Raw genomic sequence first — 70399 nt, 5'->3', positions numbered from 1 at the left:
CCTCAAATGAGTAGGTGAACAGCTCTGCTGCTCCTGTGGGGCCGAGGCTCTACCGAGCATCCCCTGAGCACCCCCTGTGTATCCTCTGCGCATCCCCTGTGCAATCCCTGAGCATCCCCTGAGCATCCCCTGTGTATCCCCTGTGTATCCCCTGTGTATCCCCTGTGCATCCCCTGTGTATCCCCTGTACATCCCCTCCCCAGCCTGCCGTGGTGACAGGGGAACCAAGCTGTAGGTAAACAACTTCCAAGCAAGTTACTTTAATTAATGCTGGCAGTTCTGAGGGCAAAAGCAAACAGCACTTGGCAGTGAGAACTTTTAATGAGAATGTCATTAAGAAATTCAGATGGTGAGCACAGAGTAATTCCTGGTGCACCCGCCTGACTTCTCTGCCTTCCCAGTTCTTCCTGTCCACTAAACATAAAAATGTCATTTGTTTTTATAACCCCAGAATCCGGGCTTTCTTTCTCCTTTTATTAACCAATTTATTAGCAGGACATGAGCAGCCAGATGGAGTCAGAGGGTAGAGCCCTCTGATCCCTTTTCTCACGATCGCCTAATTATTTATTGCTATCAGACATCAGAGTTTCTATAAATTAAACCTGCTCTTCCCAAAGTTGCCCCTGGGTTTAAATCAATACTGGGCATCTCACATAATATGTGATTATTAATAAGCGATGTTTGAGATCGTTCCACAAAACATCCTGAGTCTATGGGGGCTAAAATGGGGAGGCAAAATGGGGGAGAGCACAGCCTGGCATGGGGATGTGCCACTCCTGGGGCTGGGCTGGCCTCAGGAACGACAGCAGCCTAAAAACCACAGTGAAACCTGTGCTTGGAATGGCCATGTACCTGTCCTCCTGCTCTGTGGGACTCACCAGCACTGGCACATCCATTTTCCTCTACATTGGAGCAAATCTTTGATATTCCCTATACAGGAAAAAAAAAACAAACTTTAATTTAAGAGCATGTGACATTCCTTCTTAGTATGGTCAAATTCTTTGTGTATCAAAATATATTATGAAATACAATATAATATAGATTATAATGTGAAACATTTAATATTATACACAATTTAAGCAAAAGTAATTAAAGTAAGGACAGTGACTGTATTTATATTGAATATTTCACTTTATTAGCAAATATTAAAAGTGATTTAATCTTTCTCCTATCAAAGGTGCCATCGAAGCTGACACCCAGCAGTGTTCCCATTCCAGTGGAAACACTTCCTGCCATGGAATACTGCTTCTTAGAGGAAAAAAAAAAAAAAAAAAAGATAAAAGAAGAGCTTTGGCTCTCTGGTGCTGTGGGGCTCAGGGGCTGTGGGCTTCTCTATCCATGGGCTAGGGGATGGGGGGTAGGGGACAGGGGACAGGGGACAGGGGATGTGGGATAGGGGATAGGGGACAGGGGACAGGGGATGGGGGATGGGGGACAGGGGATGGGGGACAGGAGATAGGGGACAGGGGACAGGGGATGGGGGATAGGGGATAGGGGATAGGGGACACAGGACACAGGGACAGGGACAGGACACAGGGACAGGACAGGACACAGGACACAGGACACAGGGACAGGACACAGGGACAGGACACAGGACACAGGACACAGGGACAGGACAGGACACAGGACACAGGGACAGGACAGGACACAGGGACAGGACACAGGGACAGGACACAGGGACAGGACACAGGGACAGGACAGGACACAGGACACAGGGACAGGACAGGACACAGGGACAGGACACAGGGACAGGACAGGACACAGGGACAGGACACAGGGACAGGACACAGGGACAGGACACAGGGACAGGCTCCGCTCCCCCCGCGGTCCCGGCCCGGACCCGTCTCGGGCTCCCGACAGCGCCACCTGGTGGGCAACGAGCGCCATGAGCGGTGCGGAGACACCGGGGGACAGGGGGGGACATTGGGGACATTGGGGACATTGGGGACATTGGGGACAGGGGAGGACATTGGGGACATGGGGGACATGGGGGACATGGGGGACATTGGGGACATTGGGGACAGGAGAGGACATTGGGGACATGGGGGACATTGGGGACATTGGGGAGATTGGGGACAGGGGAGGACATTGGGGACAGGGGAGGACATTGGGGACATGGGGGACACTGGGGACACCGGGGGACATGGGGGAAACAGGGACAGGAGGGGCACTGGGACCTCAGGGGGAATTGGTGGCCCATGTGCACAGCCCGGCAGGGCACCGGGAGAGGCCACATAAGGGACAGGGAGAGGTCAAAGCTGTGACACAAGGCTCAGGGGGATGGGACATGCTGAGGGTGACACTTCCCTCTGTGCTCAGGGGGGCACTTACCTTTTATCTTTTGCTCAAGGACAACCTCAGACTCCCAAATATCAGCACAAACAAGATGTGCAAGTGGGGAAGGAGCCACCACAGCTCAGCACAGTGTGCTGCAGGATCACTGTTTGGGAACAGCCCCACGTTCATAAAGCAGCCAAAAAATCAACTTTTTCTTGTTGAAAATAATTATATCTTGTCAAGTTTGGTGGCATCTGCAAAATATCTGTTAATCTAAATTATATGATACCTAAAGATCAGAACTGGGAGCTGTGCTAGTGGTGGTTATTTCCTTAGACTTTTAGAAATGGAATTAATATGTTCACACAGTGACACTCCCTTACCAAGGAGCTGCCAGAGCTGACGGAGCTGGGTGCCCCTCTCCATGGGTGACACCCGTCCAGCTCACAGCATCACCTTGAAAAGAGTGCTGTTCCTGCTGCACAGGGGGGTTGGGGGTCCCTAGCTGTGGCCTCTGCAGAACATCTCCTCTGCTGTCCCCTGTCACTCCTGCCCGTGCTATCTGCTCAGGGCTGTGCAGGAATCCTTGCAGGTATGGCAACACAACACCAGCCCACGATCCTGGAGTGTCCCTTGCTGCGGGGCCCGGCCCAGGCTGGCAGGGTGAACCCAATCATCCTTGGCAGACTCAGGAGGTTGAACATGAATCTTCTGGTTTTGCTGGCCAAGAAATCATAAGCAATGGCTGAATGAATTCCTTCTCCTTTCTGCCATGAATTAAATGCTGTTCCTTGCCCAAGGGCACCGCCTGTGCCTCTGCTGAGGAATGTCTAAATATTAAGGAAGGCTGCAGATATGAGGAGACTCCTTCAGGGAGCCCTGGCCGTCTCTCCTTCTGCCTCTGCTGACTGGGGAGAGCCCCTGTACGTGTGAAGTCAGGGCTCCTGAAAGAAAAGGCTCTGGTGATAGTAGGGATGGATGAAAATACCCGGTGCTGCATCATGAGTCCTAATAAGCTGGTGCCCACGTGCCTGGGAAGCACAGACTGGGAAGGGCCAGACAGGAATGTGGCAACAAGCAGATTAAAGGCACAAAGCCGCCTGAGCTGAGCCCGGCAGAGCAGCTCTGCTGCCCTGAGCAGGCTGTGCCTGATCACCCGACGTGTCCCAGGCTGCCTCTGCTGCAGCACAACGAGCCCTGGCACGGCCACCAGCCTCCTGGCAGCTCCTCTCTACAGCCCTCTGTGCACTCGCGCATCTGTGGCACACTGCTGTGCCAGCCGTGGGGACAGCCAGCCCTGCAGCCAGCAGCAGCCGCCGTCCTCGCGGGCTCCTGCGAGCACAACGCTCTGCTCGGCAGCTGAGGCCAAGAGCTTTGCTGGGCAGAGAGAAGGGAGAGCTCTTGGAGTGCAGCATGCCTGGCCGTGCCCTTCCTGTGCTGTGGCACCCGTGAGGCCAGAGCCAGGGAGTGAGATGGGCAGGGGGAGCGGGGCTTTGGCTCAGGTGTGCCACTCATCGCCAGAAGCAGTGAGACATTTGTTCACTCCTTAGCACCCTGGCAGTTGTGTAACACCTGGGCAGCCCTGGGGCTGGGGCTCCTCTGACCCCTACGATGCCAGCGCTGCTCCTGAAACTGAGCTGTCTTCCAGGCCACACTAATCCCAAACTGCAAATCCCAGCACTTGGCACCTGAGCGCCATTGGAGAGGAGAAAGCCACCAGCAATCCCCTCGCCTGCGACAGCTGGGGCAGTGCAGGGTCAGAGGGAAGCACAAAGGAAAGGGCAGGAAAGGCATGTGGGAAGGACACGGGGCAGCAGAGGGGGTGTGATGTCCATGGGGTCAGCAGGCAGCCCCACCAGCCCCATGCAACACTCCTGTCCAATAGAGCTGCCCAAACTGCACCCTGCACGTGGCTGCCCAAGGTGAGGAGAGACAGGTCCCCAAGGAATGAGCAGCAGGGTTTGGGATTCAGCCAGGGCCAGGCAGCAGCAGCAGTGCAGGGCTGGGCTGAGCTGTTCCCCAAGCACTGGAGCAGCAGCAGCAATGCAGGGCTGGGCTGAGCTGTTCCCTGAGCACTGGCAGTGAGCAGCAGCAGTGCAGGGCTGGGCTGAGCTGTTCCCTGAGCACTGGCAGTGAGCAGCAGCAATGCAGGGCTGGGCTGAGCTGTTCCCCAAGCACTGGAGCAGCAGCAGCAATGCAGGGCTGGGCTGAGCTGTTCCCCAAGCACTGGAGCAGCAGCAGCAGTGCAGGGCTGGGCTGAGCTGTTCCCCAAGCACTGGAGCAGCAGCAGCAGTGCAGGGCTGGGCTGAGCTGTTCCCCGAGCACTGGAGCAGCAGCAGCAATGCAGGGCTGGGCTGAGCTGTTCCCCGAGCACTGGAGCAGCAGCAGCAGTGCAGGGCTGGGCTGAGCTGTTCCCCAAGCACTGGAGCAGCAGCAGCAGTGCAGGGCTGGGCTGAGCTGTTCCCCAAGCACTGGCACTGAGCAGGAGCTGCCCCAGCCCTGCACGGCCGGCGAGGCGGCGCTGAGTGACAGCAAACACCAGCACCAGAGGCAGAGCGGGCTGTGACAAACACTCACTAGAAAATAATAAAGTGGCAAAATAATTCTGCATCGGACACACTTACCAGAGCATAAAGAGTCTGAAAAGGAGACAACATCTTGTATCATCTATCTTCCTTAAATACCCAAGCTGTGACAAACTGGAAAGCAAAATTATGATGAATGATCGGACATATTTAGTCTGTACCTGTGCTCTTTAACTAGGCCTGGTGAAATGGGTGCTAATGAAAAGCAGAACACCTACCAAAAAGAGGAGATTTCATTGAAAACAAGTCTTTATTACAAATTGGCACTTCGTTTTCATAAAGTGCATAATGAAGGTGCATATTGTGACATAAATTAAAACAGGCAAGTGATGGGTCAGCACTGCAAAACATTACACAAAGACAAATCACCAGTGAGCCCTCGACAATGGCTGTATCTCATTTACAATTTTTCGAGTACATTTTCAGATTGTGAAGGAACATGGCGAGGTTTTGTTCATAAACGGCATGCCATCATTTATTTTACTGCCTCATTTGAATATGATGAATACTGTAGCCCTTTATTTGTTCACAACAACCAAATAATTGTAGATCCGTGGGTTTCTGGGCAATTAATCACATTTTTTTCCTCCAACAATCCACTATAAACATGACATTGAACAATAAAGTACATTAACCTCTGCTTTGCACAAAAACTTTGCTTATTTAAACACTGCAAGAGTACCAGCTCCTGTTCTCCTTCCAAATGGATCCTGACGTGCTGCCGGATGCTCCAGCCTTGTGGCCCCCAGGATCCAGCCAAGGGATGAGCATCCCACCTGTGCCAGCTCCCCGGGGATGGCAGCCCCTGGGCCAGGCTGTGTCACCCCGACAGCACTGCCACAGGCATGCCCTGACATTTGTGTCATCTCCAGGTGATGCTGCAAAGGGAACAGCTCCTGCACTGGGCGGGCACAGCGCTGGGTGCAGGCAGGGCTGGCACAGGGCTGGCAGCTGGGGCAGCACATCACGTTCAGGAGCTGCCTCCTCCTCCTGCTGCCCCCAGCCAGGCTGCCCCGTGCTCCCTCTGGCACTGCGCACAGATGGCCATGGCAAAGCCACCCTTGAACCTGTCACCAGCTGGCATCCATGTGCTTTGCTAGGAGCAGGACAGGTGGCCCTTGTGAGACAGAGGAGCTTGTGTGAGGTTCTTCTGCTTGTGTGATGAAGGCTCTTCCTTTGGGTTCAACTAGTTATGAGCAGGATCATCTCACTGAATTTCAGTGAATTACTTGACTCCAGAGAAACTGGCAAAATGTTTGTCAGTGATTAAAGACTCCTCCAAAAAAAAAAAAAATTCCCAAATTTTCCTGAAAGGAGAAGATTTTGGGGAACAGCTGAGCCAGGGTGAGCCTGAGCAGCCCTGTCCATGGAACCCATCTCACCCCAGGATGAACCACTGGGGCCATTCCCACTGCAGCTGCTTCCTTGTCTGCACCTCCAGGCATCCCTCAGTTCTGCTGGATTTTGGCTGATCCTCATCACTCCAGCAGTGTCATGAGGGGCTCACCATGAGGGGGGCTGCCTGACACCCATCCACTCCAACATGTTACACCAAAACATATTTTTCTTTCACATTGCTCTTATTTTCAACAGTTTGAAAAATCCTGTTTATAGCTTGTGTTTTTTCTAATTTTTTTTTAATCTACCACTGGGGATAGATCCTGCCTGAAAAAAAAATGGGTGTGCAGTCACTGTTAAGTCATGAAAAGCAGTGACTGGACTGTTATCTAACACTGTTGTAAGGTTACTATTTATCTAGAGCAACTGAAGTTGGCACTCACATCTGGCGCCTGGTACTTAGTGCAATTATTTATGATTTCCACCAAGATTTAAAAGCTCATCGCCGGCCTTGTAATGCAGTAACTGATTGCACTGCTAATGTAATTAAGAAAAGATTATGATGTCCACGTGGCACACCAGATGGTGGCATTCATAGCAATCGGCACACACAACTGGCAGACAACTGCACAAGGGCAGTGAGGCACAGGCAGCTGGAGCTGCCATGCCCCCTATGAATCCAAGTTGTGCACATGGGCTGCCCCGTTCACCCCCACAAACAGCACACGGGTGAACAGTGTTTGTGCACGCCCATGTGCCAGGAGCCTTCTCTTGCTGGGGGGATGCATCCTCAAGCATCCTCGCTAAACCTGGGAACCTATTCGGTGGAAGTATCTTCAGTTTGACACTTGTTCTTTCCATCAGACTCTCTTGGGAACTGCTGGAAGAGGTAGTTTGATCTTGCAACTCCAGTGCGAGTCCTGTGCCAGATGGGACTGGCCCAGCTCCAACTCACTGCAACAGATCTGGGCTGAATCCACCATTTCTCCTGCCCAACTACTCAGTCAGCAGGAAGGGATCCACAGCCTTGGATCTCAGCAAGATAGTTTGAAATTTGCTCACTCCATTTTGTCAGATGATTATGGGTTAAGGGAAAATTTTGCTTTCACATAAATGGAAGGTTTCTGGCTAATCACGGGAGTCTGGTCACCAAGGGAATTGTACCTCTGCACATTTTGGGGTGCAGGAAAAGCAGCCCTGCTGCTCTCTGCACTGCTGCCTTGTGGAGCTTGTGGGACTCCAAACTGGGTAGCAACTGCAGGTTTCTGCAGTTCAAGAAGCAGGTTCAGAAACTGGCAGCGAGCCGTGTCCTGCAGGAGCCTTTCCTCCCGCCCATCCTCCTCTCTTGGGATAGCAGCTCTTCTCCCACCATGGAGCAGAATTTAACTCTTGCAAGGGACAGTTCTGCTGCCCTGCTCCAAATGCTGTTGTGGCCAGGGCCCTCCTGCCTTCTCTGGGGTTCTGCATTCTCCAGGAACAGGACAGGCCTGTCCCTGGCACCACTGGATCTGTTATTCAGGATCAATTCCCATTTGTTTCTTGCACTTTCTGTCGTGGAAATGATGCTGCAGCCTTGACTGGCTTCCAGCAGGGCAGCAGTGAGAGCAGAGTTAATGCTGTGCCAGAACAGGAAGAGGTTTCTCCTGGAATCAGTAATGTGTGCAAAGAGCTGGTGTCACCCAAAGCCCATCCAGCACCCTGCTCTCCTCTTTGCCATTGCCTGTGAATTGAATAAAGCAGCTGTGACTCATCTGCTCCTGCTCTGGAGCTGACACAGGGCAATGTGCAGGATGTGACCTCACTGGAGGTTTTTATACCATCTGTATTTGCAACATGAATATTTCAGCCAATGTGGCATTTTGGAGACTGGTGTGTTCCAGGTTTGGTGCTGGCAGTAGGTGGGTCAGGAGTGCTGCAGGTTCAGCTGCAGTGTCCTGTGAGTGATTTCCTGCTCAGGCACTGAGCAGCATCGCCACGGTGCTGCTGGGTTTGTTGGCTCATTGAGCCCACACAGCTCTAAAGCAACAGAAAAAGAGTTTTTGATCTCTTGCTGCTGGCCTCTGCCTGAAAAGCATAAAGCAGGAGGCAAAGCCACAGCAGTTTTTCTGCCAGTGTCACTGTAATATGGATGGTGTTTACTGTCACCTATGAGATGAAGAGAGCAGTACGTGGGGCTGCATGGGACAAGGCATTTCTTCTTCAGTGACAGCAATGGCCTCTGTCCTGCTGAGAACAGGCACAGGTCATCACACCTGTGGGATGCAGGGTTTGTGGGAAGATCCAGCCAGAACCGAGGGCAATAACTGCCCTAGTGGCTACACCAGCCTCGCACTCAGAGCTGCTCAGCAGCTGGGGCTTCTGCATGGACAGTTGGCCATGGTGGATTTAGGTTTTCCCATGAAGACCCCATTTCTGAGCTCATACCCCCATCTCTGGCCATAAGAAATAGAAATTTCTCGGCTGTGGCTTAGATTGGGCTGCCCAAGGGTGTTGTGATGCTCTTGGATCAGTGACCTTCTGTTTGGGTTCAGCCAGGTGAGAATGAGAAACATCTTGCTGCTCCCGATGACCCTTCATTAAGGATGTTGGGATTGCAATTTTTCTGGTCTCCCAGTGATACAGTAATTGTCCAGTTACAACTGACTTTGGCATTTTTATCCACACCAGGTCCTGTCACATGGATGGGAAGCTTGCTGGGGTGCTAATATGCACAAGCTGCAGTAGCCAAGGAGCCAAACAGCAGTGTCTAAAGAGGCCAGCTGGCCTGGGAATTGCCAGGGAGGGAGTCAATGTGCTCTTGAAGGAGGGGATGGAGCCCATGACATTCCCTGGTGCTGCTGCACAGGGGGGCAGTCTGGGGCTAGATATGGGTGCAGAATTCCTGGCTGCTGCAGTTTAACCAGTGTGTGAATTACTTCTTTTGGTTTAAACTAAACAAGGGGTGCTGCCTCTGTCCCTGCTTTTGGGAGCTGGAAGACCAGCACTGGGGTCTTGCATAGCTAATGGGGAAGGGGCTGCACCCAAACGAAGTCTTGCAAAGGCAGTTGAACTGTGAGGAACTTCCCAGTACCAGTGCCAAATAGTCACCTATTAACTGACTGCCTGGCATTCCTTTGTACAAACAGGAACACTGGAATGCTGTCTGCTGCCAGCGTGCTCCTGGGACAGCAGCTTTGCAGCCCTGATAGCCATGCCCGTGGGTTTCCCTGGCACAGATCCACAGGGAAGGGCACGGACAGGCAGCGGGTGCTGGGCGCTATGGGGACAGCACCGGCCCCGAGTGAGAAAGCAAAGCACGCAGCAGCATTTCATCAGAGGAGGCCTGCAAAGAAAACATTATTTCCTCAAATGTGTTCATCATTCAAAATTGTTCAAGCAAAGGTTTCCATCGTGCTGTGGCCATTACTCATAATCTGAGGATCTGGATGTGTGGCTCTCCTTGGTAATTAGCCGCATGGCGTTCTCTCTGCCCTCCATTTGGTGGAACAGCAGTTGTGCTTTAGTCCCGGGGTGTCTCCACACAATAAACATGGTTGGTCCTGGCTGTGGGGCCTTGAAACAAGACCAGATTTCATCCCTGTACCACTACCCAGTGCCAGTGCCTGTGCACCCTGGGCCAGAGGCTCCCTGTGACCCCAGCAGGGTCCTGGGCCCTGCTCCCCTTGTTGTGGAGGCAGCTGGTGACAGCCTCTCCTCCTGGACCATCGCTTCAGGTGAGGGATGCCCTGAACCTCTTTAGGGGCTGAACCCCTGTCCTGGCCAAAGCTACCACTGGGTGCTACATAAACCAGTTTTCTATGGTAGGATTGCAGTACATTGGTGACCTGTACAACATAACTGAAATACAAATGTGACAACTTGTCTAGTGCTTAGTAACAATTATGGAATAGGAAAGTTAATGGGAAATAGATCAAGAAACTGCTTTTTCAAAATTGCTTCATCTGTTTCAGGGTGGTTAAAGAAGATTAGGAACTCCTCACTTATTTTGGAATAATCAAGGTGTAAACTAGAAATATAGAAGGGAAGTTCTGGCTGAAAAGAAATATTTTGGTGCACCAAATTAGAAACAGCAGGTTAAACATACCTTCAAGAAACTTTAAACCAGGCAGCAGCTGAGCTGTGACCTGCAGCAACTCCAGCATGAAATGAAATTTTGGGCTGATCTTCCTCCAAAGACAAGCATGGAAAACGTGGAATGTGCAGAACTATTGCACTACTATATTAATGTGGCTATGGAGAGGTGAATTCCTGCAGCACAAAGGATTTTAAAGGACTTTTGCTTACAGGCAGGATGAGGATGCAGGATCCTTTACAGCTTGTTTCCCTCTGCAAACTGGGATCCTTTTTGATGGTGAAGTCTGACCAAGGCTTGCTGGGAGTTCCTGCTGCCCTTGGGAGTAGCATGTGCAGCAGCACTGGGCTACTGTCCTTGTGCTAGCCACAGGACTGTATGCTGTCTGTTCTCAGTTGAAAGTGTAGAAACCTGTGCACTGTTATTCCTTAGAGGTGGTATCTGGGAACAGACAGATTTTGCTGTTACAAAATGCTTGAAATGTAAGGAAGTTAGTGGGGATTGACCACTGCATCCTATCTTGGTCCAGCCTCTGACTGAGAAGCAGATCTAGCTCTACTGAGGTCTCTAAGGCTGGAGAAGCCAGGACAGGGGCCCTGGTGTCCTGCACGGCCAGCCACAGCCCCTTCCTCGCTGGCTCTCCCCACGGAGAGTCTGAGCTGCAGTGTGCTGGCCAGGACCTGGCCACAGCCAGCACTGGCAGCAGTGAGGTCTGGCCACAGCACTGGGCTTCCTCTGGAATGCCTGTGGGATTGGCTCCCCAGGCACCTTCTTCATCCCCACAAATGCTGCCAGCAAACCACTGGGAGGTGCAAAGCTGTGGCCAGGATGGAGCCCTGAGGAGAGGTACCAGCAGTCACCACCCTTCCAGCCACGCCGTGCTGCGGCAGTCACACGGGGCAGGGTGGCACGAACGGAGCACGTCCTGCACAGCTGACAGACCCAGCTTGCATGCACGGTTCTTTGGAACAGTGTTCTAGAAGATCTGAGTTCTGGCAGCCATCCACAGGGATAAGCAAGCCATGTTTGTGCAGCTACAGCAACAGTATTGGAGTCAAGACTGGCCAAAATTCCCCCATTAGGTGTCCTGTAAAGATGACACTGCTATGAGCTGGACAGAATGCACAGGACTGCAGAACTCATGAGAAAATACATGTTCTGGAATAAATAGATCTTGAAAAAGATGGATGGAAAATATTCTTAGGAAAACATTATACTTGCAACTATTTATGTTCTTGAGTAATTTTACACAGATAGATTAACCAGCTCCAGTGCAGCTGTGATTCATGTACCCAACACCAGTATTTGCTGATTCAGAGACCGTGCTGTGCCCTGTGGAACAGCACAATAGGGCTTTTCCCAGGCTGCAAACCTGCCGAGGTTTTACGGTGCCTGCGGGCAGAGGTGCCAGCACTTGCCCTGGGCTGTGCTGCTGTCACTCCAAGGGCAGCAGCTAAACCGTGTTGGGAAGTGACTCTCTTTGGAAAACATGTTATTGCAGATCATGCCACAGACACATTGGGATAGATATATGCTTGCAATGAATCTTTGAATATTTTGTGAATACTAAGCAGCAATTAGAGTCTTCCTTTGGAATCAATTCATTTCCTACCACCGTAGTAACAGGGAGGATCTTATTGAAACCCTCGGATTTTTAATATTATTACACTAAAGACTCTCTCAGTATCAGCATCTCCGTGGGGGAACATTAGCACACTGAAATGTGTAACAACTTCTCCAGTTCAGGAAATCTTCTTGTATTTGTAATAGGACATTTGGGGCATATATTATGTATGGGACATATATTTCTCATTTCCACCAGGCATCATCTTTTCTTCTCTCTAAATTACTCTCCAAATAAAAAAAAATGCATTGTATTCCTTATTGTTCAAGATATATATATATTTTTTTTTTTAATCTTTGGATGGAGAAGGCACTAACAGCCATCTGGGCTGCACTCAGCAAGAGAGCCTTGGTCAAACAGGGAGGGAACGGTGCTGCCATTCAAAACACTCACTTATTACCATGGTTCAGCAAGCACCAATCTAAAATGCTTTACTGGAGAGAAGCACCAGTCAGGACAGGAGGAAGGTTTGGTCCCAGCCCAGGCTTGTGTCTAGGATGAAGCAGGACACAGGTTTCTGCTGTTTGCTTTATGGACAGGAACACAAAACCACTAATGTGTACGCTGCCTTCCAGACAAACCTCTCAAACAGTGACTAATCACAGTTCACAGTGTTTTGCTTAGTAGTAAGTCTGACCACACCAGGATGAAGAGCAAGGAGCAGAAATAGCCCTGAGAATCAAACCCAGGAGCTCCCCTGGTCCTCAGCTCTGCAGGCACATCAGCCGTGGCTGGGCCATGGGAAACGCCTGGTCAGCCGAGCTCCTGTCCACCCCAGAGAGCCAGAGAGGTGCAAAACCAGCCTGGAGACACCCACGGAGGGCAAGAGAAGGGCTGCTGGCTCAGCCACTCCTGCTCGGCTCACACTGGCTACAGCAGTGTAAGACAGTCCAGACAGGATGGAAAACACGCACCATTATATAGATGAGAAAAGAACGGGCTGAACAGAAGTCCCCAAAAGATGGTCAAATCAAGCAAAAAGACAATGGGAGAGGGGAAAAAAATAGGGAATTCGTATTTTAGTTAAAGGCAGAATATCAGACAAGGAAACACCCTGTGACCATGGAGATGGACCCTCAGATAAATGCACCACCCTGCCTCGTGGTACCCGGAGGAAATTTGGGTGTCCGAGTGAGATCCTTCTCCTCTTCTAACTCACAAAGGCCAGGTTCCCCACACAAAGAAAACCCTGGGTCATGGAAAATAGAGTAAACCAGTTCTACAAAGGATGGGGGAGACCATCTGCTCCGAGGGAATCATTGAATAATGTCTGACAAGAGCTTCAGGAAGGGCTTTTGGCTTGACCATTAATAAAGATTCTCCAAGCTGTTCTTAACTCCTTGTTATTGCAGTTTTCACTGTTATCTTCACAGAATCTCTTGCTGCACTTCACACACATCACTTCTCAGCCTCTCACAAAGGGGAATAGGTTTCTGCCCTTCTCTTTAATTCACATACACATTAACATGTATTTGTCAGTCCCTCCCTTATTTCCTTCTTCATCCCAGCTTTTTTTTTTTTTCTTTTGCCTTGGATTAGCAGCTCCAACTCTGTCTCGAACCAAAGGCGGCTGATGTCAGCTCCTATACCCATCGTGCCGCTCTCCAGACGACTGTTGTTTACCTTGTTTCACGTATGGTGCCCAAAAGCCAGTGCAGGACAGCTGCGGGATTGGTTCATGTAACAATGGCTGTGGACCACGCTGCTGTCCCACGATATGCTGCGGCTCACATCATCTGCTAATTCAGTGAGTGTGCTGTCAGTTTCAACACGGGCACGTGTTAATGTTGAGCAGAACCAGACCTTTGCAGACCCTCTATTCAGGATGTCTTCTGTGCTGTGAGTGGACCCGAAGGCCGCCGGTCACCCAGCCAAACCCTGACCATATATTTAATTTGTTTTTCAGACCATGGTGAGACAGAGCATCAAATATCTTAATGAATTGAAGGTGGCTCCTGAAACCGCTCATCCTTCCCAACCCCAGGCACCTCTGGAGAAGATAACCAGTTTGTTTGACACCATGTGCCCTTCCTCGGCCCGCCGCGCTGCTGTCCATCTTCTGCGTGCAGCCCGCTTCAGAAGGAAGAAGGAGGTTACATTGACCAAATCACGACTATTCAGCCACCCGGCACCTCCCGTCTGCTCCGGGTGGCGGAGGCTGTTCGGAGCGTGCTGGGGAGCTCGGCCGGGCACCGCCGTGCTCCCCGGGAAGGGAGGTTCTGCCGAGGCGCGGCCCGGGCCCCGCGGGGCCGTGACGGGGCCGAGCCCCGGTTCCCGGGGTAGGCCGGGCCGGGCGGAGCCGAGGCAGCGCAGCGCGGCAGCCGCGGTGAGTGTCCCCTGGGCCGGGCCGGGCCGGGCCGGGCCGCACCGCACTGCGGGGCTCGGGGCGGGGGTCGCGGGGCGGCGCGGGGGCCGGGCCGGGCCGGGCGGGGCGGGATCCGGGCCCTGCGCGCCGCGGTCCGGGCGGGGAGCGGCGGCAGCTCCAGCCCGAGCACCGCCGGGAGCGCCGGGCCCGGGCCTGCCCTTCGTGCGCTCCGCTCCGTTTCGCTCCGCTCCGCTCCCCGCCCCGCGCCGCTCCGCCCGGGCCCGCAGGCCGCTCCCCCGCCGCCGCTCCTCCCGCCGGGCCGCGCCGCGCCGGCTCCGCCGGGCGATGAGGAGCTGCTTCTGCCTGCGCCGGGGGAGCCGCGACCCGCCGCCCGCCGCACGGGCAACAGTTAAGTGTCCCTGCAGCCGCCGCGGCCCCGCTGCCGGCCCGGGCCCGCCCGGCTCCCGCAGCTCCTGCGAGTCGGCCCGGCCCGGCCCGGCCCGGCCCGGCCCGGCACGGCACGGCACGGCGGGGGGAGGCGGCGGCGCTCACACGGGCGGGCCGGGCGGGCCGAGCCCCCAGGGCCGGGGCCGGCCGTCGCGGGGACCCCGCGCCTGGGCCGGGCTGGATCGCCCCGGTGGCCTCCGTGGGACCCGGCGGCTCCTCCGAGGCTGGGGTAGCTGCAGGAACGGCCCCGGGTACCAGCCTTGGGGTAGGGCCCCGGTGACCTTGACCTGCTCCGGGATTATTTTAAATTCTTCTTGGTGACGGTTAGAGGAAATTACAAAACCTCCCTCGGTTTCGTGTGGTCTTTTGCTGCGTTTGTAGCATGGGCCTACCTGAGCGCCCGTTTCTTACCTCCAGCTGCGACACACAGTTGCTGTGTCTTATGTACTCGTTCTTTGCATCGCGGAGGCTCCCAAGCTTTCTCTGAGGTTTCTGGAGAGATTTTCGAAGGTCCACCAGTCTTTAGTGTTGTGTGCACATTCCCAGAGCTGGGGCATCCTCAGTTTGGTCACAGTAACCCTGAAACCAGACAGGCCAGGTGTCAGCAGGTGTGTAGCTGCTCTGGCTAAAGCTTGGGTTTGTCCATTTTGTCTTTTATTTTAACTGAGTGAGAACGTGCTCATCTATTACTTAGGGAGCCTGTGTGTTGTGCCGCAGGTTGGCAGCATTGTTCCTATAATTTTTAGCTGAGATGGCCTTCCCTTCTAGATGAAGGCATAACTTGAGCTTCTGGAGGTGTTAGATGAAACAGAAAACATCTCTCTCTGGTACCATGTGTATCTCTGACAAAGCAAATCCCAGGCTTAAGGGTACCGGTAGCCCCCAGGGACCTGTTCTTACCTCTGCCAAGATAGAAATAACTGAACTGAATGCCATTTCAGTGTTGCTGCCCTGGTGCAAGGTCAGCTGTGTATGAAAACCTATTTTAGTTTGAAACAGGACACTCTTCTGAAATGTGTGTCCACGGTTAGGAGTGCTGTGAAACAATACAAGGTCTCGATTTTGCTCATTCTGTTACTTAAGTTCCTGTTTCCACCCCATTCAGTCACAAAGTGTAGATTTTGCAGCTGGTGCAGGGCAACTGTCTCTTAGGGAGACCGTGTGCAGTGGTGATTCCAGGCATGCCTTCAATGGTGGTGAAAGGTGACACTGAAATTCTTCCTGCTAGTGATGGTGGCCTCCAGGGCCCTGGTGCTGATTGCCACTGCAGGCTTCTGTTTTTGTGATTGAAGCTATGTCCTGTTCCATGAGCAGGAATGGAAAGTTGGCTGGGGCTGTGTCCGGGTCCTGGGCGTGCTGGGAAGCGTGCGGGGGAGCTGTGGCAGTGTGGTTGTGCCTTCCTGCAGGGATGGACGGGGCTTTGAGCTGTGTGTCTGCCTTGGTTTGTGGGACCATTGCCCACAGACTGCAGGGACACAGTGAGGTAGTTGGGTTTTTTTTCCAGTTTTGCCTTAGCTCATACTTTCCTGCCTGTGGGAAGAGCAAGGCAGTGTCAAAGTGCAGGGCGTGTAGTTGGAGGAAGAAACAATAACACCATTCTCCCTCTAAGTCCCTGGCTATTTAACTTCAGAGCTTGACCTGCTTTGCTGGCAGCATGATGTTTCTGTAGCAAATGCATTGAAAGGCCTGATCTGGTCATGTACCCACCAGCTCTTGAACTTGCTGATCTTGTTGAAAAGGAACACTGAGAGCAGAAAATGGTCTAGAAACTCACAATAATGCATTCATTTCTGAAAGCGAGTTCTTCTGCTGTACGTGTGTCCCAGCCAGAGCCGAGCAGTGTGTGTGGTCAGTCACGTCAGTGCAGCCAGCAGAAAAGTATGCTTAGGATAAACTAATAAAGGCAGATGAGCTAACAAGGAAATAGGAGTGAACAAGCAATAAGGCTATAAACAGACAAACTTGGGAGTGCTGGCAGAAGGGAAGGTGTGTGTGACTATGGGCATGGGTTGTGGGGAAGAAGGCTGTGCCAGAAACCAGGGGAGTCCCAGAAGGCCTCTGCTACAGCTGGGCATCAAGATCGCTGGGACACTACTCCTGCCTTGAGGCACATCTGGTCTGAGGGTTGGGTAGAGCCAGCAGCATGGTGGCTGCTTGTCCAAGGGTGCCTCCTGTCCATCTTGTCCTGCAGCCTTCCCACCCTGCTCTGCTGCGTGCTGCTAGGGGCTGGTGCTGGCAGGATGCACAGGGACTTTTTCTGTTAGAGACACATTCTTTCCCCACTGACTTTGTCTAGGTGGCCCCATGGTGTTCTGAAGCTTCTTCCTTCCCCAGAGCTCACGTCCGGCTTCCTTTGGTTGCTGGGGTGTGCTCGGGACTGGATGTGGCCCCACAACTGAGAACAACTTCCAGGGAGCATGCTCCCCTCTAATGGGAAAAATGTTCTTATTGTTTTGGCCTGTTCCCAGAACAGCCCTGCAGTGAGTGGTTCAGCACAGGCATCTCCCTGCAGGATGTAGGGCCATATCCAGGGTTGAGTGCTCAGCCACTGTGATGGCAGGTGGGAGTGCAGGTCAAACTCACGTTGCTAAAGAGAATTAAAATAACAAGCTGCCTAATGGAGGTATTTATAGAATCCCGTTCCTCAATTTAATCTCCTCTTTCATTGTTTGTTTTTTCATTTCTAAGTTAAAAGGTGCAGTGGAAAAGAAACCAAAGTTTGTTGACACTCTTGTGAAGAAGTGCACTCCCCTCTGACCTGTTCAGAGTTCATATAAACATTTATCCTGTGTGCAACTGACTTCTGCTGCTCATTATCTGTTCCAGGTGAATCCTCAGTACCACCTGCACAGCGGGCAGCTGCCCAGAGTGGCTGGCCTGGTGTGGCAGAGCGTGGCCGTGCTGCAGTGGCTGCAGCAGGTTTGCTTGCTGGGCCGGTGCTGTGCCCACCATCCCTGCGGGCACGGGGCAGAGGGAGATGCTGGGCTCGCTGGGCAGGGGAGCTCAGTGGCCCTTGCTGCAGCAGGTGCTGCTCAGAGCTCTAGGCTGGTGCTGCACCCTGTTACCCTGTGACATCCACCATGGGCAGGCAGGAGCCCCACGGCCAGCGCTGCTGCCATAGAGGGGCTTTGTGTGATCAGGCACAGAGTGACTGATCAGGCACAGACTGAGGGCTGATGCTGTTTCCCCTCCCCCTGCCCTGCAGAGCAGGGCTGCAAATGGCTCCCACAAAGGTGCCCTTCTTCCTTTGCTGAGGACAGCGTGCCAGCGGGCTGAGGGGGAGGCAGCAGCCACCCCTCCTTCTGTGCTGGTGCTGAGGACCCCATCGTGCTCAGCCTTGCCCAGGCTGACCTGGCAGCTGCTCGGGTTCCTCCCTGCAGCAGCCCAGCATGGTGAGACAGGGCCTGGCGGCACTCAGCAGCAGGCACTTCATCAGGGCACGTTTGGTGGAGGCACCATGTGAGCGGATCTGCTTCCCTGCAGTGCAGCTGCAGCTATGTGGGAATCTGTGTGGTGTCCTTAACAGGCTGGGGAATATCATCACTTACCTGGATTTCAGTTCAAAATGGCCTAAGAGAAGCTTATGTCAGCATTCATTACTTCCTGGCTCCTCCCAAAATGTAGTAACAAGTCACCACACTATTGAGTGACTTGAAGCTTCAAGTTTCAGAAAATGTTCATGAAGAACAGATTGTACGATCTTTGTAAAATTCACATTATGTTTGTTCCATGCTGTATGTTTGAGGCTCTGCATTATTTGCGAGGCCTCTGGATGAGCTGTGGGGTGGCACAGGTGGTGGTACAGGGTCTGTCATGGCTGTGCCAGTGCCTCCAGCATTCCTGCAGCATTCCTGTGCTCCTCCTGGGTCCTCCCTGAGGACAGGGAGCCTACTGGGAGAGGAAGGTGAGCCCCTGCAGCTGAGGCTGTCCTTGCCATCCTGTGCGAAGGTTTGAGCGGCTTTGGGAGTGAAGAGGGCTGGCTTTGCTCTGTGTGCTGGATGTGTGTCCTGGTGCTAAAGCAGAGCTCTCTCCTCTGTTTGGTTCATCAGCAATAGTATTTGCACCAGCAGGTCACTAGCACGTGTTATTTTGGACTCCTCAAGTAGTCTGGCTGTTCATTTGACATTATTATTATTTACATAGGGCCCAGATTTGCTCTCTTTTATTGCCTGCAGCACGATGTTTGTTCAGACTGGGCATTGTGAAGTGTAAACCCAGGTCCCACTGGCACCAGTACTCACCTCTGCCTTTTCTAGAAGCAGTAAGTAACCAGCCATCTAAATGGCTTAGAAATGCTGGGGTTCGATTGCTCTGAGGAGGGAATTGAATCAGGCAGCTCTGGTTCACGGCTTGTCTGGCTGTACAGCAGTGATGCTTGTTTACACAGAGCACTGCCCTTTTGTCTTGGGGTGCGTGGGGGGCGGTTTTCCTGGGGCATTCCTGCCTGAAAGCCAGAGAAGACTTGCTTTAACTGGCTGCCTCTGCAGGAGGCCACATGCTGAGGCAGTGGCACCTTTCCCCATCCTTCACCTCAGTTGTTTCAGCCCCTTTCTTGTCCTCCTGCTTCCTGCAGCAGCATCCCTCATCCCTCTGAAATTAGTTGGTCTTACCTGCTTCTGTCATTTTTGCATATCTCCCTCCCTTGATGTTCTCGGTGATGTGTCTCTTCTAGAAGATGCTTGGGCCTCCTCAAGGCCTCTCTGCTTTGCACCAGCCTGCCCTGTGCTTCCTCTGTGTTCCCTGGTGTTGAGGCTCCCTGCAGCCAGTGCAGTTCTGCATCCAGCGCCAGAGACATCTGTGCTGCTCCTTGAAATCAGTCTGGCTGAGGGGGGTGTGGTGGGACCGACTACTCACGGGGGAACCCCCAGCATGTCTTAACACCCACACTGGATGGGGAACCTCCCCCTAAAGCCATTAGGAGCAGATTTCTTGCTGTTCAAAATGACAGAGCTGCTTCAACCAGCCTGACCTGGGGGTGAAATTTGTTCTCTTTAGGGGAGAGAAGGGATTGAGCTTTGGTTTTCCTGTCATTGCTAGATGGAGACCAGCCCACGGAAGCAACAAAATGAGTCTCAGAGGCTGCCAGCCCAAATTTCAACCCTATTTGGCATTGTACAAGTGTACCCTCTTATCAAAAGCAAATGAAAGTGCAGAAGGTGTGTCTGGCCTAATCCTGTGTTTACCTTGGCAGTCTGTGATGTGTCAGCACAGGCACTCTGGCATGCATGTGTGCTCTTGGTTCTCTGGCTTCTGGTGGGGTGTGGTGCCCAGCAGCGCTTTAATTCTGCTCCTTTCTCCCAGGATCAGTGCATCATGCCCGAGGTGCGAGACCTCAGCGATGCCCTGCCCGAGCTGCCCATGGATCCCATCACAGGCGTCGGCGTGGTCGCGTCCCGCAGCCGAGCTCCCACTGGATATGATGTTGTAAGTAGAGCTGTTCGAGCTGCTGCAGTTAATGCTTTGGGTCTGCACTAATGAGGCTTTACTTCATCAAGAGCAGCATCTCCTCCAGGGAGAACATGCTGTGTTGTGGGGAGTCATTTGGTAGCCAGCTGCCCACCTTCCAGCCTGCAGCACTTGGTGCTTTCCTTCAGCAGAGGGTTGTGGGTGCAAATGTGCCACTTCATCTTTGCCACTCAAGAGAAGCTTAATTTTCTGGAGGAGGGGTTTGCAGAAATAGCTGGCCACTGTGGCAAGCAAATGTAATAATCCTAGTAACATTCATCCTGAAGGAGTCCTGTACAAATTATATCTCTAAATAAATGGATCCCGCATCAGCTGTTTAATCCCACATATCAGCACTGCACAATGATGACAAGAAGCTCCAGAAAGGGAATCAAAGGGTTTTGCATCCAGCTGAAATTGCAAGGGTGATTTTGACAGGCAGAATGCCCTAAGGTTTAAACCTTAGAGTTTAGACTCTAACCTCTAAGGTTTGGCAGGAGACTGGCAGCAGGAAAAGGCAGTTGGATGCAGCATAGATGAATGTGTGAATAGATAAAGGGAGGTTGCTGTTGAACAGCTGCTTGTTCCTTGGATTAGTTGTTGTGTAACCCACAGCAGAATGTTTTTACTCATAGATCAGTGTCCCAAACTGTGAAATACAAAATCCTGACCTTGCAGAGATCTACACAGAAAGATTTGGTCTGTAGTTTATCTGCTCACCATTCTGTGTGTCCTGCTCCAACTGTGCGACATCACACCTTGGCTTTCCAGAGTAGCACAGCTTGCATGGTGGGAGTGGAAGCCAGCTGACTTGAGGCTTTGCTCATGCCTCTTCAGCTCTGGATCATTGCATACCTTGTTCAGCGCAAAGAAACAAAATGGATCAGGCTGAAGTAAGGACACGAGGGGGGAATTGTGAAAAGGCTCCTTAAAGACCTGGGAGGTTTTTACATTTACTGTGTTTTTCCAAGTGCTCATTACCTGTGTGAGCCAGGCTGTGTAATTAGCTGCTTGCCCTGATAAAGAAGCACGGGACAGTGTGAGACTTCTGATAACAGAATTGCATTTTGCCTAAATGGCTGGGCAGAGAGAGCGCTCACCCCAGATAGCCTGCCTGTGGCTTAATGGGGAGTTGCAGCGCTAACGCAGTTTAAACTAAACAAGATAAAAGAGTCTTCCTGTGGCTTAATCCAATTATGGTGGTGGAGAAGTGCTGGTGAATGTGGGTCGCTGTCTCCTCAGGGCACAGTGAGAAGCTGCCTTTGCTCTCTGGCTCTGCTGCCTCACTGTCTGTTCACAAGGAGCCCTGTCTGCCCTTGGAGCAGGTCTTGGGCAGTGCCTGCTGTGTGCTGTCCTTCCCCACACAGCTGTCACACCCTTACCACGTCAGCCCTGCAGTGTGCCTGGGTGCTACTACTGCATCCTGCAGCATTCAGTTCTACAGGTGGATTCAGAGTTGCATGGGAAAAGTATTCCCTCATGTAGTTTCACTGATGGTTTCAAGTTTTGCAATGAAGTAACCAGCTCTTTCTGAGACACCTATGTCGTTTATAGGCTTTAGTAGTTTCCCTTTCATTTTTTTCTTCTCCAATTAACAACTGCCTTTTCCCTTCTGTTTCCTTCAAGAGAAATCTCCAAGAGCATGGGTGCTTCATCCCAGGTATAAGTTAAATGCCTAGAGATGTCCAGGTCCATTTTGCAGATTCACTTGGAGCCCCAGGGCTCAGCCTACTGCCCATCTGGAGCTGGCAGGTGGTAGTGCCTGGGGGGGATGTCTTGGCAAATGGGCCAGAGGCCATTTTTCCTCTGTAGTACTTCAGTTACTCCATAATCTCTATTGCTTTTGTGTCTGCTTAGAAAAGAAATGTACTACTGGCACTTGTAATAACTGGCCAGGCCTTTTCACAGCTAAAGCACCAAAGACTTGATTTTGCCAAAATACACAGAGTGTGTCTGAACTTAGATTCCTGAAAATCCAACCAAACTGGCAAGACTGAGTGTCTGGGTGGGGCAGAGAGGTGGGAGGCAGGAGCCTGGGATGGGAGGGAGGTGTGGTTCCTGTGCAGCTGTGCTTTGCTGCAGGCTGAACACCAGTTCCATAGTGGGGTTTGCTCTGGGGCAGTGCCCAGGTGAGCTGCTCACCCAGCAGGAACAGCCCTGGCTCTGCCAGAGGAGCAGATCACCCTGTGGGGCTGGAGGTTTAAAGGACCTGCTTGCCAGAGACCTGGGTGAGGTGGCAGTAAGCCCATTCTGTGTGAGTAAGCCCATTCTGACTGCTGTGCAGCAGGTAGATCACGCTGTTGGTGCTGGAGTGTCACTCTGTCCATCTGTGTGTAGCACACAGGTGAGGATTGTCTCTCCCTGGATGCATGAGCAGAAGGACCATTCCTTGTGCCTGGGGCACTGAGTGCTCAGTGCCAGGTGCCAGATCCTCTGTCTCGCACCTTCCTGGCCTCAGCCAAGGAAGGACTGGGCAAGCTGGGGCTCTGGAGTGCCTGTCCTGCTGGCCAGGTCTGCTGCAGCCTGTCCCCCTTGGCTCCTGTCCTGAGGGCACGCTGATCAAGCACAGCTCTGCTTCCAGACCTGCTGGGGCTTCTCCTTGCTTGCAGGTGATGCAAGAAGTTTCCTGTTTTATACTGCTCTGTTTTCTTTCCATGTGAGTTTTCTAACAAGTTCATTTGTGCTTACATTTTCCAGGCTTGGAGTTCAAGCTGACCATCCCTGTATGCTAGCAGTTTTCCCAAGGAGATTGTTTCCTTATTATCTTTTCACCAGAACTGACTTACCCATCATGGAGGAAGATGCATGTGGATTTTACATATTCCTAAACTAGCAGTTCAAGAAATATATGAATTCAAGGAACTCAAATAAGCAAAAAAATTCAACAAAATTGTATTCTAAAATGTGGCTGTTTAAAAATCAGGCATGTTTCTTTGCAGCGGCCTGAACACAAAAGCTGTATGTGTTGTAACATGGCTTGACCTGAGCTGGGGCTTGTGAGCAGCAGTTGCTGAAATTCGGGGAGCAGTTGGTGCACTTTGGTGCTTTGATCAGACTGTTTCTTGTCTCTGCTGCACTCGGGGGAACTGGAGGCCTTGTCAGCACACAGCTCTTGCTTCCTGTGCCTGGTGCAGTCTCTGCTCAACTAAACATGGGTGCAGAAGTGACAAGTGTCAGCTCTTTGTTATCAGGCTGCTCTGAGGCCAGGGACTCTCTCAGTAGGATTGCAAGATCTGAAGTGGAGCAGTTTGCCCCATCTGAGAGGCTTTAGGCAGAAGTTCAGCTTCTGTGGTGCTTCAGAGCAGGCTGGACTCTCCTGTTGGAGATGCCAGTTGGGTGTTAGTCTTATGGGGTAGTGTTGATTCTTCTACCCTTCTCCTTGAGTTTGCCTTCTTGTCTCCTCTCGTACTTGACAACAAACACTTTGGGGCCAGGGCTCTTTCCAGCTTGCTCTGTGTGTGGTGAGTGTTCTACCAGAGGTGTGTGAGAGCAGAGCCCTTCCCCAGTGCACAGTGCTGTCTCCTGCCCACTCCTTGAATCAGCTCAGTGAGATTTTCTCCTGCACATCATGCAGTCTCTCCTGTGGAGGGTCCAGGCTCTGTTTCCTTACCCAGCACCATCACATGCCATCCGTTCTGGATGAGGGGTTGCATTGCAGAGGGACATCTGTGGGGTGTGTCCTCACCTGCAGCACTGCTGCTAAAATCCACCAGTAACCAGGGATTCCCCCACCTGCTGGAAGCAGCTTCTTGACCTGGGAGCCAGAGCTCCTTGAAGGCTTTCCATGAAAATAGTCCCAAGATGGGACTGGGAGGGTTTCTGTGCTCTGTCTTCACAGACTCTCCCAGCATGCCCGCTGTGCCCTTGTGTGTAGGGTAGCAATGAATGCCTCAATGTGCTGACTTCTCCAAACTGTTGTCTGGAGATGGTAACTGAAGTTGCAGTTTCCTCATTAGAGTAGCCTTTGTCAGGGCATCTTTAATCAAGGGTCTCCTGAGAAACAGCATTTTTAGAACTTCTTTTTATACCTCCTCTTGAAAGTTCTTTGCACTGCACCTTGTGAAGAAACTAATGAGATGCTGTGAAAGTTTGGGCTGCTGTTAATTAGGAGAGGTCTGAGGAAGAAGTACTGCACATGTATTAACTTTATCTTGGCTCACATGTCTCCTCTCTCCCTCTGTCTCTTCTTTGCAGGTTGCACAAACAGCAGATGGCTTGGATGCTGACCTGTGGAAAGATGGCTTATTTAAATCCAAGGTCACACGGTACCTGTGCTTCACCAGATCATTTTCAAAAGAAAATGTAAGTCCGTTTGCTGAGTGTCTGCATGATTTGCATCTGTGCCTGGTATGCTCTTACCCATAAGATGATTCATTTTATGGAGCCAATTATAATTCAAGCAGGCATTTCGCTGAGTTCGGGTGAGTAAGGAGGCAAGCTGCAATGGCAGAATATTTGCATTTTGTCTGTGCTTCTCATGGAAAGAAATTGCTGACAAAATATTCTGCAATAAAAGAAGCACACAAGGGAATGTTTGCATTTCAGCAGCCTCACACACACTCATTTCCTGCTGCAGCAATGGGTGCTGCACACTCACGGCCCTGATTGATGTCCAACCCAAATTCCTCAAGAAACAAGCAATGAAGGTAGTGTTGGTGAAGGAAATGTTGGTTTCTGAATCCAGGGGCATCGCAGATGTTTTATTGCAGGTTCAGCTTGCTTGTTTTGTTGGTTTTGGTGCTGATTCTTGAAAATGTGCCCATGCTGTGCATATGCTACCACATTCTTCTAATCTGGTCTGACTATTCAGTATGAGTTACTTGGTGATTAGCAGCAGTTGTGTGCTCACACTTTGTGTGGAGGAGAGGAGACCGTGTGCAGCAAGAGGTTGGTTCATGCATTTTGCTGTGGTTTTGGTTGAGGCTACTGTGGAAACTTTCTTTTTTTCTGGAGGAACTGTTGACTTCTGCAATGAATGCACTCCATCTAGTGGGTAATGCTGCTTTTGGTCGTGCTTTGGATATTCACGGCGACTCAATTGGCAGGGTCTGGAAGGACCATTTTGTACTTGTGCCTTCACCTGACAGGAACAGAAAAGTGATGGCAGCTTCAGGGGCTGCTCACAGGTCCTGGCAGCTGAGCTGGGGGTTCCAGTTCCCAGCATTTGACCTTTATTTCATCCACTTCCCTGCCTGTCTCTAGATGAAAGTAAAAGTGCAGAGCTATGGGAAATACCACTTCCTGGGGTGAATGGATAAGAATTGTGCTTTTCATCCCAGAGTATGTGAAGTTGCAGGAACAGCAGCCCTGGAATAGGCAGGGAAGCTATTAAATAGGTTTTTGCTGATTTGAATATTAGGTTTATCTGTGGCTACCTGAAATGTGAAGTTGTCAGAAATAATTACAGGACAGGAAGAGCTGCTTGCTGTCTGCAGAGACAGTGTAAATGCCCTCAGGTGGTACTTGTTGGACTTTTGGCAGGAGCCCTGGGCCTGGTATGTTTTGGGAGTATCTTCTTCATATTGATGAGGCATAAACTGAAGCAAAAGTTTTTCCTTCCCTCAGTCTTCTTGGCCGCATGGGGTATATGATGTGCTTGCCTGTTGGGGGCATCTGGGGGCTGAGTGTCCTCAGTTCCCTCGTCTGGAAGGAAGGGAGGTGAGAGGCTCCACTCTCTCCCCTGGACACAGATGTGTTGCTGTACTTTGGGTTGTAAGTTTTACCATTTAGTGTTTTCTTTTGTGTGCAGCAAAACGCTGGGAACTCTTTTCTCCTGAAGGGCATGTTGTAGTTAGTAGTTAATGCACTTCAGATATCTAGGTTAGAGCAGAGTCAGTCTGCAGTGCCTGTTTAGCAGAATCATCGCTCTCAGCAGTTTACAGTATCTGTGAATTATAAGGACATTGCTGTGTCTGAGTGTAGAGAGGCTCTGGATGGTGGGTCTCACAGACAGGGAGGCTTTGTCCCCTTTTCTCCTGTGCACATGGCAGAGCTGACTCCCAGGGTTCCAGCAGCTGATGAGCTCACTGGACACACCTCTCCTGTCTGCTGCTGATGGAGGAGTGATGGGTGGCTCAGCAGAAAGTTGCCACTGATGTAACACACTGATGTAACATTCAGACAGCTTGAATAAATAAAACATGAAAGATGAATCAGGTGAATCTACTTTGTCTGCTGTTTGCTGTGCCAGGACCATGTTAACTGACACATCCAGGCTTGGCAGCATCCAGCTTTGCTTGCTCCAAGATGCCCGGGCCAGTCAGAGGCATGTGGGAACTGCCTGGCTTTGACCTCTTCACATGAGCAGAGGGTGTGTGCCACACTTGTGCCTGGTGGGACACAGGGCTGCAGGTCTGCTGACTATTCTGGTGAGGAGCTGACCATAAAATGCAGGACCTCCCAAAAATTAACTCAGACCTGACCTCCCCTTATTTCAAAGCCTACAAATTTAAATATTTTGTAAGTAGTTGGATGAAATAATCAGTATGTACAGGTTTGTCTGAAGAACTCTTGCCAGATAAAAAATAAAGGAGGTACTTTGCAACCAGTAACAATAAAACTCAATGATGTGGTGTGATGGCTTGGGATGAAATTTTAATTATTCTGTGTTGTGTTTGTGTTTATAAAGGCTCTGCAGTACCTAAAATGTGTTATTCTTTCATATGTGATCCCAGATTATTGGCAGCAATGCTGGTTTTATTGAAAACTGCAAAGAAAATCTGGTCTCTAAACCACTGTGGAGGTTGTCACTCTGAATCGAGCTCTGAGCTCTTCAAGCCTTGATTAATAGGACAAAGCAGGAGTTCAGAATTCATATGGACTCTAAATGAAGTTTGTTATTCCAAATGGCCTGTGCTTCTGGAGTGTGCTGCATTTGGAGCTAGAACCTTGTCTACTCAGTACTAATTAGCTAATGCATGTAATAACTTTGGCTATGTGTGCATAAGCCATCATCCTGTAATGCTTTCTGCTATTACTGTCATGGAAATGTCCTGTTGAGGTGACCTGCTCAGTGCATGGGTTGGTGGAAGTAGTATTCTAACTGCTGTGCCTACAAAAGGAAGAATTTGGCTGTGCTTCCAAGGATCTGGAAGTATGGCAGTGGATGAGGTGTTAGAATTTTGAATGCTGAGAGTTGTCTGGTATCCCCTAGTCAGTCATTGTTTGGTTCCTGCCAAGAGGACACTTGAAAGGGTTGCCTTGGTACATTCATAGAATTTCTAACGTTATGGGCAGATACAATGACAAGGCATCTCAGGCTTCAGCAGGTGAGAAGATCTGGGGATTAATTTGGTGACATTGTCATAATCGATTGTTTCTTTTCTCTCTCCAAAGAGTCATTTAGGGAATGTCTTGGTTGATATGAAGCTCATTGATATCAAGGACACTTTACCTGTAGGCTTCATGCCCATCCAGGAGACCATTGATACACGTAAGTATCTACTCCTCAGTCCCACTTGTGCCCATGCTTGTGTGTCCCAGGCCATGGAGGGTCTTTCTTAGCACTTCTGCTCTCTGGGGTGGCATGTGCACATTTAAGGGCAGCTCTGGGCTGCAGTAAAAGAGCCTTTGGTTTTCTTGTCCTCCTCAGGCTGTTTAATGGGGCTAGCCTGTCTGTCTCTACTCACATGCTAGAGTCCCATGGCTCCTGAGCAGGAAGGGAAAGTTTCTTTTCTCAATTTGAAGAGTGGACTGGCCTAGCAGAAGCAAAGCAGTTGTGCCAAGGAGTGCTCAGAAACACGCTGAAAGGAAGGGGGTGTGGGTTTGTGCCTGCCCACTGTACATCTCCTGCTGTGAGTGAACAAGGGCTCCTGTCCTCCCAGGAAGTGCTGAGGGGGTCAGGTACATTTGTGCTTGCTGACACAGGGCACAAGTGCAGTGTACAGGGGGAGTACATCCTTATTTCTGCATGGTAGAATTGCTTCACTGCAACATATAAGTGAGCAGTTCCCAAGCGGTGTGTTCAGCTCCCCTGGGACTTGTGCCAGCAGCAGCTGGAGCCTTGTCTGGTGGCAGCCCTGTGCTTTGCAGCAGGCACCGAGGGTACTGGGCTGGCAGGGGACAAGCCCCATGAGAGTGGAGTGTGAGAGGATGGCAGGACTGGTGCTGGTGCCTGGTGTGCAGCTGCTCATCACAGAAGGGCAGGTCCCACTGCATGTCAGTGATGAAATCCAGGAATGAGCAGAAAGGGGTTACATGAACCTGCTTTGCAAGGAATCATTCGTCTGGGACTGCAGCACATGAGGAGAGTTTTTCAGTCACTGTGATCTGGTTCTGATTGGAACCTGTGCCCTGGAAGTGAAAGACTCTGGAGACCATTCCCCCAGGTCACCCTTTGCCTCTGGAAAGCTCTTGGGCACGTGTGTACAAGGCAGAATTGTTTGCTTATCCTGCTGACCTTTGGGAGTGCTGGACCTTATTGTATGCTGCTTCAGTTTCTGTGAAAGTCCTGGTAGAAAGGTGGAAGGGGGCTGAGTCATTAATTTGAAATGTATTGGGTTGTGACTGTGACAGTCTTTAAAGCAAAGGCACTGCCTGTGTTAAGGAAGCAGCGTAAAAGAGATCACAGACAAAAGCAAATAGTCAACTTTGTACTTGTAGAGGAAGTCAAAGAAGAGGCACTGATACTGTTCAGTTAGATTTGTGGTTACAGGTGTCTCTGTGCTCCTCTCTAAGTGGCAGCTGACTTGTAGTTAATATATTTAATGCAGTACTCCTTAGTAGGTCTTGGGAAGATTTTCAAGAAGCCTTAAATCCTAGACTCCTAAAATCAGTTTCAGGCACTTCAAACAGAAGCCTACTTTTTTGAAGCAGGGGAAGACTAGACTTCAGGGATGCAGGTATTTACCATCTCTAAAAACACCACTGTAACTGCAAGCTGAATGCACAGATGCTCTATTGGCACACCTCACACTGTCTGTATGGTTATTGGTGCTAGTGCAGCAGCACATTCCAAAGGCTGGAATGGATTGCTCTTTCCCAAGGTGTGGATTAGAAAACAGGAGGAGCCTATGGAGACTGCTGCTTGCCATCTGTTGAAGTGACAGCATATTTTAAGTTGGAAGATATTTGTTCATATTAAGGTGAAGGGTTTTTGTTTTGCAGGCACTTGTCTGTAGTTGCTGGTGGTTCCCAGATTTTCATTCAGCGTCTGCTCTTTAGATTTTCAGTGTATCAGTAGACTTCTGTCCTGCTTTCCAAGTGCCTGCATCCAAACAGGAACCTCACCTCGCTCAGCCTGAGACTCCCTGGGGTGAGATAGGCTTGAGTTTTTTGTGATGCCTAACACGGAAACAAGTGGAATTTCTGCGTGACACATGGCAGAAAGGGCTGTGCAGTTTGTTCATCCACCCTCAGAGCATGGGTCAGAGCAGTGCAGCTGCCTTGTGGGAGGTTCTGGAACTTACTGTTTTGTGAATCTGGTTTGTCTTTGCAAAGAACTGGGGCAAACATGGTGGGAGTATCATTCCTGTGCCTGCTGACTTGATCAGGAGGTGTCAGTAACACCTGGGATGTGTGAGATGTGGACAGACAGCTCTTACACTCAACCTCTCTGCATGGCAGGCTCTGCCTGCTCCTCCTCACAGTGGGTTGGAAATGGCTGGTTGGAAGCACGTAGCAGAATGAACTGACTGGTTGTATCAGAAGCTTCCAGGTACCTTCCCAGAGGCAGTGCTTGTGGGAGGAATATGTAGATATGGCTGTGCAGGCCAGTGAGGCAAACATTACTTGGGAAAGAGCAAGGGAGTGCAAGAGGCATGTGGGACTGGCAGAGTCACCTGCTGTTCTGTGCTGTGGGGCAGCACCAGGGCACACGTGGCAGCTGATCTCTGCAGCAGGCAGGAATCTGGTTATTGCAGTGCAAATAACACATGTGGTAGAACATTTCTCTCTGAATGGCACTGCACTGTTTGTTGACATATGTCTGTTCTTTGGCTGTAATTACCTGCCTAATATCTGGAGAGACTATAAATAACATTTATACTCTAATCTTGCATAAAACCCACCCTGTATTCTGTGTTGTTTTTGCAGAAGAAGTAGCTTTCAGGAAGAAGAGGCTGTGCATTAAATTCATTCCACGAGATTCTACAGAGGCAGCGATCTGCGATATCCGAATCCTAGGGAGGTCTAAGCAAGCCCCTCCTCAGTACACGTTCATAGGGTGAGTACCCCTCCCTTCAAAGCTGCTGCCATGAATGCACTTATTCCAAATCAAGGACCCTGTGCTCTAACTACCAAGCAGTAGCTTGTAAGAGGTGAAGCTTATTAGAAAAGTCCAAGTAAGTACAAGTGTTACCGAGTTTGATGTAGGAATTAACTCACCCCTCCATTTCTTTGATTACACTTGCTCTCACTGAGCAAGGTGTTGGTGAAACACGTCATGCCTGATTGATGTATGCAGTGTTAGCACTGATGCTGGTGTTGGTTCCCCAGGGAGCTGAACAGCATGGGCATCTGGTACCGGATGGGCAGAGTGCCGCGCAATCACGACTCGGCGCAGCCTGCGGCTCCTCCCGCCCCAGCACCGGCTTCAACCCCCGCTCCCAGCCTGCCAAGGTAGGCTTTCTGCATTCCAGCTCCTTCTGCTTGATGCTGCATGTCTTGTGGTTGCTAACCTTGCCTGGGAATCCAAGACCAGGGTGCTGCATCAGTATGGAGTGATTGTGTCACGATCTGATGAGGGAATGTGCAGTTCGTTGAAGCGTTTGCCTGCTGGAAGTTCCTTTGCTGGTTGTTGTGTAAAGAAAAATGGGTGAAGAAGCCAGAGGAAGGGAAACATCAAACTCTGCCTTTCCTTTGCTTCAGACTATGCAGGGTGTTGTGGCTTTCAACACATACCTGTGGGTCGGCTCAGAAGGGTGAGCCAGAGCTGCAGCCAGGCTGGTTGTTCTCCTTGGCCAGAGGGAGGGAGAAGTGTCTCTGCAGACTTCAGAAGGGAAAACAGGTTTTGCTCATCTCCAGGATCAGTCCATTCATGGTTTGATGTACTGGTTCTTGGTTTTTTATTTTCTTAAACCCAATTGCTGAGCTGCATTTATGCAGCTGACATGAATGTGCACAGCAGCCTCCTCATTGTGTGACTGATGGGAGCAGCACTGCTGGGCAGTGGTGTCTGTCCAGGCTGTTCTCCCTGTGTTACAGGCAGTATTTCTCTGTGTGTATCAACAGATGTGCTGGTGTGTACTTTCACGTACCAGTAGTGCTGTACTGACAGCTTACTTGCTGGATTTCTCTGGACAAAAATAGGTGTTGTTAAGCAACAAACTAGCCCAGACAGTGACTAAACTGAGAACTTTGCACTCCTGACATTCACTCTGAAGGCACAGCGCCCAGTGTGAATTGTGCTCCCGCTGCTGGGGCTCATAGACTGGGCCAGGCCATTGCCAGGGGACAGCACAATTTCCTTGGGTCCCTTTGTGCTTTTGCCTATTTAAGTGTATGTGTATTTTTGCACTAGGCATTTTCTACACTGCAGATACCTTTACAGTATTACAGTAACTAGTGAGAGCTAGAATTTTGAAGGAGACAGCAGAGAGGAATTCCAAGGTCCAGTCTGTGTTCAAAGGTCTTTAATATCACATGGGTGGAAATTGCCTACATCCTTCAGAGTCTTGGTTTGCAGGTCATTTCAGAGTTAGACTTTAAACTGCTGCAGCATGTTCCCCAGAAAGTTATCAGGTACCTCCTTAAGGCAGGGGTGTATATTTGAGCCTTCACCCATGACCCAGACTGGAATCCTCTGTCCTGTGGTGGCTCTTTGAGCTCTCCAAAGCACTTGGGTGTTTCTTTCACTGAGAGTTTTGCTTGGTCAGCTGCCACGCCCTGGCACAGTGCTTGCTGTGCTGTACTGTCAGGTGTGCTGCAGGCAGACATGCTGTCATGCTTTTCAGAGATGGAGGCAAAAGAGATGAAAAGCCAGCAGTTTTCTGGAGATTCCAGCCTGTCCCACTAGCATCTGTGATGTTATTCTGAAGCTCTGCTGGGCATAAGCTAGATGCCAGCCCAGGCCATGTGAGATCAGAGAGAAAGAAGTCTTGATTTTAGAGCACAGATCTTAATTTTCTTTCTGCGAGAAATTCTGTCTGGGCAGGTTTCCACAATAAAGAAAAAAAATAAATTACCATAGCAAGAAAATGTCAATGGCGGTGCTTAATCAGTGTATGTGGAAGGGTCACTTTATAGCTGACCAGGGAAGGCTGCAGAGCAGTGTCAGAGCTTTTGGGAACAGGGCCAGAATTAGAGCTCAAAGCATCAGTGACAGTCTGAAAAGAAGTGTTTACAAGGCTTATATATTTTATAACCTCTTGTTGTGCAGTTTATGGTTTACAATGGCTGCAAGGAAATTGGATCAGTTTTGTTTTACTTGCCAAATAAAGCAAATGTCAAAATAGTCAATATAAAATGTATTCTAATTTGGCTGAGTTAAACCAGCCAGTATGCAGTAGAATAATTGAATGTTACATTAATGCCTTGTAGTAAAACCCACCTGTCTGAAGCCAGCTCCACTCTCACACCCCACGTGTGATTTACAGGTAACTTTTACACCACTAGCCTGATCATTCAAAGCATCTTTCATGTCTGTTTTTTTACTCTGGTTATTTATTATCCAATATATTTTTTAAGAAATAGAAATGTATATAAAGGTGCATCCTGCAAATATTTAATTATTACAGGGAGCACAGACAACCTGAAGGCCTCTTCTAACGCTGTCAGCAATGTGGTGAGTTACTCAACACAGTGTTTGTGGAAGACTGTAGTCACAAGTAATCTCTTATTTTCATGTCACCATAGAGAGAGGAGATTACACTGGCAGCCAGTTTGCTGTTTTATTCCATGTGGTTATATCCTGACAGGAATAGCACTGGGTTGTTCTGAAGCTACCACAGTAGTGAGGGAGAACTGGGGAGCAGTGCTGCATGGAGCACTGTGGAGAGTCTGCTGTTGGGCTGGTCAGATGTCTCAGCTGCTCTTTTCATTTGCTGTCTGCATTATAGAATAGCCCTGAATCAAGAGGGGGCTTCAGAACAATTGCTGGAAATAAACTAAGGCCTTCTGTAGAGCTAAACCTAAATTGGAAGGACTTTTTATTGTGGGATATATGTATTTCTGCATTAGCCCCTGTGCTCTGCAGTGCAAGGTGCTGATGGCAGTGGATGGTGGCCCATCACAGAGTTGCCAGGGAGGTAATCCTCCCTTAGAGGAGCTGGTGATTACAGGTGACTCACCTGACCTTGGGTACATGCTTGCTTCACCCAGCCTGTGCATCCAGGACTGCCAGGTCACGGGCTGGGGACTTGGAGAACAGCACATGGCAGGAGTGTTTGAGCAGTGTGTCAGGGCTCAGCTCTGCCACGCCTCAGACCGTTGGAATAGGCTGGAGCAGGATTTGTGGGTGATGTTCTCCTCTTGGAGTCTGGTTCCAGCATTTAGGAGCAAGTCCCTGGCTGCTGTGGGTACAGCAGAATCAGCCATGAGCCCTTGGGCCCTGCAGCTGCCTGGGTGCTGGCTCCATCCCCACCGTGGTGCTCCATGAGCTTGGGTGGCTTCTGTGCCTTGGGTTCCACATCCCTTCCCGAGGTGCAGCGGAGCCTGTGCCACTGTCACTGCAACAGCCTGCTCAGAGTTTGTCAGCTGCAAGCAAGATGTCAGTCTGTGCTGTCGAAGTGTGTTTTACAGTGACAGACATAATTGCACTTAGCTTTTTGCGTGGATGTTATCAATCTGTGACGGATACTTTGGGGAAAGGAGCACTCTGATTGCAGGTGATGTGTCACAGGCATTAAATCTTCCTCTTGGAGAGACCGGGTTTCAGTCACAACTTTCACTTGTTGATGTGAGGTTTTGGAAATACAGATTCACACTGACCCTGGGAATTATTCAGTCATTTCGTTTGTGAGGTGTCATCCTCACAGTTAATGATTTACCTGGAGAGGGAAGGTCTGGCTGCAATCCACTTGCATTCCTGTGATGTGTTAGTGCAGCAGTTGGTGTGCAGGCTCAGTCTGTGCAGCAGGTGCCCTGTACCACCCTGGCTGGTCCCACAGCAGCTGCTGCATGGCCACAGGGCCCTGTGCTGGTCCCACTGTGCCCCAGCCTGGGCACGATGGCCGGGGCAGAGCGGTGTGTGCTCCTGTCCCAGTCCTGCCCTGTCCTGGGCCGGGCCCTGCGGGGTGGCTGCACCACGCCAGACCCAGGACCAGACCCAGGGCCAGACCCAGGGCCAGACCCAGGGCCAGCCTGTGCCTGCTGTGCTGGGGCTCTGGCCTGACCTGTGCGCCTGAAAACCAACAGAAGCAGCTCGTTTTTGCTGCAGCTCTGCCCTGGCTGCTGGGTCCCTCCCTCCCTCCCTCCCTGCTTGGAGCAGGTCACTCTGTGCTACAAGTGCAGCAGGGAAGTGCAGCTCTGGCTTTGATACACAGATAGCAATTGCTCTACTTAAACACCTGGAATAAGAGCAAGATGTGTGATTTTTCCTTCTGAGCTCCCAGTTACTTTTCACTAGTTAAGCTGGCCCCTCCTTAGGAAAAGGAAACAATTTGTTCCTGTTCTCAGCTCCCAGTGGAACTTCATGTTGAGGAATGTAGGAATTTCTTTGCTAGGCAGAGAAGTGTGATTTTTCAAATTGATTTATTAATGGTGTTTGAAATCGGTGGTGTAAGCTTGAGAAGGGATCAGTCTGTGGCTTTCTGCTGCAGGCTGATGATGTGCAATCGAGGCAGGTCATAAAGCAGCACCAACAAGCCAGTGTGGAGACCCCAGCTGGGGCTGGGATGCACCAGCCTGGCTCTGTGCAGTGGAAGGAAAGTCTTCTGCCTTTCCTAATTTTTAAGCAGCTACCCTATTATTTAGAAATTACTATAATAATTTATTTATTTAAGTCCTTTAAGATAAATTTTTATGAAACATCTGTAAGGGAAAGGGTTCCAGGGCTTCAGTGCTGTTCTGCTCTGGTGTAGAGAGAAGCCAAATCCTGAGGAAGCTGCCATTGCTCAGGGGCAGCCACTGCTGGTGGTGTGAGGGCCAGAATGGACAGAGCAGTGGGGGTCAGCCTTAAATCCTTCATCTGAACCAAATGCTGCCAGACAAGGAGTGCTTAGGGATGGATATTGCTGGTATGACTGGAAACTGTTCTGAGAAATGTTGCCAATGGTAACCTTTCTGAAAAGTGCTGCTTTCTTGATGGAGTTTCATTTTTTAATCTGTTTCATCCAGAGAGCTGGAAAGTAAAACCACCTCCTGACTTGAAACTATTTGTAGAAAGTTTTGCATTGGAAAATGCCTATAAGATTAAGTAAAAATGTAGTTATTAATTATTATATTTTGAAAATATGTGGCTTGAATGCTCAAATCACGTGCACCATGAAACAGCACAATATTCCTAGTTTTTAAGTTACATACTTAGCAGAAGCCAAGGATGTCATAAGGGCTGAGGTCACATCTCAGCAGTGATGGATTAAAAACCCTGAACTGTGACTGAAAGAGGGAGTTGAAACCTGGAGGGAATGTTTCCATGGATCCTCTCTGGTGGGGGTGGTAAGCAACAAAATGTAAGGATGAAATGTCCATGATGTGTATGGGCTGTGCAGATCTGAACATGATGGTTTGGGTGGGTCAGGGGGGCTGGCACAGGATTCTCCAGAGTCTGGTTCCCATAAAGGGTTTGTTATGAAACAGCACTGACCGTGTGGCTTGCATCCAGCTCAGCTGGATGAAGACGTGCAAAAATTGGTCACAGTCCAGTGTGTTTTAGTGGTAGAAAATGATGATTTGGAAAAAATGTTTAAACAGTAAGGGCACAAGAGTCTTTTGGCACAAGAGACTCTTGCAGCAGCTGAGAAGGAAAGCCGTGAACTGTAATTAGAAGGAGGCTGATGGATTTGGCCGATTTTGAGGATGCATTGAAGAATTTGTGGAGTGCTCTGAGTGAAGAGGCTTCAGTCTTCTTAGAGTAATTTTTCTTTATAGAGAGCCCTCCTCCTGCTGTAGCAGTATTTCTGGAGGCATGTTTTCTTTGGGGCATAGCATAGGGTTGTTACGTCCAAACCAGAGGTATCCATTTGGAGAAGCTGTGCTCTGGGTTGTTAAATAAGCCCTGCGGGGAAACTAAGCTTTTTTTCCCTAAAACTTGTGTGTTGTCTGCTATTTAATATGATCTCTGCCACTCCTGATTTGTAATCTGTGCACCCTGAAGTGCATGTGGTTGTGTTCAGATATTTCCTTTAAATCAATCACTTTCACCGTTTTCCAAAACACTTCTTGAGTTTATTGCTTTTAGTAAAGTGTTTGGACTGTCATTATTTATTACTGGCAAAGTGCTGACAATGTGTTCTTCCCAAATGAGTCTTTATGTGGAATATTTGTTTAACAGGTTTTGCAGGGGAGGTGTGGATGTCCCTGGGGCCGGGCTGTGCCTGCAGCACTCCAGGGTGTGCCTGGGCAGCCCCCACCTCCCCCAGCCAGGGGCTCATCTCTCAGAGGGGCTTTGCATCTGGCCTGGGATCCTGGGCTTCGTTGTGCTGATTAATTTGACAGAATTTAAAATCCTAACCCAGGAAGCTTACACCGTGTGTAATTTATCTTTCTGGAGTATTTCTGCTGTTTGGCAATTTTTCCCTACTGCTTCATTATCTGAAAACTCCTGACTCTGGAGAGCAGCTGGTGAAGGATGTGGAACTGTGTGCTGGCGGCTGCAGCCTCCCGAGGCACAAGGCAGGCACTGCTCAGCTGAGACAGCCACTCCAGGAGCACTTGGTGCTTGCACTGCAGGCTCTCAGCTCTGTGATGCAGCCTCTGCGTGTAAGGATTTAATGGGCTGCAGCTCACACTTCCAAGCAGTGTAAATTAAACTTGTTGGGGTTTTTTTTTTCTGTTGTTTGGCAGCTGCTCTGTCCTAGTTACTCAAGTCCTCTGATCTGAATTAATCCCCATGTAGAGAAAGCTGCAGGAGCTCCATTCTGCATTAGACCCTACATTTTGGGTTGTGGGTCTGCAGCAGATGCTTTAGCCTCGTGAGCATCACCGGGGCTGTGCTGGAGGGTGGCACAGCATCTCATCCTGCCCTGGTGCTGGAGCCACCCCCTGGGCAGGGGCTGGCAGAGGCACCCACTGGGCCCAGAGTGTGCAGTGTGTGCTGCCCTCCTCCCTCCCTACAGCTGGGAAAGTTAAATGAGGAGATCTGGATGTGGAAAGAATCGCTCACTCTTTTTCATTCTCTCCTGCCATTGGGCTTTTATAAAATCTGAATCTGGCACCCCCCAGTTCTCATTGACTCTTAGGAAACAGGATATTTTAGTAGCTTGGAATGAGATGAAATGCTTGCAAAACCCATATGTTGCTTGTTTTAGGGAAAGGGTCAGGAAGGTTTTAAAAAGTATTTAAATATTTGGTTTACATGATTAGAATAGATTGTCTGGAATGAAGTCCATTACCCGAGGTGATTCTTGCCTCGCAGTTGAGGTTTTCATTGCAGTTCTTTGGAGTATGAGGTAGGTGTTCTGGCATCTGAGTGCCCCAATACAGTCAAAGTTAAGGGCTGTGAATAAATGCTGTAGCTGGGATCTAGCCACTGCTGCAACCACAGATGCCTGCTGTGGCAGTGGCTGCGAGCTGCAGCCTGGGAGATGCCTCCTGGTGGATGGGATTGCCAAGTCCTCTGGTGCCAGTTCATAGAACCCCAGCAGCTTCCTTCTTAGAAATGTGCCTTTTCCAGTCTCCATAAGCAAAGCTTTCATGTTGGATTACATTTCTTGAGGGCTTCAGCCTGATATTAGCTCATTTTAGGTGTGTTTTCAGCTTTCTACAGCTTGAAATTTAATTATTCTGTTCTCAATTTTTCATGAGGAATGATCTTTGCAAGATCATTGTTTATGGAAAGTAAGGGGTTTTTTGTTTTTGTTTTTGTTTTTGTTTTTGTTTTTTGAAAGGTATTCCCACGAGACTGCAGGTTTTGCGGCACTGATCTGAAGGTTGTGAAAAAATCAAACTTTGCTGCCTGACAGTTCAGATGCTGCTCTGGATGTCACACTTGTGCCTCCCCCGTGATACTCTGTCACTGTTGGGTCCAAATCCCAACTTACCATTGGGCTTTTGCTGTGCATTGTTGATATTTTTATGTGAATTATGAAACATCCTTTGATATCTGGCACTTCCCCTTGTGATCTTCTGTTCCTTTTTATGAGTACTTGCCCCTTCACTTCAAGAGCAGTTCATCACCTTCCTGCAGACAGTTCTTAATAACAGGTTTGGAGCTGTCGGGCATTCCTGGGCCTGTTTTATGTGAGTTTCTCTCCAAAAATGTTCAAAAAGTGGCCATAATGTGCACAGACCTCAAATTCCCTTTGCTTGCATGTGAATGATCTCCTTATCACATGCTGACTTGTTCTATGGATTTGCTGAATAAAAGAGCAACTGAAGTGAAGAGGGTGATTAAACTTGCCCTAAATTGTCTTGAAATTATCAGATGCTGGGGAAAAATATGTTTGGTATTGTAGCAGTGCTGGAGCAGTATGGGTTTGACTCCAGCTGTGGAGGAAAGGCTGGAGCCCTGGGCCTGGCCTTGCCAGGACCATCCCAGCTGAGGCCAAACTGTCTCTGTGCTTATCTTTGGGGAGGGGAAAAGCTGCTGCTGGTGACAGTTCAAAAGGGAGAATTGGCATGGGAATAGTCTTTGTGAGTTAACATTCCTTAACATCAGAGATTCACTGAGGTACTAATAATTACTGTTAATATCTTTCAGTGGAAACTTTCTGAGTAAACGAGTGCTGGTTGAGGCAGCATTTAACGGCCATGCTGGCATGATCAGAATGCAAATAAGTGTTATTAGCCTAATGATTTTGCTGTCACCACGGTGTGCAGCAGTAGTGTTGTGAATATGTCATGCAGTACCCGTGAATTTGGAAAGTGTGTCAAAACACAACTTCAATTAGTTTGCTCTAATTATGACTCTAGAGAGTTCGTAAGTATATCACTCCTCATTAAAAGAGATTTTCTTATCTGCGTTAATACAGCACATAAAGGGCTGGTGGAGCGATTGGAGGCAGGCTGTGCACAGGGAGGATGCCCAGGGGCTGCTGCAGGTACAGCAGCTCTGGAGCAGCACTGGGATCCATCGCCATCCCAGGAGCTCCTGGTGCAAGGCCAGGGCTGGGAAACCTCCCAGGCAAGAGCAAGTGGCTGTGCCAAGTGAGCTGGGGGCAGGAAGAGCAGGTGGATGGTTCTGGACAGGCTCTTCAATTAAAAATAACCAAACAACAAGCCCCAAACCAAAAAAGCCCTGTAAGGAACCACACTTGATGCTGAAATAGAGATGTGGCCCAAAAGCTTTGCTCTGGTAGAGGTCAAGGAGCACAAGCAGTCAGAAGAACAAGCCTGTGCCTCTCCAGGGAAGCCCTTTGGGGTGCTGGGTGTGTGTGTTCCCTTTCCCAGGGTATTTGTAGTGCATTTTAGATAATCTGCCTTGTCACATTGCCTGAGCATGTTCCAGCTTTGCAGAACAGGAGGAGATTGTTGTGCTCACAGGTGAGCAGTTGGGTAAGGGTTAAAGTAGTAATTGTTTAAATCTTTTAGGCTTTCCTCCCAGTTCTGTGATAATTTGATGAAGAACTTCACCCTAATTAAATATTCAAATTAGGAGTAAGTGTCAATATGGCTTCCTGGTGCCTGGAATGATGATTAATTGTATTCAAAACTCTAGTGGCCGCTGTAATCTAAACCAAACCGTTGTTCTTGATTATTTGTGCAACACATTTACCATGTTTTTGTTTTAAAATTTAAACTAGTAATTGATTTGCCATATGCCACAGAACTGCACATACTTTCACGATATGTGTTTAGGAACTTGGGGACTTTATAATTGGGATTTTCTTGCTTTTCAATGGCAGCCTCATTTTTTTTTTTTGTCTTCTACAATGCAAAATGATTTGGCTCTCACAACACATGAGGAAAATGCATTATGCAATCAAGTTTGTAGGTATAAGCTATATTGATCCTGGCCAAAGTTTATATTAATTTAAAATAAATTAGGCTTTGTTTCCTATTCCTCCTTACAATGTCATCTTTTGTAAAAAGAGGGAAGGGGAGAGCTGATTTCCATGCAGCAGTCACTGCCCTGTCTTGTGCAGCTAATGTTCTTCTTGGAGACATCTCTCTGGCTGTCTGTAGCAGCTGGAGTGATGGAATGCCCAGTTGTCCTACGTCAGAACAATTTCTGCTGAGAAGAAAGCAGTCCCCCATTGAGGGCAGAGAAATTCAGACTTTCTACTGGCTGCCTTTGGTGGCTTGGAAAATATTTTCGAATACTTGTATTAAAAATCAAATGAGAAGCATGTCATGCCCACAGGCAGTGGTCTCCTTTTTTAAAGTGTGTTCATAACAAACATGCCTCTGCTTCAGAGGCTCTCATGTGGATTGTGTTTCAAACAGCAAACTGATAGCCAAATTCAAATATATTTTCACACCATCTTTTTTTGGTTAAAAATAGCTTTGTAAAGCAAAAGCAGGCTCAGACTGATGTTTGCTTTTTCTTATTTTATCTGTGCTGTTCACCATTATCTGCATCAAGGGCTAAAAATACCTTGTTCTTCCCAAAATGTGTCCTCTTTTTGAAGGCAGATAACTTCCAGATGATTCATGTGGTAGATAAAACCTGCTGGCTGAGGACAGGGTTTGACAGGGCCGTGTCTGACACGCAGGGTGTCCAGGAGGACACAGAGGCTGCCTGGATTCAGGAGCTCTCACTCAGGTGAGGTGGGAGCTGCTCCCTTGCCTCACACTACACTGAGCCCCTCTGTGAAGAGGAAACATCTTTTGTACGTGTGGCAGTGTGGTCCAGAAGATTAATGATAAGATTTTATTCAAATTCACAGTGACCGGGGATCTGCATTAGAAGAATAGAGATTAGAATTAAAGGGGCAGAGCCGTGCTGGCTGTTCATGGGTGCTGGTGGTGTGGAGCTGCTGTGCCTGGCTCACCTGGGTGTGAATGCCCTGCTGAGGGTGGGTGGTCACTGGTGGAGTCCAGGGCTCCGGGGGGTGGAGGGGGCTGACACTGAGTGTAGACAGCTTTGGAAGCAATATTAAAATGGAGGTTTGATGCTTAACCTGACTGGAGTCGTGGGGCTGGAGTGAGCTGGCAGGAGCAGCATCTTGTGCTCTGCAGTAACATTTGCCTTTTTCTCCCTTTCCCTCAGGCACATCTCTCTGACACTGCCAGCCAGCTTTCGGGGCAAGAGCCACAGCACCCGCCTGGACTTGGAGCACCAGCACTCCAACCTGTATGCCATCTCAGGTGAGTTGCCAGGCTTCCCTGCTCTGTGCTTCACTCACTGCTGCTGGGGCGCAACAACTTTGCTTGGAGGTTTTTTTTGGTCGTACAAATATTGTCATAGGCATGGTAGAATCACTTAGAATCACTTAGCACAAGGTCGCTCTCTTACGTTGTTTTTGCAAGAGGAGAAAGATACTGGATTCAAACCTGGCTCTGTCAAAGCCTTATGAAAGTCTAGTCCCTTCATCTGGCTGAAGGAGATTTTAGTACAGTTTGGAAACCCAGCAATGGGTTCAGTGGGCTGTGCTGTTGAAACTGCTTGTGTGTAATCAGGGAAGAGAAGACAGCAAAAATGTACCACTTACAGGTTTGTCTTGTTAGTACTGACGCTTGTAACGTGGGAACATGGCACTAATTCACCTACCATAATCAAAGGGTTATTTAAAAGGTAATCTCTGCCTGAAACTGCAGCTTCAGGTTCCCAAAGAGATAAAACGTAACAATTGCATAATCCTTGTGGGTCCTCGTTTTTCTTGTTGCTCTCCTGCCCTAATACCTTTGGAAATGTAAGGGAAGGTGTATTCCTGCGTTGTCATGAGACAGTTCTGCATGGGGATGGATGGGAAGCTGTGCTTTCTCTCCTGGGGAAGCACCAAATGCACCAAGTGCAGCAGCTCTGTGTGGTGTCAGTGGCACTGCCCTTGCTGCAGGGTGTGCTGGCCTCTGTTGGTGGTGCCTGCTTTAAAGAGAGCCTGAACACTTCACCAGATCCTTACAGCAAAGCACAAAACAAGGCCTTGTGGAGCCGGACAGGGCATTAGTTCTTCATGTTTGCTTGAGCGCATTTTCAAGTATATAACTCTTTCTTTTTCCTCCTGTTGCACATTCTCCTCCAGAAACACTGTTATGAGTTGTGCATATGTTGTAATGGCTATTACAGCTGCGAGCTCCTTCCAAAGAAAGGCTCTTGTCATCTGACACATCCTGTGCACTGACAGGATTTTCGTGCACAGCTCCTGCCCACGGCTGCCTTGTCAGCAGCTGCAGCGAGGTGCCGCGACAGTTCTTTGTGCGCTCGAACCTTTCCGAGGTGGATTAGCCCCCAGACGCGCTCTGGAAGCCATTCCCAAGTTTCCTGTTCCGTCGTGTCTGCAGTGCTGCTGCAGTGCCATGGCAACAGGAGATTTAGGAGCAGGCTGCCACGCCTGGGCTGCTGCCAGGGGAGAGCGAGGGGAGCTGGGCCCCCAGCACACGCAGGGGCAGCCTGTGGGCTCCCTCTCTTGACTCCCATCTCACAAGAGGGGTTCTTGGGGCTGCTGAGGGAAACAAAAACCATTATGAGCAGTCTCTTGGGGTTTTGGTGTGGCCTCAGTCTGCCGTGGGCACGGGAGGAGCTGCTGGGAAGGGAGGGCTGGGATGGGGTAGGATGAAGAGATGCAGCGTGGTCCTCTCTTCGCTCTCTGTGGATACCCAAGATTTTCTCGGTATTCGATGAAAACATCACTTACAGTTGTGGTTTAACATGTTTGTGGAAGATAAAATGAATTTTGGCTGTCATCCTACTTTGTATCACAAATATATTTTGGCAGAATAACTGTATCCTCACTGGAACTGCCCCTTACCCCTTGGTCTGTGTAATGCAGTTGTTTGTACAAAACTGGAGTCAAGGAAAAAACGGTCCTGAAAGCAGCAATTAGAATTTTTAACCAGTCTTTTGTCATTGCCAGTCTTGGCCGTGGCACACTGGGTGACCAGGAAGTTCGGGAGACTTCTCTTGGCACGTGCTGATACGTGAGCCCCTGGCAGGGTGCAGACAGGGAAGCACTGCCCAGAGCCTGTCACAGCCACGGCAGCACGGCGCTGGCACTGCTGGCATCATCCTTGGCCCACCCTGTGCCAGGCGCCCAGACCAAAAGGCAGAATTAGCTGTGAGCCGGTGCAGAATGTCTGTGGGTGCTTCTGGGAGCGGGGTGCTGAGGAGCTGACAGGTTTAATGTGCATGCTGGGGCAGGCAGCTGCTGCAAGAAGAATGCCTCGCTCCAGACAGACCTGTTGACAGACGTGGCTCAGTATTTCACAGCACAGTCTTTCCTCATGGCCTTCAGTTTAATTAAGATGTTGTTGTGACTACATACTGCCTTCGTTTCAGACTTGAGCATCTTCTGCCAGCATATTGCTTTGGCTTATCAGAGGCACAAGCACAGTGAGGGAGAGGCAGCCCTCACAGGCAGGCACAGATAATAACATACAGGGAAAATTCCTCAATGAAGTGAAAAATTATTTATAATAATGGTACTCAAATAGAAGGGAAATAAGTCACTCTAAGGGTATATAAATTTTTATGATAGTGTATAAACAGCCATAGTCTGCCTTGTCTCCCATCTATTCCTGCAGAGAATGAGGGCAACATCTAGCATAAAGAAAAATACAATAAGAAAATGAAGAAATGAATGGGAAGAGCTGGAGGATTGATCACCCAGTGTATTTGTATATCCTGATGTAAAAGGTGCTGCTGACAGGTGGCCAGGTTTCTTCTGTATAAAACCATGTGTGTGCTGTCAGGGCAGTGTGAGCAGCCTTGTTTCGATTGATGAATTGCCTGCTTCCTTGATTAAACCTTCCATCACTTACAAAACAAAAAGCCTGTGTTTCGATGGCAGAGTGGGACATGTCAAAAAAATCTGTCTGCTTTACCTTTGTGCAGATGTTGGGCACAGACTGTAACATGTATTATTAAAATGAATGTGGCATTTACTGTGCATTATTTCTTTCCTGGGAGAAAGGACCTGTAAATTATATGCTAATAATAAGCTTTAACCCTTTCAGGAACCAAGAGATGTAGGAGTGTAAATATTCTGCAGACCTTACTTAATTGGATGGGCTCTAACACCACTGCAGCACTCTCAAGTTACTAAGCAGTGGGTTCCAGCCCTTGCTGCCAATGATCTGTGCATTGTGCTGAACAGGGTTGTCTTTTTTTCCCCCTGAAATTTCCCTGTAGCCATTTTCATCATTGTATTACAGATAGATGTGTTTTGGGGCAGCAGCAAAGTTTGTGTAATTTGACTCCAGGACAATCTCATCCCCTCTCTTGGCCTGTTCTTAGACTAGGATAGAAATTGTGCTATATGGAGTCTGTCAGTCTGTACAGCCCCATCAGAATGTGTGCATAAAGCAATTGAAGTCTCTTTACACCAGTTTTGTGCAGGAAACAATTGTATGAACTTCCAGATCCTGCTGCAGCTGGCAGTGTGTAGCAGGAAACCCAACTTCAATCATGTGAACCTTTCCAAGGATATTTATTCTGGCAGAAATTTGCAGATAACAAGATGATCAGTTACCCTCGTGTAGGACCAAGGTTCATCTTTTAAACGCTTAAATGTGGAAACTGTCCTGGGAAAGCAGTAGAACAAAAGCAGAACATACTTTGATATATATTTGTTGGTAGTATTTTCAAGTAACGCTTGCCAGCTGTCAGCCCCAAACAGTCAAAACATTTGTGCAAGTACCTTAAGAAATTAATGATGTTAGCTGGACATTCTAACATGTCATCCATAAATTTGGGCACCCATCCCCAAGTCGTGTTAATCCCTAGAAATAAACCAGGATCCAGAACCACAGCATCTCTCACCACTGAGAGCCTTCTCAGTTCAGTTCAAGATCTTGCTGAGCCACAGGTGAAGGTTTTCATTCTCTTTAGGAGAAAAGCTGTGTCCTCTGGGTTGGAGCTTAGATGTCAGATCCCAAAAAGCATAACACACGTTATCTTCCGATAAAGCAACGTCCGTGCTGTGACTGAGACTGCAGCACTTGCTGTTTGTTTTGCTGAGGAGTGATGGGTTTTGCAGCAGTCATTAGGTGCTGAAATGCCTTTGTATGTATGTCTTACTTAAAGGTAGTGTTTTGTGGTCTTTGAACACTTTAATTGATACATAGCAAGCTATTTGTGTGAAGTATTTTTCAGTGAGAAGCTGGGCTGAGCACAGGGGAAGGGAAGTGCGGCGGGGTGCCAGCACAGTGTTGGCTGCAGTGTGTGCCAGCATGCCAGGAAGGAGAGGTTTCCCTGTGCAGCTCTTACAGGTGCCAGTTTCTCCACAGCTCTGGCTTGTTTATTTTGGAGTCACACACCAGTATTTATTACCTTAGGGAGGTAAATATTTACTTAAATGGGTATTTATTATATTTATATATAGTTTTTAATGATATTTAAATATTTATTGCCCTCTTTAAGACATTTCCTGGGAAAGGTCAGAGCAAACTGTGGTCTGAGAGTTTGGAGAGGGAAACATTTGTGAGCAGATGCTCCAGTCCAAGTTCCAGCTGCTGGGTCAGACAGGTGAGTGTTCCCACGGGAAGGGCAGGGCAGAGGGTCTCAGCCTGGTGCAGCCCAGGCAGGGTGAGCCGAGCCAGGGTGAGCTGAGCCAGGGTGTGCCCATGGCAGGAGCTCGGGCCAGGCTGGGCTTTGTGTGCAGGAGCACGGGCTGTTCCTGCTGTTCCTGCCGGCGCTGCAGCGACATTTGGCGTTCGCTCCACGCAGCTTTCTAATCCAGCTCTCTGGAGGCAGCAGAGAGAGTGGAAACTGATGTTAATGGTCTGGAAAAACATTAAAGCCAGTGGATTCCTGAAAAGGAAACCGAGTTGCTTTTCTGCAGGCTGGGGCCCTGGGCAGGGGCAGGTGTCGTGTCTGGGCAGTGGCGTGGGAAGCATTCCCTTCACACCCTGCTCCTGACACAGCACTCTGCTTCCTGAGCCCTCCTGTTCAGGAGGGCTGACTTGGAAATGCCTTGGGGTATCAACCCCTCCGACTATTTTTTTTTCTTTTTTTCTTTGGTATTAACAAAAGAAGTCTATTTCAGAGGTCTTCTAGATTTAGGTTTTGTTATGTTTTAGTGCCCATATGTCAGCTTCCTTCTTGTTGCAAAATGCCAGGTTATGTTACCTGCCACTTCCTTAGCTGTATGTTTCCTTTTAAAAGACACAGAAGCTCTCTTCTGTATAGATGAGGACAGGTGTTTTAATCAGAGGTTAATAATTTATTTTTACAAACTATTGTTTTGCTTCATTATTTTTGTAAATAATTAAATTATGCACTTGTCACAGTGTGTTTACTAAAACAGGTAATTTGGGAAAAAAATGAGATTCTGTTTTCTGGATCAGTGCCCAAGGATTGCTTTTGTCTTCATCTTCTAGCACAGCTCCTGGTGGTTCTGCAATTGTCTCTAATGTTCAAGGGTTTGGAGACCCCACTCTTGGAAGGGGTGGTCTGTGCTGCATCTTGCTGTCACTCCCCATCCCTTCACTTAGCTCTTGGTGCTTAAGAGTAGAAGCGGAACTAAATATATATTTTGTGACACTGAATTTTAATCAGGATGGTCCAAAAGCCCGACAAGTTGTGACACAAGCTTTATTCTGCGTTGAAACCTTTTTCCTGAAGCTGAGATTAAAGTCAGCTTGTTCTTTCCCCTATTGCAATTTCCAGTCTTTGGACTAAGAGACCTGGATAATCTTCCAGCTATGAAAGGCTCTATTAATATCCAGCAGTTCGGGGAGGCTGGAGTCTCATGTAAAATGCTGCAGCTGCATATTTCAGAAAGGGAAGTGTGTTACTTAATACTGTACTTAATGAGATTCAAAAAGTGTGTTTCTTACTAAATTATCCCATCCATGGTGTGCAGACCCTTGGTGTGCTGTGTCAGCATGCCCCACGTGTCACCCAGGCTGTGCTGGGCCAGTGCCCCCAAACAGGGATGATGGAGCCCTGAGTTCTCTCACAGGTGACTTTTTCAGACAGACAGTAGTTGTTGTTTTCCTCTGCTCCTGTCGTGTGCAGGCAGGAGAGGTGGAGGTCCTGGCTGGCTAATGCCCTGCCCTTGCCGTGTCCCCTCCTGCCCATGGGCTGCACCCGTGTTCCTCAGCTCCCACATCACCTTCCACGGAGGCTGCTCAGTCTCTGCTGCGAGGATTATCCGGCTGGATAATAACCCTGGAGCCATGAATTATGTAGGAGCAGGTGCAGCGGGCGCAGCCTGGTGGCACATCCAGGGGTGATGCAGGGAGGGGTGATCCCTTTGAGGTGACCTGGGTCCCAGGACAGGGGTGTCCCCGCCCCGCAGCAGCAGTGGCTGATGGAGGAGGATGAGGATGAGCTTGTGGGACTGAAACCGTTCCCATGGAGCACAACCTTGGGGTGGCCTGCACTGTGTTTGTTTTGCTTTGCCAAGTGCCAGCGTTTAATTTTTTTAAAATAGGGAGCTGCTCAGAGGTTTGGCTATTTAAACAGCTATTAACCGAATGACAATTAACAGATTGCAGAGACAGATTTTCTTTTCAAAACCTCCAAAATTGAGTACAGTTTGCAAAACTATCACAGCATAGTAATGACAATGAATTTTGATTTCCCGGAACTGATATTAGAATCCTTATTAAACTATGTGCATCTGCTTTTAATTTACTCCAAATAATTGGAAAATGCAATGAAGCTTTCCAATTAAAGCTTGGCTTTATGCTGTTTAATAATACCCCCCATAATATTATAGCTTATGAAGTGACAGGTGAGTTGGTCTATGAATAAAACATAAAGGCAGCAAATAAGGGACAGAAAACCAGAGACAGTTGTTGGGGATTTTAAATGCTGGATGTAATTTGCATATATTAATCTCTTCTTTTCAGCCTTATCAGGCGTTCCTCAGTATTTGAAGTTAAAATAGCATTGACAGGCGGGAGTACGCTTAGTTTTTTCAAGGATTTATTACTTGTATAATTTCTGATCTTTAATAAGCAGATATGACTGATCCTCATAGTTCTATAGAAATCAGTTAATTGTTCCAGATGGCGTGTACTGATTATGCAAAATTACTTTTCACACCATTTTTTTTTTATGGAGTTTGGAGTAAAATTAAATTTTTATAGCCTTCTTATCATGCTGTTTTACAGTGGGTTTTGCACAGAAGTTGAATTTAATATACTATATTACATTGACCAGCAGAGTTATTCCAGTGTAGCATTCTGTGATTTGACAAAGAATAATAGAACACGTTGCTCATTGTGCATTTCTGTGCTGCTAATAAAAAGGAGTTGCAGTGCAGCAAACCAGGCTGTTATTTATGAAGAATGCTTAATTCACACGGTTAAAAATGCAAAATTGGTACAATGAGATGTTCGCTCTTTTGGATAGAAGGCTTGGGCAGAATAAATGTAAATAGTCGTGTTGCTACAGATTCCATCAAAGCAAGCAGGAGTTTGTAAATGCCTGGTGTGGCTGGGTGGGATGGGCCTGGGAGGAGCAGCCACGCAGGCAGCACGTTCCAGCTCCGAGCAGGAGATGTCACTGGTGTTTTCCCTGATTATCGCCATCCAGATATCTCAATGGCATCATTTCATAATTGAAAACATTTGTAAAGGTTGTTGGGTTTCATTTATCTAATGAAAAGCTGTTTATACAAAATAAACCACACATAAAACCCTCTTGCTAATAAGTTTATTGCAGTTTGTTTTGGCGGTGGCTGGGTTCAGTGGGGGTGTCCCATGGCCTGGCTGTCCTGTCCTGGCTGTGCTGCAGCAGTGCCCAGGGTGCAGAACAGCAAATGTTTAAAAAATGACTTTATGGTTAATAGATAAGTGGGGGCACCATAAATGGACTGTTATGAAGAATGCATATTTTAACTCAGTAGAAAAAAAGACAAGTAATTAGCTCAGCCGTTAGAAAGCTCAGAATTTCTCCTGTCTCCTCTTGAACTAGGAAATGGTTTTGTGTATACTTTTATATGTACATATAGATACAAATATATAGTATGTATGGAGACAACTAATGGCATAAATCAGAATTATTAGAAAATATTTGTTCTAATGAAGTAATAATTTGGTGGTAACGTATTTCATCAGTGTAGCTTAAGGCTAAATTAAGTGGACAGACTTTATATGGCTTCTCTAATTTTAATCTTCAAAATGCTATCTAATGTCTCATTAAGACTTCCATATAATGTTTCTTAAGTACAGTCATTAAATATAGTTTAGGGAGATGTATGTTCAGATATTGCTTAAAGATGTTTTAATAGGCCCATTTACTCTGATGATATTAATGAGCTCTTAACACATATTAAGGGTCTAAAACTAGTGCTGTCTCCTTGCAGTGAGCAAATCAACATAGGAATTGGGGAGGAATTGGATGCTCTAGCAAAGCCAGGGGACTCTGCAGGGCCCGGCTCCATCCCTTAGCTGTGTCAGCAAGGGGAGGTGTCCCCAGCCCTGGCGGGTGCCTCGGGGCACAGGGGCTTTGGCTTTGCAGGGCTGGCTTTGCAGGACTGGCTTTGCAGGGCTGGCTGCTGCATCATCCCACCCACGCTGCAGAGTGCTCCTTGGGAAGTGGCCAGCCCATCTCGGGGTCTGTGACATGCTATGCACATTTGGCTGCATATCTGTTAAAATAAACAAATCAGATAGGTTAAGGGAAGAGCCAAATACGGGCCTGTGTTTAGATAAATCCTGCTTTTTGATCATCTGAAGTGTAGATGGAAGAGTTGCAATTAGGATAATAAAAACTGCTCATTCTCTGTTGTCACTTCAATTCCAACTCAGAAAGTTATTGCAAAGAAAATTCTCTGGTTTCATCACTCAGCTTTTCTTAACAAATCCTTCTGAGTTCAGAGACTTTTATAATTACTAAATTGGTTTGTTAGAGGGAGATAATAGCAAATTTCTTCTTTTCATAATTGGACATTTCTTCCCTGTAGGCTAATGCAGGCGCAGCACTCACATACACAATGAGCTGTGCTTCTGAAAAACCATAACTGGCTAATAAGTGCCGTGGTGTCATCGGAGAGTAATGGTGTGCTGATTAGCATAATTAATGACAAATGGTGGTGCAGAGTGGGTGGATTGGTTTAGCAGATGATGGATGCGCTGCGCCAAGGCCAAGCCGTGCCGCGGTGGCACGGTGGGCTGGCAGTGCTGCCACTGCACCTGCCAGCAGTGCCCACCACCCAGGGCTCGGTGCCACCAGCTCGCTGTGCTGGGGCGGCTCTGGGTGCTCCTGGACCTGCCTGGGTGCTGGCACAGGGTGCTGGCACAGGGTGGTGGCACAGGATGGTGGCACAGGGTGCCGGCACAGGATGGTGGCACAGGATGGTGGCACAGGGTGTGGGCACAGGGTGCCGGCACAGGATGGTGACACAGGATGGTGACACAGGATGGTGGCACAGGATGGTGGCACAGGGTGGTGGCACAGGATGGTGGCACAGGATGGTGACACAGGATGGTGGCACAGGGTGCCGGCACAGGGTGGTGGCACAGGATGGTGCCACAGGGTGTGGGCACAGGGTGCCAGCACAGGATGGTGGCACAGGATGGTGACACAGGATGGTGACACAGGATGGTGGCACAGGGTGGTGGCACAGGATGGTGGCACAGGGTGTGGGCACAGGGTGCCAGCACAGGATGGTGGCACAGGATGGTGACACAGGATGGTGACACAGGATGGTGGCACAGGGTGGTGGCACAGGATGGTGGCACAGGATGGTGACACAGGATGGTGGCACAGGGTGGTGGCACAGGATGGTGGCACAGGATGGTGACACAGGATGGTGACACAGGATGGTGACACAGGATGGTGGCACAGGGTGGTGGCACAGGATGGTGGCACAGGGTGTGGGCACAGGGTGCCAGCACAGGATGGTGGCACAGGATGGTGACACAGGATGGTGACACAGGATGGTGGCACAGGGTGGTGGCACAGGATGGTGGCACAGGATGGTGACACAGGATGGTGGCACAGGGTGGTGGCACAGGGTGGTGGCACAGGGTGTGGGCACAGGGTGTCCCTGACGGCGCTGCTGGCCGGTCCCCACTGTGCTGGGGCACAGAGCTCTGCAGTGCCAGCACCAGTGGAAAGGAGCTGAGGGCTTCTGTGGGCCACGAGCAAACCTCATCCTCTGAGGTCTGGGGGGCCACGCCAGGCACTGGCCGTGCTACAAGATGGGCACATTAATTGTGATTTGATTAATCAGGGCTAATTTACATTCACAAATGAGACTGATAAAAATGGAGTTACCTTTTCACCTTTAGGGAGGAGGAGGGATTATTTGTAGGTTGTCTCTTTTTTTAAGTGATAAGCAACTCTTTTTCCAATAAGGATGAAAATACTTAATTTGCATTAGCAAAAGAAGCTAATTATTATATAGTTAATTAGCATCTGGAAATGAGGATTATCTTAATTACAAAGCACAGTTTCCTTAATAGCTACAAAACTGTAAGTTTGATGTGTGTGGAGATTGGTGACTATTATTATGTAATTACTGATCATATTAATGGTGCAGTGTATTTAGATATCATTTGCATATGCAAATGAAATTTACCTGATAGAAATACGTGGCTCCAGTAATGATTTTGAGCACTTAAAAAATTAAATCCCATTAGAAGATCTGGTTCCCGTGTGGCACAGTGGATCTCCTCCTGCAGAAGAGCTTTTGGCTGGGCAGGGCCGTGGCTCTGTGCCTGGCTGGTGGCAGCAGGAGGGCGCCTGCCCTGTGCCATCCTCTCCAGCACCCAAGGCCTTAGCTTTGGGTCTGTGTCAAGGCTCCTCTGGCTGGCTGAATGCTCTGTGGGATGGTGGGAGCACGTTCTGTGCATCAGGGAGCTCCAGGGCAGAAGATGGGTACCCCCACATCCTTTGTAGCCATGCTCGTGATGAGTTTCTTTCCATAACAGGCAGGCATGCTTGTAGAACGGAGAGCATGGTGTCAGGGCAACTGCTCTAGCTTCTTTCTCCTGCTTTTATTGGAAACACAGAGCTGCTGTGTGTTAAAAATAGCTTCAGTCTCTTAAACCAAAACATGTAAAGAGGGGACCGTGCACCATTGTCTCCCTGTGGGACAGATGTTGGTCACTCAGTGCACTGCTGGAGGGTGTGGGTGCTGCTGGGCAGGATCACAGTGTCATTGCAAGTGTGAGCATCTGCCCCTGCCCAGTGACCTGGCTGCTGTCCAGAGAGTCTGGGGAGCCTTGGACTGGCACAGTGGCAACAAATCCCACCTCACACCAGAGGTGGCTCATCTAAGGAAAATGTTTCTGCAGCCAGGCACTGTAACAATGTGTGGGTTTAATACCCCCTGCTCCTGCCCTGCAGCACTGGAAGCTTGTGGATGTTTCTCTCATCAAGCAGCAGGAATTTACAGCTGCTGGCCAGGGAACACTGCAGCCATTGTGGGGCTGCCCGAGATGCTTTTTGCAACTGCTGCTGCAGCCTGCGCTGCCCGGCTGCCGTGGCAGACAGACATTACATGTTTAATGACTTCCAAGGAGCCTGTCGTTACAGCCAGAGCTGAAGGCAATGGAAAAGCATCTGGGTTTCTCTTCAGCACACAGCCATGAGCAGACACTGGAGGAGTACCTGCCTTTGCTTTTGCCTTTGCCTTTCCTTCACCTCCCCATCACTAAGCCCTGTCCCGGCTCTGCCTCAGCCCCACGCCAGTGCCCTGGTTTGTATCTGCTCTGCTCTAATTAATTAAGGGTTGTGGCTTGGAAACAGCACATGCTAAGGTGTGATCTTTGAAGTTTAGTGTGGTGCAGAGACTTCAAAGAGGACATTTTATTAAAAAATAATAAAATCAAGAGCTCCTAAACACTTGCAATTTGAAGAGCTTGTTTGAAGTCTCTCCATGTTCTCTGGTGCTGATGGAGTCACAGTGCTGAGGTGCTCCTTAGGCGTCACCATGCAGTACTTAACCTTCACTTTATTTAAAAAAAGAAAATAATCAAATCCAGGGGTACTTTTTCAAGTGTTTTCATGGCTTGATCTTAGCAGTAAAGAACTAATTGTGCCATGTCATGAGCTATGCAGGAAACTGAGAAAATCAAGGCTGACAATCAAATTAGCAAAAATGAAAATTTAGTCCGGGTCTGGTTTTTTAATCAAAGTCATTTCAAGATGAACAGGAAAGCTGTAAACCTTTCCCAAAGCAGAGGTTCCTTTCCCAGGCAGGAGGCCCCTGCTCTCCCACTCACTGCAGCAGGCATGGGGTGCTTTGGTTCTGCTGCCATCCTGCTGCCTGGCCAGGCCCAGGCACTGGGCACGGGGCTGGGTGTTCCCAGCTGGCTGTGCCCCACGACAGCCCTGGGGAGAGCCCCAGCTGCCCAGGAGCCACATGAAGTGCTCTGGGGCTCTCCCTTGGGCAAGCAGAGCTGAGCCCTGTGCCCCTGCCTGTGTGTCTGCAGCTCTTTGTGTGCCACAGAGGAGTTGTGTGTCTGTTGGGGTTGGTATGTGCAGCTGGGGGACACAGCTGGGCAGCTGCAGGTTCCCTGTTGCAGCAGGCTTGGCAGGAGCTGTCAGGGAAGGTTGCTTTCGGTTTGAGCCCTGAGGTTCTGCCATCAGTGATTTGGTGTGGCTCCATCTGGGCCTTGGTGCAGTGTAGCACAAGGCAAACACACATTTACTGTTCAGGTTGCTGTTTAGATCTCTGTGTGTAGAAATACAAGAGGAGGAGGCTTAGCATCATGGAGAGCTTGTTTGGTTTGAAAAGCTCACATTCTTCTCCAGAGGCGTTGCAAACTATTTTGAAACATTTTTTCATGCCTCTGAAAGGGCACTAAGGGCACAGTGTGCCTGCTTTGTGTGGTGTCCTGTGCTGCCTTCCATGCACGTGTGCAGAAGCATCTCAGGAGTGCAGAGCTCACATGGGGCCATGGGCTTGGAAAAGCTTGGAAAGCACAAGGGCTTGGGGGAACAGAGCTGGGTGCTTCCCCGGTCAGGGGAAAATGGGAACAGTTCTGCAGCATTAGAGAAAGCCCTCTCTACAATCTAAGGTCATTTAAATTTTAAAACTGGCAGTAGTGCACTCAGTGTTGGGTTTTTTGTTGGTTTGGACTAGCAGTTCTTCATTTTCAGTCATGCAGGAAAATGTTTTTCAAGAGATTAATTTATTTATTTAAATATTTTTAATATCAGAAATTGAAAATTCAAGTGTAAAAGGCTATGAATAAACAGCAGTAAAGAAATGCAAAGCTATAAAAGCTTATGGTGAGAATTTAATGCAGAAGCAGCTGTTATTTCCTCGGGAGTTAAGGTATATAAACTCCTCCGTGGCTGTGTATCCCCACAGTCGTGGTGTGAGGAATTAGTGCTCACTGCAGTGTGCAAACGGAGCCCGCCAGGCTCTGAGGCAGCGATTCATCTGTACCCAGGAGTTAAATATGACAATGTTAGCATTTTTCATTTCCCTGACGTTACCATTAATAAAGCAATGATCCAAAAGAAGCTTTGCTGAGTCTGTTCTTTATGCTTCCATCACTCACAACTAGATAATTTCACAGAGGATCGTTTTTAAATTAAATGACGATAAAAGTGCTCTGCTGTCCTGTGCTCACTAGTTCATAGAAGTCTATCAAGTCATTAATGTGTCATGACAAACTGTGAGTTGAATACAAGAGTAATTAATTATTTGCATAAATAACAGGTTGAACTCTGTGCTTTCAGCCACAATGACACATGCATGTGGACATGCTGGAGCCCCTGGCAGAGGTCATGGGAGGGTGGAGGCTGAGCTGGCACATGGCTGGTCCCTCTCTCACATGCTTGGGAGCTTTTGTGTTTCCAAGTTCTTCACTGATGGTTGCTTCAAGAGAGCATCTAATCTTTGGAGCTTTAGCGAACAATTATACAGATTTTCATAATCACCATTAATCACCACATATTTTTTCAAGATAATTACAGCAACTATTATTTAGATTTCTCTTTTATGTGCACATTGTAGAAAAGAACAAGTGCTTATTACTACGCTGGGTAGTGTAGTGAACTACCGTCTGAAGTTCTTTGTCATCCAGAAACTCATTATGTTAGCTGATGCTGCCTGTGAAAGTTCGTCAGCATGTTTAAATTAGGGTAGCATTGGCAGGTCTGATTATTTAAATCTGGTAGCTTGGCTAAAAATATAGTTATTCAAGAAAGATGAATTACTAATTTGACAACTGAGATTTAGTTGGAGTCTGCAGCACAGAAGGCAGCATCTCTCGAGTGCTCAGAGAAGGGTGACAGTATTTTTACAGATTCCTTCTGGCACTGGGGCTTTGAAGGGCAAGAGCAGCTTTGCCTACCTGTGCAAGGAGGCTTTAATCTGCAAGGTGCAAACACTTTATAGGTCTTCAGATACATTTTAAAATCCCAACCTTTAAAGAAGTTGAAGCCTGTGTGGGTCGGTGCGTGAGCTGCTCCTGTGATAGTATGAGTAATGCTATAAAACTGGGACCTTGCCCACCGTTTTTATTTGAATCACCATGTGTACCTTCAGAATGAACTGTGCTTAGTCATACACCAGAACCAGTTCCTTTATCTCCTGGTGTTACTGTCTGGTCTCAAACGCAGCCCAGATTGACATGGAGGAACCTGGTATAGCTTTTGGCCACAATGAAACGGGAGCTGCGGCTCAGGGCCAGGGCCTGGTGTGTGAGTGTGACACTGCCCGTGGAGGTGGTGACACAGGGCAGGATCTCAGCCCAGCAGTCACTCCTCAGAGCCTGCCAGGAATGCTTTAAAGGCAAGAGGGAAAAAAAAAAAAAAAGGGGAAAAAGGGAGAAATCAGAGGCTGCTGCTGATGTTTATTTACAGAACAAGGGACATGGAATTAAAACGCCCTCCTAGATTTCTGGTTTCATTTAACTTTATTATTAAATTAGCTGCTACTGTAAACAGCAGTTGTATGCTGCCTCACAGTGTGCAGCAGGAGCAGTGGTCCCCATGCCCAGGCCCGTGTGCTGGACAGCCCAGTGCTGGACAGCTGGTCAGGCTCCTGCATAGCCATGGCAGCCCTTTCCTGCTGCTGCTGGAGTTGCGTGGCCCTAGAGATCATTGCAAGTCTCCATGAGCTTCTGTGGGAGCAGGGGACCTCACCCCTCTTCAGGGGTGAATGTGAAAAAGCCCATCTTGGGCAGCGGCAGCTGTGGGTGTCTCATCCTGTGAGCAGGGTGCTCCACAGGTGTAGTGGAGGCACAGAAGGCTCCTTTCCCCAGAGCATCTCTTTTGTTTAGGGCATCTGCTCAGCCCTGGAGCAGATGCAGGGGGGGAGCTCTGCTCCCCATGCCTCTTGTCTTGGAGGTCCCCAGTGCCTGCTTGCAGCCCCCTGGGTGGCCCAAGGGCTCCTGGAGCCCAGCTGAGCCATGGGGTGAAGGGCTGAGGGCTGCTGCCCTGCTGCTGCTGGGGCAGCCACTGAGCTCTGCCGCCCAGGGACTGGCTTCTGTAAAGTTTCCAGAAGTGGTGGTATTTAGACCCTGGTGACAGCGGTGCCTGGCTGTGAAAGGAGATGCTGAATGAGCACCTTGTTTTCTGCTCTCTGCCTTTAATGCATTTTAGCAGCAGGCTGGTGACGGGCCTGACACGGCAGCTCCGCACACGCTCCTGCGCTTGGGGAGCGCAGCGTTAATAACACACTTCCATGCATCATGCCATTTTTAAGCATGATCGTTATGATAAAGGGCATATACTTAATTACAGGCCTGCTTAATTACAGCTCTGTTGAAGCTCGTTTGTTTAGGAGAGTGCTAATTGCGCTGCGGAGCCTTTGGCTCACCCTGCTTTTATCTGCTGCTTTGCTGTGTGGTTCTGAGCTCCGGGTGGGCTGGGGCACGTGGCCGGGCTGGGGGGGCTCAGGCTCCGGGGATGCACACACTCAGCCGAGCTCAGGCTTTAGATTGCTTTACAAAAGCTGGCGTGTGGCTGATCAAAGAGGGTTTCTGTCGGATAACAAGTGCAGATGGTCTTTCAGGTTTAAAACTTCCTGGATTTGGTGATGCTGCTTTTCATCTGTTTCCCTTTGTGCTGTGGCTGCCTCACAGCACCTTTGATAACACAATTACTCCCGTGGAGGGGGGTTTTAAATCTAAAATAGACAAAGCAAATGTAAAAAGCTGAGTATTCTTAAATGACCCTTGTTTAATCGCTAACATGGTAACTCAGTGGTGCTGTAAAAGTTAGAAACAACAGACAGAGGAGCACTGGGTTTGTGGGTGCAGATGCTTTCTGAAAGAAAACCCTATTTGAGGATCACTGGATGGCCTCTCAGGGATTAAATCTGCTCTAATTTGAAGTTTTTTATTTCCTTCAGAGTTTAAATTTAAAGACTTCACATGTTAAAGGTGTAAGTGCAATAAAGGGGATGTATCTGGGATGTGCACTGCCTTAGAAACATGCCCTTTTCAGTCTTGTGTGCAAATTGCTGAGTTACGTCTCTTAAAAAGAAACACTGATCATTGCACTAGGATGAATATACAAGATGGTGTAAAGGCAAACTGTGCTCTGAGTACCATTAAGGTTGTGCTACAGAAAAAGCTGGGTTGTGTGACACGAGGCTGTGCCGTGTTGTGTCATGTCCTCATGTCTGTCTTCATATTCCACTGGTTTACATCCTTCAGATGTGGTTTTCAAGTGTTTGAGCTCCATGCTCACTGCTGAGTTGACACTGGCAACAGCCAGGCCAGGGAGGTGCTTGGCCCCAGGTGTTTGTCATCATCCTGCCCAGGTGGTGGCAACTGACTGCCTGCCACACAGGTGGTGGTGTTCTTCTTTGGGGGCTGCACGTCCCCTGAACCAGCTGTTCCTTATTCTCTTGTTCAGACCCCACCAGTGTGCTGAACAGGTTTGGTGAGGAGGTGGTAAATAGAAGTGTGTCCTCCTTCCAGTTTCAAATACCGTCCTGCTTTGCCAGCTGCGCAAAATTGGAAAATGCAAAATTGAGGCCATGAAATTGTGTTTGAATAGAGCAAAGAGAATTCATTGGATTCCTGGTTTGGTAGGAACTGACCCATCTATGTCCACTGGCAGATTAGAGGGAGGAAAAGGCTGGCAGTAACATTTGGGAGCAATCAGTCACGTGTCAATGCTGTGATTACTTGATCTGTCACTGGGAATGTGTGAAGTTGCGTGTCAGAAGGCAGCTGGAAACTTCACGTGTGATGTCTTATCCCTTTCAGCAATGGATGGAGTGCCTTTTATGATTTCGGAGAAGTTTACCTGCGCTCCTGAAGGGGTGAGTTGCCTTTGTTGTTCTCCCAGTGTATGAAATTCATAGTTTCATGGAGAGTGATCATAAAACATCAAGACAGATTACCTGCTTCTGGGAGCTGTTCTGTTGTGGGGCCAAATACATAGCCAGTGCTTGAGATGGGCCAAGGTTGCATGTCACAATAGCTGCCCATTAGGTGGGAAAGGCTTTTGCCAGATTGCTTCTAAAACTGAATTGTCCTGGGATTTCAAGGTTTATTACTGTCAAAAAATAGGAATGGCAGTGGGACTCCTGGTGTTGAGAGCATTTCTAATTTCTTAGCATAGATTGTAAAGAAAGCTGCAAATGTGGAGTTCTTAAGGATTTACCTGCTGTGAGGATGGCATAGTGCCAACATCTTTACTACTTTGTGTTGTCACTCCCTAAGTTCAGGCCAGTGGTAATGGCACGGTGCACTCCAGTGCCATCACAGCAGGGTCCTGCCTGGCTGCAGGCAAGCTGGAGAGGGCACCAGGGGGTGCCTGCTTCACCCAAACAGAAACACTGCTACTGGTTCAGAATGACCTCTGGGTGTCACTGGGCCTGTGCTTGTTAAAGCTGATGATCCAGAGCACAAAGATTCAGCAACCCACTACCAGTTCCTGAATCCATCTGATCCTAAAGCAGCATCTTTTTAAAAATCAATTTACAGGAAGCTGTTAATGCATACGCTGGCCATCAGCTGTGTCTGATTTTCCAGTAGTGCTCCATCTTTGTGCTTTCTTCTTCCTGCTGACAGGGGTTTTTCACTTCCCTTGCTTTCTGAGAGGGTTGTTTATGGGCCCTTATTCCCAGAAAGCTGAGGTCCCTGCTGCGAGGACAAATGCAGAGAGATTCAGTCGTGCTAATCCTCCTGGCGGATCCTTTAGACACCATTGCCACCATATGGTCAGTTTGGTCAGGGCTTCCTGCAGCTGGTGCTGCTCACACCTCGAGCTGTGGCCATCCATCCATGGGGTTTACAGACTGCAGTGGGAGGTGGCAGATCTCCCTGGGCAGAGCAGCACAAAGGTGAGTGTCAGCTATCGTGCTGAGGGAGAGCACTGTTGGAGCTGTAGCCCCAGCTCACCTTGTGTTGTTTCACTCCTGCTGGAATGAGGAGCAGGATTGTGCCTGTGTTTACAGATGGTGCCTCTAAATCTCTGGTGATAGAGTGTTTGCTGACTTTAAACAGAACAAAACAACAAACAAACAAACCCGTTCCCTGACCCTGAATGTGACATTTTTGTTTCTTTCTTGCCAGATGCAGCCAGTTGATCTCTTGGGTATCACAATCAAAACCCTTGCAGAAATTGAAAAGGAGGTAAGTAACCAGCCAGGCACTGAACAAATCATGAGAGCTGTGTTCACTTCTTCTTAAGAACCCTTCCCTTATGGACAATACTTTTTTTGTCTTTCCCAAGTCACAGAGAATGGATAAAGCAGTAAGCCCAGGGTCAGGGATGCCCTCTATGATCTGTCATGAGTGAAGACATTTCAGGTGGTGAATTTAATGACAAAGTGTGGGGCCTTCTGTTTATTTTCAGATGTCTGTCTTGATTAGCTTTCTTTCTCATGTATTAACAATACATGGTACAGGCAGGACACTCCTAGGTGCCTCTTGCATGTCAGGGAGGCAAATGAACTTCACTCAGCAATGTCAGGTAAACACCTTCATCAGTTTTTATTTGCTGATGCTGGGAAGCTGTTGCTGGGAGAACTGGGCTGCACTTCAGTGGGAGTGAATGTTTGAGGAGCACAGGGAGGAGGCAGCCACCAAACCAAGGGTGGTTCTGAGGAGTGTTCTGGCACATGCGTGACGTCTGTGGCACGGTGCTGAGGAGCTGCCTGCTCTGCAAAAGTCGCCTCACATCTAAAGTCTCAGACTAGGAAGAAGAAGCAGCACATGCTTCTTCAGGCACCATTGGTCAGAAAGGCCTCCTCCTTTCTAGCTGGGTTCAAGGGACAGAGTAAGATGACATTGCAAAGCTTCCAGATTGCTCAGGGCTTCTCCTCTCCCTGGTGTGGGAGAGGTCTGGCAGCTCGGGGGCTGCCTGGAGGGGTTTGAGCTGCACAGCCCTGCTTGTGCCCTCGCAGGCCTGTGGAGTGTGGGGACACCAGCCCTGGAATCATTTGTGTGGACCAGGGAGGAGAGGCCAATACCTGCCTGCTCTCCCACTGCTCCTACTCTGTAGCAGGCTGTGTGCGTTCCAGTGTAATGAAAAGAATGATTATGCAGCCCATATTCCTTGATGAAGCATCTTGTCTGCACATAGAGAGCTACACATATAAATATTGTGAATTTCGGCATGGCTTTATTTCCCTTGCAAGCAATAGCACCATTATAGCAAATCTTCTGGATATCCAAAGCAGCCAGAACATTCTCCCTGGAGCAAGATGCCTTGCAAAAAATATTCCCAAAGAATTCCAAGAATTACTGTTCTCTGTCACCACATTTGCAGATGTATGCACCCATCCTCCAAGCTGAAGGCAGCTGAATTTCAGGACTCTACCCTGTCAGGAAAATGATGGAAATAGGTGCAAATCCTGGACTGCAGCTGAGCTGGTTTTGTTGCCCCAGGGTGGCACAGCTGTGCCCAGGGTGGTGCACAGAGAGCTGGGCTATGAAGAGGTGGTGAAGTGCAGGTGTAAGCAGCACGTGCCGTCACGTCATGGTGAGTTCGGTGGATGTAGGACAGAGAGGAGGGTGCAGGACAGACAGTGCTGCTGCCAGCTCTCCCAGCAGGGCTCTGGGGGTTTATCCTTGCCTGTCCTGGGTAGGGTGGAGTCACTGAGCGGGCACAGGGGCAGTGCAGGTGGTAGCAGAGGTGGTGGCACTGTCGCTGTTCACAGCTCTGTGTGGATGCTGTGGCAATGAGGGCAGTGCTCTGGCTACTGCCAGGGTGCTCCCTGTCTTCATTTGCGCTTGGCGTGGTGTGAAAAGTCTAGAGAGAGTCTAATAAGTAAAGGGAGAATCCAGTAGTCATCATTCCTTTTAAACTGGTAAGAAAGGCAGTTCATTTAACCACTGAATTGCTACAAGTTTTCATGGGCTGCTCTTTGCAAATATGTTTAATGAAGAAGTTGTAAATCTAGAACAGCTTAAAATTTTAATTTTACACAGAAATATTTTTCCTTGTTTGCGTGTTTGTAGTCAGTTCTCCTGAGTGCAGTCACATGAAATGTTCTTTAAATGAACATATTTGCTAACTGGCATGATTTCAGATTTTAAAACACTGGTTCCAGCAATTAGGAGTTTCCTCAGTTCCCCAATGACTGGAGAGATTCGTCTTGATTATAATTGCTCTTAGCCACGCATATCTAATTTGTGTCTTTTTAAGTGTTAATTAGTAAACAGTTTGAGCTGACATCTTTATGCGTTTGGGTGTTGAAAAATGAGGCCTTATTGCATGTGCTGGCGGCTGCAGCATCGCGACAGGAGGTGCGGCCATGGGGAGTAAAGGCTTGGGTACAGCCCCGGGTACAGCCCCGGGTAAAGCCCCCGGGTACAGCCCCGGTTCATGCCCGGTTCATCCCCGGTTCAGCCTCGTTCACCCCCATACAGCCGTGTTCATCCCGGTTCAGCCTCGTTCACCCCCATACAGCCGTGTTCATCCCGGTTCCATCCCGGTTCCGCCCCCGCAGTCCCGGGTGCTCCGTTCCCGCCCGGCCCGGCTCGGCACGAAGCCGCGGCGCCCCCTGCCGGCCGCTCGCGGGCTCGCCGAGGGCTCCCGAGCCGGCACCAAAGGGAGGGTGGAAGTGGCACGGCCCCGGCACGGCCCCGGCACGGCCCTGGCACGGCCCCGGGCCAGGCACCAGCAGGGCTGATGGTTGCCCGGAGCGGCTCGCTGGCAGTACGTGCCGTGCCCCAGCCCTGCTGGGAGGAGCGCACAGGGGCGCGCGTGTGTGTGCGACATTCCAGGAGCCACAAACGCCGCACCGGGAGATGAGTGGGGGGACAGTCGGTGTTCGGGGCCGTGCCAGTGGGTGTGCCAGGGTCCTGGGCAGCTCCCACCCCGGTAGCCCCAACATTTGGTGTTGCTTTCACCTCCCGCCTGCCCCGGGAAAGCCGCCCGTAGCCCGGCCTGTCCCGGGGTGCCCGGGCAGTGGGCAGGGTGGCCTCAGGCCGGCGGGGTGCGGCTTCGAGCGTGCCACGAGATGGCACTGCTACCGTACACGGTTACCGTATACACGGTTACCGTACACTGTTACTGTACACTGGTACCATACACAGTTACCGTACGTGGTTACCATACAGTGTTACTGTACACTGTTACTATACACTGTTATTGTACACTGGTACCGTACACTGGGTACTGTACACTGCCACTGGGCGCTGCCATGCACTGCTACTGTGCACCACTACTGAGCGTCACTCCCAGGTGCTGCAAGGGATGGCCTCGGCTGCACAGCTGTCCCTTGTCTGCAGGGACGTCGTGGGGCACGGGGATGTGTATCTAGGGATGTGTATTTAGTGATGTGTATATAGCGATTCTCACCCACTTGCCAACCAAAAATGTTAATTGTAATGGTAGTGGCTTGTGTAAACCTGCCAGGGGAAATGTTTCTGACTAGCTGATTTATGGGCAGGATGAGTGTGGTCGTGTTTGTGTTAATGCTGGGTTTTTAGGGAGGGGATGAACCCTACCTGGGGAGGTCACTGATGTGGGGTCAGGTGTTACCTGTGTTACCAGCAGGTTCACCTAGCACGGCCCTGCCAGGGACAGCTGTTGTCAGGTCCAGTTTTTCTCTCATTCTTCTGCTGCTGATACTGTCCCAGCCAGGCACGGGCAGTGCTGCGTGGGTCAGTGCTGCAGGTTCCCTGTCTCTGCTTTTCCCCACAGTACGACTACAGCTTCCGGACGGAGCAGAGCGCGGCCGCCCGCCTCCCGCCCAGCCCCACCCGCTGCCCACCCGTGCCAGTGCCACCGTCCTGAGGGGCCACGGCCGGAGCGTGTGTGTGTGTGTGTGTGCGCGCACTACTGAGCAGGACCGGGACACGGCCACGGAACCACCCACCACGGAGCCACCCACCACGGAACCACCCACCACAGAACCATCCACGGGCCGGCTGTGTCCACCACCGCCCTGCACTGCACCACCCCTGCACACACCCCTGCGACCCTTGGGCAGCTGCCCCCACCCCACCCCTGCACACCCCCTCTCCACGTGAGTACAGCACTGGGAGCCTGACCAGCCGCTCGCTCATCCCCACTGGGTAACCCTGCTGCGGGACAGTCGCAGCATCCAGAGCTGCAGCAAACCTCTGCGGCCACAGCCGAGAGCTTGCAGAGACATCTGAGCCCTAAAAGGAGCAGTACAAGGCACGGCTGGGCACTGCCTCACCAGCTGCCCTGGAGCTGCTTGGCTCTCGACACCTTGCAGCAGGAGGCTCCTGTGGCACTCGGTGCAGTGCAGAACTCAGCTGCAGTGAATGCTGGTCCCTCTGCCACGTTCTGGGCGCAGAAGTTCCGCTGTGGCTGGCATCAGTCTCAGATCCACTGTGGTCACTGCGTTTGCTGTGGGCCGGGGCAGCCGGGACCCCTGGCTCTCCCTGGGCACAGCAGGGCAGGGTGCCCAAGGTGCACTGCAGGCTGTGAGATGAAGCCCTTCACTTTGCACAGGGTGTCCATCTGTCTATATGGATCTAGGGCAACAAGTGTCCCGTGTTTCTGGATGGATGCTGGCAGTGACACCCTGGCAGACACTGGCAGTGCCCCGCTGACCTGACCAAGCTTCCTGTGGACCTGCTGACAACTGGCATGCCATCACCTACCTGTCACTGAGACACTTCTCTAACGTGTTCCCTGCTAGCTGCTAAAACAAGAGAGATGTGCCTGTTTCCTGGGCATTCAGGAAAGCACTGAACTTGTCATGGCACAGGATGAGCCTGGGATTCATGAAACCCTGACCTCTGCCTCCCTGTGATTCCTGACTGGGCTTGCTCCCTAGCCCAACGCATGTCTTGGAGAAGTCCATTGCTGTAATAAGTTATTTACAAGTGCCCATCTGACTCTGCTACTCTTTCAAGTCTCTGCTGTAGAGCAAAGATACATCATGGCAGCAAAATGGCAATTTTGGAGTGACAGTTAAATCGTACAGTTTTTTATATTGTTAAATACTGATTCCCTGACCCCATTGAAATGCATTGCTATGGTAACAGTAACAGTGTTGTTGCTTGCAGCCTGGGTTGTACATATGCCCTGACCCACTTTGCACTCCCTTGGATTGATCTGTCATTTTCTAGTTGCACAGAGTGGTAACTAACAGCAGCTTTTGTACTGTCAGCTAATATTTTTTATTTATACATAAGTAAAAATAATTCTTGTCCAAAGATTCATTTCTGGTTTTAAGGCACCACAGTGTACTGCTGGGATAAAGAACACAAAATACCGTGACATTTGGGACAAACTGAGTCCAGATCTTTGCTTCAGCTTCTTCCAATCAGGTAAATAATTTTCTGGAGTTGCCTCTGTAGAATAGCCATGTGGTTGGAGAGCAGAGGCCAATTTGGTTGCTTGTATGTTGTTTTTGGACAAAAGAGTTAAAGCTGTGCACCAGCTCTGGAGCCCTTGGGTGACCCCCTGGAACTGCTCATTTACTTGGAGCTTGCACCACCATTTTTAGTTGTTATTTATCCTGCAGTAAAGAAAAGCCAGACCTCACTGCCAGGCTTCACAAAGGGCAGATTGATGATGCTGACATCGACAAATGAACATACCATGGCAGCTTGGTCATTCGGCTCAGGTTCACTTCAAGTTCAAATCCACTCTATGCCGTAGTGCTGTGCCCATGTCATCCATCTTTTGTCTTTCTATTTTTCTGCTTGTAATTTGTTCTGTAGTTTTGTGTGACATCCATTTATAGCTTCTCCTGTGGCTCAGTGGTCACGGCAGGTAGGCAGGAGCCATCTGCAGCAGTGCGTTCCTCATAGCTTTGGGATGAGAGCTGACCTTCCCTGCTCGTGGTGGAGCAACGAGGGCTGCAGACTAGCACAGGGCACAGCACAGTCTGCAGAGCTCCAGGGGCAGTGCCTGCCACTGGGACATGGACAGACAGACAGCTGCCAGGAGCCCCTGCTTGAGCCAGCAAGCCCCACGCTCAGGGCCACACTCCCTGGGTATGTCTGGGGAAATGGGTGCAGAGCTTTGAGTCCCTTATGTAAGAGAAAATCAGTGCTTTAATATTTATACCCACTGCTAGGTTTGCTCAGCCTTCATGAAGATAAGGAGCTCAGCTTGCTCTGCTGTGACCTACAGGAAACACTGGATACTTGAAACACTGGCAGAATACACGGCTGGGAGAGGCATCTACATCTTCAGGATATATTTGTATACTTACTTCTCCCTCTCTAACACTGCGCCAGCAGAGCTGCTTCAGGACTCACCTGCAAACCTTGAGATGAGTTTGCTCTACATGCTGTGGTCCTGCACCATGCAGGGACAGCCTGCTCCAAATGCACAGACAGATGCAGTTCCTGTGGGGCAAACACAATGAAGGTGTTCTGAACAGAAAGTTGTACCTGCTGAGAGCCAGCTGAGCTCTCATCCCTGCTAACCACAGGCTGGAAAACTAGGTGATTCCAAAAGGGAGAGGGCTCAGAGTCAGTGCTTGAAAGAACAGCGAGATAGTGCAGGGTGGTTGACTGTGTCAACTTCTCAGTCCACTGATCAGAGGAAGCTTTTTTTATTGCACTGCTGAATTCCTGAGACCACGGGTGTCAGGTCAGCATTTCCACAGGAAGGTTTTATTGGCTGTTCCATAACTATTGTACTCACGGCACCTCATTGCAAGGCTGGTCCTTGCATCCTTACAGTGAGTCCTTCGTGCTGGCAAGTGCCATGGCTAGTACCAGCATCTCTGCATCTTCCTCCCTGTCCAAGGTGTGACAAGACATGATGAGACGTGGAAGAATTGGCCCAGGCAATAAATGTTCAGGGAGTCTGATGGGGCTGTTGTCTGGCTGTGGAGAAGACTTTTGGAGCATAAGGGGAGGGGAGGAGTCAGTGGAAAGCAACAGAAGTGAATTTGCAGAGCTTTACCAGATGTTCTTGGCTACCTTGCCTGGATTTGTAGAACAAAACTGGTCTCTAGGTAGTTTAATCTTGTGGCTGATGGAGAATTTAGTTTGCCAAATTGTTATACGTCTGCAACAGAGACAGAAAATCAGCAGTGAGGAGTTTGTTTACTGTAGCATACACCTTCTGATGTGAGTTCATAGTGACACGCTGCCTCCTGGATTCCTCACGGCAAGAAGCTGGTCGTGTGCCGAGGTGACTCGTGGCCACCCAGGCCAGGCTGTGCTGTCTGCTGTGTTGATCACGGAGAGGCAAGAAGTTAGTCCAGAAAGTGATGTAGAGTGTGAGCTTCATGATAAAATTCAAGTGTGAATAGTTGTAGCAGGTGTCTTTCCTTATGGGAGCACCTCGAATCTGTAGTTCCATAGGAGTAAACTGTGTCAGACTGTTCCTGTGACTGTCCCTGCGTGTGCCCATGGTGTTTGTTGGAGGTTTCCTGGGAGCCTCCTGTGCACTGGGAGATTGTTGGTAGTCTGTAGCATTGGGCTTGTTTGGTTTCACACCCACCTCTGCCCCCTCAGTGTCCTGAGCTCTCCAGACTGAACCCACATGCTGCCCAGCCTGGAGAATTTCTCTCATGGGCACTGCATGTGCCAGGTAAGGTGCTAGTGGCAAGGGCATGCCTCCACGGGCCTTGGCACGTCCTCTTCTGTGGGGCCCTGACATCTCCTGGAAGGAGGCGAAATGGGAGAGAGCTGCCTGGTCCCACCTTGGCCTTCAGCTCCCCCTGCTCCCCCGGTGACACTGGCTCTGTGCCCCAGGTGTGCCCGCAGCCGCTCTCCCGTGGCAGCCCCAGGAGCCCGGAGAGCTGTTCCTGCTCCCCCCAAAGGGCAGGCACACCTCACTGCATCCAAACAATTACCTCAGCCTTGGAGCCCTGCCCAGCAGCCGGGGATCCCCTGGCAGCAGGACAGCCCCGTGTGCTGGTGTCGGTCCCCCCAGCCTTATCAGCCAGGCTGTGGCACAGGAATGGGACAGGCTGCTCCTCTGTCACCAGCCAGCTCGCTGGGGTGCTGCCCGGCTCATCCCCCACAGGGAAACCAAACACTTGGGATATTCTGGTTATTTGTTGTGAAATTGTTTCCTAACAGCAACAGATTTAAATGTCATCATACGAATGGCAGAGAGAAACCTTTTATGCAGTTGCAAAGTGGTTTTCTAAGATGGTTGGGTTACTGAAAGTGATTTTACTGTGCATTAATCTTATGAATGTTACTATGTTTTATATTTATTTTAGATGACCCTCCTGTATTTTACAAAGGGAAGTTTCATTGTGTGATAACTCAAGTCTGTATTCTTAATATAATTTGTTAAATGAAACTTGTTTTAATCAGATAATTCCGTGTGCTTTGTGTTTTAATCTTCTGACTGAAACAACTACCTAGATCAGAAGGGTGAACTACAGAGGTGGCAACACGATCCCCTATAGGGAACGTGCTCGTTTGTGGGCTTTTTTTTCTTGGAAATTGGGTGTAAAAAGCCTTGGAAAAATGTGTCCAAAATGTCTTGCTCTACAGGTATGCTGCAAAGTCCAAACAGACTCAAATGATGTGTTTTAAGGGGCAGGATTGGGCCAAGCCTGGCAAGAGCAATACCCAGCAGAGCTGATGGTGCTGGCAGCCGTGGGGGCAGCACTGGCCACCTGGGCCCAGCCCGTGGCCGCAGCTGAGGCTGCAGTGGCCACACTGGCAGCAGTGCAGGTACCTGCGTGGCTGGGGTCAGCAAGCCCTGAGGGGAATGGGCTGCTCAACCAGGGGGAGGCTAATACTGCACTACACTGAAAATTGTTTTTCTTCGTGCTAAATTATTATTCTTCTGAACTTGACCCAAGCTAGTGGTGCACAATCTGACCTCTGGCATCTTCTCACCCCAGACAGTATTTCTGTCTCGCTTATTTTGAGTGCTCTTTGAATTAAGGGAGATTAATACCCAAGTTCCCGACATTCTCTTCAGGCATATGTTTTTATAACCTTTTGAAAGCAGTACCACTTGCTCCACAAAAAAACTAAAGCAGCATCTTGTGGCTGCCGTGGGAGCTGTCACCGACACCTGATTGAATGTCCTGGCAGGGAGGAGGTGGTGTGGGGAGGACATAAAGCAGAGTTTGCCCATCCCATGCCAGCCCACGGCTGCCCAGGCAGGGAGGGGGTCGGGGCCGTGCTGCTGTCACCTGCTGCCCCTGCGTGCGCTCAGAGCTGTGGCACGGCACACCCCGGGAATGCAGCTGAGCTCCCAGCCCGGCCGGGAGAGCCCTCGCCCCTGCACTGGGCTGGGACTGGAGCTGGCTGACCTCCAGCATTCGCCGAGTTTGGTTTCTAAGGAAAATCTCTCATTCTGCTCTGCTTTGTGCCTTGAGACGTGGGAGCAGCCGTTTCTCTCTGGAGAGGTGTCCTGTGGCCATTCCTGCCCCAAGGAAATGCTCCCAGCGCCTGAGGGGAGCAGCGGGGGCTGCAGGGGGCCGGCACAGCCCCTGTGTCTCAGAGGGTTCTTCTGGGCTTTGTGTGCCGGTGGCTTTGGTGCTGTTTTGTTTTCTTTTTTCCTCTCCCTCCTACAGCTTTAAAAATTAACTTGCCTGGGGAGTTTCTCAAAATCCTTTCCTTTCTCTGGAATGATGGATAAGCCATGTAACTGATTGTCATGGCCCTAGGGAGGATAAACATCTTCTGCAGTTTAAAATAAAACCTCCTCGCTCCCTGGTTAATAAGTGTTGAAAGAAGCACAAACAGAACTAACATGGGATTTCCATGACTAACAAGATGACCACATCAGTGAATGTTGTTTGGGGTTAAGAATGACTCAGCTTTTGCTTCCCCTGGGTAAGATGTTTTATCCTAGTGCAGGAAAAGCTGCCAACAGCACTTTGAAGCTCTGGCAAAGGCGATGGAGCCAGGATTGTGAACTGGGAAGTGTTTGAATGCTGGGTTAAAAAAACCCTCATAAACTCTGCTCCATGTGTGCGGATTTCTGGAAGATAAAGGAGCCCACAGCTTCATCCAGCTTGTGCTGACTCTTTCCTTTTCAAAAGCCTTTTCAGATGTTTTCACTTTTCTGCTTGCTTTGTTGAAAGATGTTAAAATTTAAGACAACCACAAAGTAAACATTTCAAAACTTTCTATTCTGAAAATTAGTGACATTTTCAAAATCCCTAAAATTCCATTTCAGCGCTATCAGAAATGAAGATGTTTGGGGGTTTTTTGACTGGCACATTTTCCAGGCAGGTTTTTGTTTATTGATAACTTTTTTTTTTCAAAGAAAATAGATTTATTATTCAGTAGAAACACTAGATAAGTAGATGTCAAAATCAAGCAGGTTTTCTTTATTAGAGTGAAATAGTAATGAACTCATCTGCTTCCAATATTTATAAAGAGTAGGGAAGGCCATTAATTCTGCTGCTTGTGAATAAAACCATCTGTGATTTCTTTCCATTTGATGTGTTTTGGTTTTAATATACATTTTTCACAAATAAGTGTAGGGATTTTTTGTGAAAATGTCACATTCAGAATCTCATAAAGAAGGAACGCAAGGAGGGGGAAACTAAATGTTTTGTTAGCTCAGTAATTTCTCACCTTGCACAGAGAGTAAAATTCCTGCCAACTTTAACACATTAGGCGACAGAATTACATGTTCGGCTCTAATGCAATCCATGACATGGAACAAGGCAAACAGAGGATGTTTGGAAGTTTGTTTTCCTTTGGGAATCACACAGCACATTTAACTTAATCTGTCCTGACACATGAATTATAACATGAGCTTCTTTAGGGAAGCAAAATGGTAGATGCCTCTTTTTAAAGCAAGGCAGAAGTTAATAAAATGGGCAACACGTCAAGGAGAAAAAGGCTGAATGGACATCGTGTGATTCTCAGAGCAAATGGGCTCTAGTCTGGAGTTTTTCCACCAGAAATGCTGGATATCTGGTGGCATCCTTCTGCTGAAGCTGAAATTTGACCTCTAGAATTTTACTTGA

The 70399-nt window shown here is 49.3% G+C and overlaps 1 protein-coding gene across 10 annotated transcripts; it reads left to right on the top strand.

The window, feature by feature from the left end:
• The first annotated feature begins 14195 nt into the window (after positions 1-14195).
• Positions 14196-67791, top strand: MVB12B (multivesicular body subunit 12B). Of its 10 annotated transcripts, none has more exons than XM_062505831.1 (12): positions 14577-14609; positions 18792-18909; positions 19686-19804; positions 19950-20072; positions 24288-24395; positions 27429-27525; positions 30126-30255; positions 30528-30650; positions 41281-41378; positions 58308-58363; positions 59622-59681; positions 63202-67791. In XM_062505831.1, exons 3-12 carry the CDS (start codon positions 19790-19792, stop codon positions 63292-63294), a joined length of 903 nt encoding a protein of 300 aa, XP_062361815.1. In that variant the 5' UTR covers positions 14577-14609; positions 18792-18909; positions 19686-19789; the 3' UTR covers positions 63295-67791. The 10 variants fall into 10 exon arrangements, with proteins under 10 accessions (XP_062361818.1, XP_062361812.1, XP_062361815.1 ...); XM_062505830.1 differs by lacking the exon at positions 14577-14609 and adding an exon at positions 14773-17474; XM_062505837.1 differs by lacking the exon at positions 19686-19804 and having other exon boundaries at positions 14583-14609.
• The last annotated feature ends 2608 nt before the right edge of the window (positions 67792-70399 follow it).

Source organism: Cinclus cinclus, chromosome 19 (assembly GCF_963662255.1).
Source record: "Cinclus cinclus chromosome 19, bCinCin1.1, whole genome shotgun sequence".
In the NCBI taxonomy this organism is placed as follows: Eukaryota; Metazoa; Chordata; class Aves; order Passeriformes; family Cinclidae; genus Cinclus; species Cinclus cinclus.
This window is presented reverse-complemented; position numbering and strand designations above follow the sequence as displayed.

What these genes read in the sequence shown, in the direction of transcription:
- MVB12B (XM_062505828.1), top strand. Translation starts at nt 14,547, where the DNA reads ATGAGGAGCTGCTTCTGCCTGCGCCGGGGGAGCCGCGACCCGCCGCCC. An exon ending in CAACCTGTATGCCATCTCAG is followed by an intron (nt 41,379 to 58,307) that starts GTGAGTTGCCAG and finishes TATCCCTTTCAG; the next exon opens with CAATGGATGGAGTGCCTTTT. An exon ending in TTACCTGCGCTCCTGAAGGG is followed by an intron (nt 58,364 to 59,621) that starts GTGAGTTGCCTT and finishes CTTTCTTGCCAG; the next exon opens with ATGCAGCCAGTTGATCTCTT.